The 72089-nt window shown below is 45.1% G+C and overlaps 1 long non-coding RNA gene across 1 annotated transcript; it reads right to left on the reverse strand.

Annotated features, from left to right (window-relative positions):
• Positions 1 to 14060: 14060 nt before the first annotated feature.
• Positions 14061 to 53164, reverse strand: LOC128322174 (uncharacterized). Its single transcript, XR_008305577.1, has 4 exons — positions 53068 to 53164; positions 51707 to 51788; positions 47774 to 47909; positions 14061 to 14360 (listed from the first exon to the last, which is right to left on the reverse strand). It is a non-coding gene; the product is annotated as an uncharacterized LOC128322174 (long non-coding RNA).
• Positions 53165 to 72089: the final 18925 nt, after the last annotated feature.

The raw sequence follows: 72089 nt of genomic DNA on the forward strand, positions 1-72089 counted from the left end.
AGGAGCAGCTATTGCCACCTGCTTGCTACTGGTTCTCAACCAGGTGAGTGAATAGAAGCCAGCAATGGTCAGAAGGAACAATAGCAGTAACTGGTGGCTGTGGTGATGAGGCCCCTTTTCTCAGAGGGCCACACCAAGAGAGAGGCCAGTGAACAGAACCCCCCCGAGAAATGTCCCATCTTATAGAAACTTAGTTAGCATCACTTGAAAATTCTCAGATGGAATTCCTTGGAAGGAAATCTTTGGAAGGAATCCTGAAACAGGGGTGCAGATCCTCCCTAAGCAATTGTGGAGGTGCCCCCTCATTTTACTGAACTCCCCCAACCAGATCTACCAGACCTAATATCAAGACTTGTATCAAGATGGACACTGACCACAATAAAGTGATTTGATCTGATCTGACCTAATAGCCCATATTCGGGGGCTGACCTAATAGCCCATAAAATCGGGGGCTGGAGGCCGTGATGGGTTGGATGTGGGCTAACAAACTGAAATTGAATCCAGATAAGATGGAGGTACTGTTGGTCAGTAGGAGAGCCAATCGGGATGAGGCGATTCTACCGGTTCTGAATGGGGTTGCACTCCCCTTGAAGGAGCAAGTACGCAGCTTGGGGGTACTACTGGACCCGGCTCTGCTTTTGGAAGCTCAGGTAGAAGCGGTAGCCAGGGGTGCCTTTGCATGGCTTCAGCTGGTGCGCTAGCTGCGTCCCTTTCTCAAGAAGGCAGATCTGGCCACGATTACCCACGCCTTAGTCATGTCGCGGCTGGATTACTGTAACGTGCTCTACGTGGGGCTGCCCTTGAAGAATATCCGGAAACTGCAGCTAGTGCAAAACGCAGCAGCGAGGGTGTTATCTGGAGCTGCCCGTTGGGAACATATCACCCCCATTTTGAAAGAGCTGCACTGGCTGCCGGTTTGTTTCCGGGTCCAATTCAAGGTGCTGGTTTTGACCTTTAAAGCCCTAAACGGTTTGGGCCCGGGGTATTTGAGGGACCACCTGCTCCCAAGGGTTGCTACCCGCTTGACGAGGACATCTGAGGGGGCCCTGCTCCGGGTGCCGACAATGAGGGAGGACCGGCTTTGGTGTACTCGGGACAGGGCCTTCTCTGTTGCTGCCCCTAGACTCTGGAATGCTCTCCCGGTGGCCATTCGTTCCTCGGACTCCATCACAGCTTTTAGAAAGCTTTTAAAGACTTGGCTTTTAACCCAGGCTTTTACATAATTTTACTGCGGCTTCTGTGTGTTTTTATCTGTTGTATTGTTTTTATGGCTGTTTTTATATGTTTTTAGCTTGATGTTTTTTATTGCTTTTTTATTGTATGTTTTAATTTTTGTAAACCGCCTTGGGGTTGTGTTTTTAACAAAAGGCGGTATAGAAATGTAAAATAAAAATAAATAAATAAATAAATAAATAAATAAATAAAATAAAAATACCCAATCCCCAAAACATGTTTTCCTCCCCACCAAATCTAAGTAAAGAGTTGCCCCTCAAGCTCCCCGAGTCTGCACCCCAGCCCTAAAATGCTTTGAATTCCACTTTTTTGAAAAGTTGATGATGCCAACTCTGAGAGTGTCTTGCCCATGCATCCCCCAACACCTGGTACTGGCACACCTGAACCAGGTCTGAGTTTGGTTCATTCCTGTGGGCCCAGAGGGCAGAGCTTTTCAAATGGAAGTTCTGACCTCTGGGGAAAGTGGGAATTCCCATCACATCGCTTTTAACAAGTTCAACACTGTGCAGAAAGTCTCCAAAACGCTGCTCTGCAGTAAAGTTTGTGAGTGAAAAAAATAAGCAGACATATTGCAGCATTTAATATATGCTCCCTTTCGTTCGACAAACCAGGTTTTTACCAAGGAAAACTTACTCAAAATAGGAGGGAAACCGGATGGCTCGAGACTGAAATGATTTCACGAGCATCTGAAGAGACTGTATTAATTGTAGCGTGTGGGATTCAATGTCTCGGCACCACTTCTGTCTTCTCTATGTGCTGTCTCAGCAACTAACACAGGCAGTGACAGTGACTCTGTTAAATGCTACCCTTTAGGCAGGCATCAAAGCAGAAACAAGTGCAGATGGTTCAGCGGTGAGATTTCAAAGAACAACTTACCTTGCTTTTAGCTGCACCAATGAAATACCATTTGCCTCTCTAGCTTTTTCTACCATCTGTAACATATCAAACATGGTCTCGCCAGCATATATTTGCATATTTACTAGACTTTGTTCCCAATAGGCTGAGGCCATAACGTTGTCCATGTTCTTAAGACACGAGTGCAGTCATCTTCACTATTTTTCTAGTGGGGGCCAGTTTGGAAAAACCCCTCCAGTGTGAGAGCCATTTCCCACTGTGCTGACCTCCACACAGTACTGCGCTTTTCTCAGTGCTGGGAGGGCCCTTTAGGAGATATGGAGCCTTTTCTTAGAAGCTCTATGGGGAAAGCACTAGGAAGGCTACACTTCCAGCACTCTGTGCATGCCTTCCAAGATGGTTCAGGGGCTCAGGAGGGCTTTGTTTCCCTTAAAGGAGCCCTCCCCCCAGCTATTCCTGTTGGTGCAGGATATAAATCCCAGAAATATATTAAAAATATGTTTGCCTTGCCTCTGAAGAAGAGCATATTGCTTGAAACGTGTCAGGCAAGATGGAATTATCCCAAAATAAACAATTCAGTTAGCACCTTGGAGATTTCTCACCACCACCACCACCACTTTTTTGGCAAGCACCCCTCCCCCAAAAAGTGGCTTGCCCCCACCCTGCCATTTCTGTTTCATAGATCTAAAGTGGGGCACAACTCACTCACCAAAAAATGCACTCCCCCCAACACCATTCCCCCTCGTTATTGCATTCTGTTATTGCAACCTGTTATTGTAGCACCTGAGATAAGCCACCAAATGCTATCTTGCCCCTTGCCCATAGTGGAGGACCACCCCCTTTCAAACCTGGCCTGTGCAGCCTTTCAACTTGGAGAGGGTTTAGGGAGGGAAGGAGGTTGTCAGCCATCTTCTCTTTTCTGCTTTATGCTTCTTGGAAGCTTTGCAAAGAAGCTTCTTGGGAGGTTTGCAAAGGACACAAGGAGACCCTTGCTGCATCAGGCCAAGATCTAATCTAGGCCAGCATGCTGTTTCCCACCACATGCCCCAGGGAAACTGACAACCAGAGGCGTATCTAGGAGCGCCCAGGGCAAGCACTGAAATTGCGCCCCCTGTGCACACATCTGACACCCATCTTTCAGATAACTTTACTATAATATCAGCTAAAAAATACAAGTCAAGCTCATTAATCTTTTAATACTGCAAAAACTATTTCGCAGTGGACGTAGCCAGACCAAAAAATGCTAGAAAACTACACATTTCAGTATGCTGGGGCTCATGAAATACCCAAATACTATGTGGAGGTGTACTTGGAAAACTAAACAGAAGTGCCTGTCTAATTCTCTACTATGCATTGTAGCATCACTATTAACTAAGTTTTAAAAATAAATGGAGAATTTGACTTTCCCCAGATACTCTGAAAATAATTAAAGGATATGCAGAGCAAATTTTGTCACTGCTTGGAATATATTCTAGTATTTCATAAAGACAGTTAAAATGAGAGAAAGAGAGCGAGAAACTCCCAGTGGGCCTTAATACTAAGGATTTCACACTGATTCAAAGACAAACTCACCATTAATAGCCATATTATTAAGACATCACATTTAACTCACTTATCACAAGTTGTTGTTGTTGTTGTTTCCCTTCTTTTTCTTGTATTTATGCTGGCCTTGGGCCGAAATAAACAAATACATACATACATACATACATACATACACACTTATCACAAGAAGCAAAGTAAGAACAAATGAATACAATCCTAGATCATAAGCTTCAGCTCAGTATTCACAGGCCCTGATTCTCTGTACCTAGTGCCAATCTGAATATGTGTACAGTGACTTATATTATATTAAATTTTAAAAATATTTTTAACCTGTAGCCCCTTTGGGTCACTTCCTGTAGGCCGTGGGGGGGTCTGCAAAGGTTACCCCTCCCTCCGCAGCCCTCTAGGGCCTCACAGGGACCATTTGAGCATGTGCAGTGGCCATTTTTTAAAATAATTGTTTTTTTAAAAAATGGCCACTGAAAACAAAATGGCCACCGCACATGCTCAAATGGCCTCTGCGAAGCCTGGCATGGCCTAGGACCTCACAGAGGCCATTTGAGCATGCACGGTGTCCATTTTGTTTTTGGTGGCCATTTTAAAAATATTTTTTAATTTTAAGAAATTGTGCCCCCCTTCAAGTGGCGCCCGGGGCACATACCCTGCCTGCCCTACCCTAGATATGCCCCTGCTGACAACTGGGAAACAAAGGCAAGCCCCCTCTCCTGCTGTTGCTCCCCTGCAACTGGCACTCAGAGGCATTCTGCCTCTAAACCTGGAGGTAATCTGTAGCCTTCAGCCACCCTTTCCAAATTTTGAGCTGAAAGAATTTTAGCAGGCAGCCACTGACAGAATTGGCCTCCATGAAATTGTCTAAGCCCCTTTTGAAGCCATCCTGGTGTAAGAGCAGCTGGTGGCCTTCACTACATTCCGTGGCAGAGAATTTCACAAAGTATGCAACTAAGAGTCTGAAAAGAGACACTCCTTGCAAAACTTGAAAAGGTCAGGTTGATTCTGAAGAACTGCTTTGATGAAAGCACGGGCCATCTTCCTGCCCTGCTGGCATCCCAATAATCTGCGGACTGAGGTGACGTCCCCACCTTGCCTCATGAAAGGGCTGCTTGGTGACCACATGTCTCTGCCCTTCAGATGCCATGAACATAGGAAGCTGCCATATACTGAGTCATACCACTGGTATATCTAGCTCAGTATTATCTTCACAGACTGGCAGCGGTTTCTCCAAGGTTGCAGGCAGGAATCTCTCTCAGCCCTATCTTGGAGATGCTGCCAGGGAAGGAACTTGGAACCTTCTGTTGTTCCCAGAGCAGCTCCATCCCCTGAGGGGAATATCTTATAGTGCTCACACATGTAGTCTCCCGTTCAAAATGCAAACCAGGTGGACCTTTCTTAGCAAAGGGGACAATTCATGCTTGCTACCAGGACTAACTCTTCTCCCTTAAAAACATAAGATAGGAACCTAGGAAGTTGCCTTATACCAAAAGTCTCCTTAGCTGCTTGCCCTTTTAACCAAGCTCTCTGTCTCTGGTCTTTTGGATTCTTGTCTGTCCACACTGGAACCTGACCCCCAGCCTGTTTGAACATGCTTTTTGGCTCCGACCCCACTGGGCACTGGCAAAGATAATTTGGTGCCAGGGGTAGAAAACCCAGATGATGCCCTCCATGGTGTTGTGTGTTTTTTTTTTAAAGCAACAAGTATTCACAATTTGCCACTCTCTAATGGTGCCCCAGAGTAGGCGAATGCACATCTGGTTTTTGTCAGCTGTTCCTGAGCCACATCATGCTCCACACATATACGTCTGTTTATATGCATGGCTCTCCGTGGCTGAATTGGTGTGAATGTGGTGGAGACAAGCACTTCTTTGCAAAGGACTGGATTGAAAGACGGGCTCCTGCTTCTCTACTTTTGCAGCTGAAAGAATTATAGCAAGCAGTCGATGTTCATAACTGCACTGTCAAAATTGCTACCATTTATCTCCTGCTTCAGATTGCAACAATAAGTCAATGCTTCCTTTTGAGCGATAGCTGAATTTTGCAACAAACATCAAGAAATAAATATTAGCTAGCTTGATATGCACAGCTCGCGTTATTTATTAGAAACCACATGCCATGCTAATACAGAGCATGAAGTCAAGGGAATCATGGGAGGAATGCATTACAGAATAGTCAACCTTGGTGTCATATTTTCTGTGGCACCTGGGCTTGGCAATCATCCTCCCAATAGATGTTCCATAATGCATGCCATAGATGGGAGAGGACAGATGAGTCTTCAGTTTTGCAATGAAAAGTAAGTTTGATAAAAATTTGCAGTATCTTGACCTTTTAGAAATGATTGAATTGCATTAAATCTGGTTGTGCGGATTTGCAACTCTAGCCCTGCTCAGATGTAGAAGCCACTGTAAGCATGTACAGTGAGCATAGTGTGCCAGAAGTCCCACAATCTGGTGTGTCTCCAACTCGTCAGTTTTCTTGCCACTGGCTCTCTTCATGCTTAGGGTGTTCATCAGAAGAGGCAAATGCCCTAAGTGTGGTTGCTGGTGTTTCCATGATCAACAAGCTCGGACACCCCAGCCTGCTGTTCATGAAAATGCCAGCAATCAAATTAGGGCATTCACATCTTCAGACAAATAGGAACATAGGAAGCTGCCTTCTATCGAGTCAGACCATTGGTCCATCTAGCTCAGTATTGGTCCATCTAGCTCAGTATCAGAATGGCAGAGGTTTTTCTAAGGTTGCAGGCAGGAGTCTCTCGACCCTATCTTGAAGATGCCAGGGAGGGAACCTGGAACCTTCTGCATGTAAGCATGCAGGTGAGCTTCCCAGAGTGGCCCCATCCCTTAAGGGGACTATCTTATAGGGCTTACATGTAGACTCCCATTCAAATGCAACCAGGATGGACCCTCCTTAGCAGAGGGGACAATTCATACAAGACCAGCTCCCCTCCCATGCCCTAAGCTTGAAGAGATCTGGTGGGTTCCAGAGACAGGTCGAGGGGTGGGATTGTACATTCTTACAGAGGACTTTTAAACAAACGTCTGAATAGAGGTGTCGAGTTCCATCATGGAAGCAAAATGTGGTCTGTTTTGCAGAGGGAGACCTACTATCCAACTCCAGCACAGTGTTTTTCCAGTGGCTGTTGCTGGGGTCTGCCTCATGTTTCTTTTTAGACTTTGAGCCCTTGTGGGACAGAGAACAATCTTATTTTTCTATATAAGCTGCTTCATGAACTTTTTTTTTGGCTGAAAAGCAGTATATAAATATTTGCAGTATTTGCAGTAATAGTATAAATGCAATTAATTAATCAAGTGTAAAATTAAACGTGTTAGACAAGCATTGTGAAGAACATTGCCAAAACAGCCCCTCTGAATTTCCCATTACAAAACCTGGGAATGAAAACTTAAACCTGGATGGATTAGGTAAAGACTGAGGAGGCAGACTATGTGTCACACTGCAGCTGCATGTAATTGCCCCTTTTCCCTTACACAGTGCCCTCAAGAGGGGGAAATTAGCATCAGAAGAGGTACAGGATGGAAGGGAATGCTTAATTCTTTCTCTGCTCGTCATTTCCCCCCTCTCTGAAACTCCATTCAGTTTTTATCGCTAAGAAGTTCCAGATCTGAATTTGCAAGGGGGTGGTTTGGATAATTCAGTCATCCAAAAACCTTGAGTTTAAGCCTAGAGTTCAGATGCTTTACATTTCCGCTTGTTTTCTAAAAAGCAGGGAAATGCCAAGTTAAAGTGCCCATCTTAACTTCCACGCCATATAAGCTGTAAAGACTTTGTGAAGTCTAGTATATTATGCTGGCTTTAGAAATGAGGCTCCATGCACCCACACTTTGCTTTGGTCTTCCAGCTGGACATTTGGCTAGGGAGGGATACACCCAGGCAGACATTCAACAGATGCAGCTTCCCCAATCACTTCCTAGAGTCACCCCTGATGAAACTCTGTCTGATGTAGCTCTACAAGGCAGAGTGCTTCCCCAAGTCTCTCCCAGCCCTACTGGGAGATGCCAGGGAGTGAACTTAGGACCTTCTGCATGCAAGCATGCAAATACTTTGCTACTGAGCTATGGCCCCATCCAGAGGTGCTCTTACCGCTGGACTTTGGGGCCGAAGTCCAGGGCCTCAACATCCTCTGAGTCCTCCCAAATCTTCTTTCATCTGTCCTGGGGAATGTGGTTTGTACCCTCAAGAGCCTACATGTTAAAAAATGATGCTTAACTTGCAGTGGGGGTGGGGGTGGTGAGGCCTCCAAAGGCCTTGAGGTCCAGGCTCCAAAATGACCTTAGTGCACCTCTGGCCCCATCCACTGAGGAGAATATCTTACAGAGTTCACATGTAGTCTCCTATCCAAATGCAAACCAAGGCAGACCTTGAAGATTTTCACACAGATCATGTGAAGAGCTTCGGTTGGGTCTGCAGGGAGAGCGGGTTTTCCCAACCCTCCCCGCAGACGATCTCTTACCAATTAGCAGCAGCTCTCTGGCAGCTCAACCAGCAGCTCTGGGGGTCAGGCAGAGGGAAGTGCTGCCACACGGCACCCCCCCCAGCCCCAATAATGCACTGTGCAGTGCATTATTGCCCCCCTCCCCCCGAGTGTGCTTGCTGCAGTTGTGGCAGGCACACAATCACTTAGCCTGGTTTTTGTTTGCGCCCGCTCCCAAAACCCGGGTTAAGCGGCGCACTACTTAAGGGGAGTCCCCACTGCTGGGAGCCATGCAGCCCCCGGAAGTTCTCACGAGCAGCGAAAATCAGGCTGGGCGTCCCTTCGCCACTCGTGAGAATAGCTTCCTTGTTTAGCAAAGGGGGAAATCCACGCTGGCTGCCGCAAGACCAGCTCTACCGACAAAGTCTCAGGAGAGAAACTTTGGCAGCTGCCTCCACTTGCCAAAATCTCAGTCCAGCTATTTCTGCTTCTTCACTCTATTTTCATCCTTTTCCTTCCTCATTCTCTTCAGCGGTCCTCCTCTCCTTAACTGCCATTCTCTACCATTCTTGTCTCCTTAGCAACCATTGCCAGGAGTGGCCGCCATTTACTTGACCCCTCCCCTTTTTCAGTGCCTCCATGAGTATCTGCCACACATGCATGGGATCATTTCTTACCTGATCCTCACCCCACCTACAGTTTCCAACAGTTACTATGTCCCAGCCTCAGACCATGAGGTTTCTATCACATCTTGCTAGCATGCTTCCTTAGAACACCTGGATTGCTGCTGTTGGAGAGAGATTACTGGACGAAGATGACTCTTTGGTCTGACCCAGGAAGGCCATTCTGCATACTCTCATATATTGCATCTTTGCCACATAACTGGTGTATCTACAGCTGCCTGACTCATGCATCTATGTCCTGATGAACCCCTGTGTGGGTTTGCCTTTTACAGTGAATAGACTTTGCGCTGCTTGAGATATAATAGCATCTGTGATCCTCCAAAGATCCCAAGATATTTAAGCTTTCCTGAAAGGCTTCATGACACACTGAAGTGTTATTTAGATTATTTTCCTCCATGTAACAACGTTTACCTCTGGCTTCTCAATCATGGGAAAGTTATTCTCAGTTTAATGTCAGTTTCTCTTTCCAGTTCAGTGAAAACACACTGACTGATTTACACAGTGACTTCCCTTGAAGAGCACATAAAATGACGTTTAGTGAAAGAGTACATTAAAGGTGGTGTGGGGGGGATCCTTTCAACAATACTTTCATGCTCTCCTTTTGGCTTCCTCTTTCAATCTGTGATTGACAGTTATCTGATTGGAGTTCAGTGGCTTAATATCAAAGTCAACAGCTCATATAATCAGAGGGAAATTAAACACCCTTAGCTTTTGGTAAACACTCTGGGAAATTATTGCTATATGTTAGAAGCTGATTATTATTCAGAAACAAAGCCTAAAATGTATTGCCTACACCTCCTTCAGATATGCTCTCCTGGGTATTCTTTTATGAGCCTTTTCTCAGAGTTGGACAAAACAATTTAAAAGTTAAAGAGAGCAGAGCTTACACAGCTAAAAGTATCAAGAGAATTTACATTATGATGGATTTTCCAGCACACCCACACAAATTAGCAAAGGGCTTTTCCAGGCACACAGAGAAGACTGCAAGACTGTCAGAGAAACAGTCGGAGGACCTCATTCTAGCAAGCACTCTCATTACAAAGGGATCACAATTTATTGGCATTCAAAGATGCTGCCTAGTGGTGTCACCTAGCAAAAACAAATATTGAGAGGAAACGGAAGAAGAAAAGTGCATTTTAGGGGGTGCGCTCTGTCCCACATGTTAGATTTCTGAAAGAAAAACAACGGTGCATCTATATATCTATTTAGTAATCCAAAAACCTTTGGTTTAAGATGAGAGTTAAGATGCTTTACATTTTCACTCATGCTCTAAAAAGAAAGGAATTTGCAAGTTAAGGGGCTCATCTTAACTTCCACACCATATAAACTGCCAAGACTTTGTACAGTTTGGTATATGATGATGGCTTTAGAAATGAGGATCCATGCACCCACACTTTTCCTTGATCAGAGATGCACCAGGCAGAAACACATCAGGAGCACCTGTCAAATGTCTGCCTGGAAGCATCCCTCCCCAGCCCAAGGTCCAACTGAAAGTCCAAGGCAAAGTGTGGTTGCATGGAACCTCATTTCTAAAGCCACCATCATATACCAGACTGTACAAAGTCTTTACAGCTTATGTGGCATGGAAGTTAAGATGGGCACCTTAACCTGACATTTCTGTTCTTTTTAGGGCACGAGAGAAAATGTAAAGCATCTTAACTCTTACAAGTCCATTCTTCACCCTGCCCCCACTGCCTCATATAGCTTGTAAGGACCCCTGTTACCTTGCCACCAGCGTGTGCTTTCTCATAAGCTTTCACTCTACCTTGAGTTAAGAACATACAAATAGCCCTGCTAGATCAGGCCCACGGCCTATCTAGTCCAGCATCCTGTTTCACACAGTGGCCCACCAGATGCCTCTGGGAAGCCGATAGGCAAGAGGCAAGGGCATGCCCTCTCTCTTGCTGTTGTTCCTCTGCAACTGGTATTCAGAGGCATTATGCCTCTGAGGCTAGAGGTGGCCTATAGCCTCCAGACTAGTAGCCATTGATAGCCTTGTCCTTCAGGAATTTGTCTAAGCCCCTTTTGAAGCCATACAGATTGGTGGATGTCACCACATCTTGTGACAGAGAATTCCATAAATTAACTATGCGCTGTCTGAAAAAGTACTTCTTTTCGTCGGTCCTAAATTTCCTGACTTGCAGTTTCATGGGATGACCTCTGGTTCTAGTGGTGTGAGAGAGGGAGAAAAATTTTTCTCTGTCCACTCTCTTTACTTCATGCATAATTTTATACACCTCTATCATGACTCCCAGTAGTCACCTCTTTTCCAAACTAAAGAGCCTCAGATGCTGTAGCCTTGCCTCATAAGTTCTACAGTATCCTTCTTAAAATACAGTCACCAGAATTGCATGCAGTACTCCAAATATGGCCGCAACACAGATTTGTATAAGGGTATAATAATATGAGTCAACACCGACTAGATGACACTCACTCAATCATAATATTAGCATTCTTATTTTCAGTCCCTAATGATCCCTAGCATGGAATTTGCTTGTTTTTTATAGCTGCTGTGCACTAAGTCGACATTTTTAGCAAGCTGTCTACCATGACAGCAAGTTCTCTCTCCTGGTCAGTCACCAACAGCTCAGATCCCATCAGTGTATATTTGAAGTTGGAATTTTTTGCCCCAATATACGTCACTTTATGATTGCTTACATTGAATGGCATTTGCCATTTTGTTGGCAACTCACCCAGTTTGGAGAGATCCTTTGGGAGCTCCTCGCAATCTCTTTTGGCTTTCACTACCCCAAACAGTTTGATGTCATCTGCAGATTTGGCCACCTCACTGCTTACCCCAACTTCTACATCATTTATGAACAAGCTAAAGAGCACTGGTCCAATTACAGATTCCTGGGGGACCCCACTTCTTATTTCCCTCCACTGTGGAAACTGTCCATTTATTTAACTGTCCCTCAGTTTCCTGTCCTTCAACCAGTTACTGATCCACACATGAACCTGTCCCCTTTTCCCATGACTGCTAAGTTTTCTCAAGAGCCTTTGATGAGGGACTTTGTCAAAAGCATTTTGGAAGTCCAAATATACTATGTCGACCAGGTCAATTGACTTACTTTCTAGTAATTTATTCCAAGCTTTCATACTTACCAGGGACAGAGGAACTTTGCTTCCCACCTTTGGTGGGGGTGAGAGAAAGGGGGCAGAGAGAGAAAACAAATACCCATGAAAGGAAAAGGGCGGTGGCGGGGGGGGGGGGGGGGATATGAATGTTTAACTATAAAAGTGCCAGAGTGCTCATAACGGTAAAGTATGTCATCAAGTTGATTTCAACTCCTGGCGCCCACAGAGCCCTGTGGTTTTCTTTGGTAGAATACAGGAGGGGTTTAATATTGCCTCCTCCCACACAGTATGAGATTATGCCTTTCAGCATCTTCATATATCGCTGCTGCCCGATATAGTACCAGCGTGAATTCATATAGACTCTCCTTAACAGACACCTGTGTTCAGAACCATGAAGTAACTCGCTAGAAATTGCCAGAACGTGCCCCTCCCAACTTTGGCTTCAGAATTCTTAGTGAGCAGACTCTTAGTAATGCTTTTAGCTAACTTTCTCTTAGTTATTTTTCCTGTTATTATGGGGTTTCAAACAACAATTACTCAAAAATAATTAAATTGGTGTTTTTCAAACCAGTACAACGCACCAGTCCTGTATGGACATGAATTGGGACGGGGGGATGCTAAAAAGACATTAACATTTTCAAAATATACATTATCTGTTGTGAAAAAATCTTACCCAAACTTTGAAACCTCTTTTTAGGAGTTAAAAATTTAAACTCCTGTATCTCAGTCATTTTGCAATGGATGTGCACCAACTTTGGAGGAGGGGTATATCTTTTCCCCTAGTTGATATGCATGATTTCAGAGGGATTGGATGGATACCTTTGACTTTATAAGAAATAGCATGTTCAGGGCTTATAATGGTGGAATGTTGAAAAGTCTTCTCATCTTAACTATACTGACACAACTGTGCCAGTATAATTTCTGAAAGAGCTGGAAATGTTGCTATCCTTATGAATAACTGGAGCAGGTGAGAGGGAGAAACCAGGAGATTCGGGGTTACCTCCAGATACACAAAAATCTGAAGAAAACCTCTAAGGGGTACCCCCCTCAGATTTTCCCATATAACTCAATGGAGTGGAATGTTCTCAGACTCAGAAGGCAGTTAACAAACAACCAGGTGGATGGAGCTGACAGGATTACAATCTTTTTTGCACTACAAGTGGTAGCACCTGAAAAAAATATATATCGGGGGCACACACATGGGTCAAAGTGCATTTTAAGGGGGTGGACTAAGTCCACATGTTCAACTGCTGAAAATGTGTATTCCACCTTAGTGCTCCCATCCTAAACATAAATGGGGAACAGCTCTGCTCTTTGTGTATTCTTATTGGAGGAGGAGAAGGAAGGAAGGAAGGTCCTGTTCACATACTCAGAGTGCTTTCCAAGTTACTGCAGGGATCCAGCAATGGGAAGGGGAAGCAAGGAATTGCTATCTGTGAGGGAGGTCCTTGCACTGCTCTGGTGCTGACTATTGTAACATAAAGGAACATTACAAGCTCTTCTTCTGAGACCCACCAGTATCAGGACCATCTATTGCTGGAGTGGGCAACCTTGGCTCTCCAGCTCTTGTCGATCTACCAGGTCATTCCAACAACCCACTCTCTTGGGTCTGGGGAGGGCTGGTGGGGATGCAGGCTCCTACCTGCCTCCCCACAAACAATCCGGCCACTCTCTGTCCCTTTGCCACATGCATGCCCACATAAGAAGTGCCCCGGTGAGTGGCAGAGCCGGGAGCCAGAGGAGGATGTCCTCCAGCATCTCATAATGCATCATGCCAGGAACATGGTGCACTGGAGATTTCCCCAAACAGCCACACAACCAGGGAGTGGGGCAGAAGGACAAATTTGTGCCCTTCCACCTCATTCTACCCCAGTAGTCCACACAACCAGCCCTACCCAGCCCTACACAAATAAATTGTGGCTGGGGATGATGGGAGTTGTAATCCAACAACAGCTGGAGAACTGAGGTTGCCTTATCCTGCATTATAGTGTGTGTGTGTGTGTGTGTGTGTGTGTGTGTGTGTGTGTGTGTGTGCCACACGCACACACATGTACACACACACACACACACACACACACAACATTTGGCCATGGTGGCTAGCCATTTAACTTTGGTCCAACAGAAATGTTGGGAAATTCATTCATTCATTCATTCGTTCATTCATTCATTCATTCACATTTCTAGCCCTCCTTATACCCGAAGATCTCAGAGTTGGTTACAATAAAAACAATATAAAACATAATTTTATGTAATTATGTCTTTGCTCGAAATATCTTTGCCCAAAATCCTGGAGAGCTGCTGCCAGCCAGGGTATACAATACTGAGTTAGAAAGATCAAGGTCTGACTCAGGATAAGGCAGCTTCCTAGGTACCTAGGTAAGTGAAGCATATTTCATTTGGATGGTTCTATCTGTAGTGTTGGCTTGATGCTCCTATATTATCTTGCATTTCTTCGTTGTGTCAATGCGGAGAGGGGGAGACACATCTCCTGCAGTTCTGGTTTGGTGCATCCCTACTTGCTTGATCTGTGAATATATTAAAAAGAGTAACTTTTTAAAAAGCCAACTAAAACTCTTCGGGTATGGCTCATACACGCTGCCATGAATTGTGCTCATGTGAAAGGGAGAAGTTGGTGGGTAATGCCTCATGAAGCCTGCTCATTTTGCTGAAACTGAATTCTCCCAATAAAGCAAGCTGCCGATCTTTGCAGTAGCTGCGGTAGGTCCCGCTCTATTTGTTATTTACTGGACCAAAGTAGATTTGATTATGGCCTCAGGCCTCCTGCTAATTAGTCCTAGGTATTGAAGCCCTCCGAGACACATCACTATTTCCATTTAATAATGTGGGATTAAAAATAATAATAAAATAAAAATCCTATCAATCTCCAGAGGAACTTTTGATTTATTCCTGAATATTTCATAGTTCAGGCTGGCAAAACAATGATCAATCTGAGCAGGGCAGGAACGGCTTGATCCAAGTCTGGATACAATTAATAATGCATTTTCTTTCTATGAATATAAAGCGTTTTGATTCTGTTCTTCCGTATGCCAGTATGAACACAGAAGAGTTATAATGAAGTCCTGGAGTCACGGGGCCAATTTGTGCATTCAGCAGAATGGAGTGGGGACACTTTTCCCGGACTGCAGCCACCTTCAAGCTTCAAATGCCTTTATTTATATTTATATTTATAGGGATGTATATCTACCTGCTTTCCAGATGTCTAAAGGTGACTCACAAATGTTTTGGGGGGAAGTGGGAGGGATGGCCCATTTAACATCTTATTAAATGTTTGAACATTGTTCCAGACAGGGGTGTAACTGTAATTGGGCAGTTGTGTACTATGAACAGCGTCACCCCGGACTTTCTGAGAAGAGGGGTCACTGTGCGCCCCCCACCTGTTGCCTCCCCCCTCTTGCTGCCATTCCTCAGCCTCCCCACATGGGACCGGGGTGGGGGAGTCATCTGCCTGCCCTTGTCAGTGATGGCAAAGCCAACAAGGGCTACTGATGCCACATACACCCCCAGAGTGTGACGCTGGGTGCTGACATCACTAGCTTTCATCAGCATTGCCAGTACCGAGGATGGACAGCTCCTTCAGCTCTGGGCCCATGCATGCCATACTTTAATGGTGCCAGGGAGGAGGGGAGGCAGGCAGGCGCTCGGGCATGTGGGTGGGTGGCCGGTTGGCTGGCAGTAGCAGCTGAAAAAGTGAGGCAGTCTCTGAGCACCCTCAAAAAATGGCATATGAACCACAAAAAAGGGGAGCGTTGTTTAGTTATGGAACACAGGCCCCTTCAGACAGGGGCGTAACTATAATAGGGCAAGGGGAGACAGTTTTTCTGGGGGCCCACTGCCTTGGGGGGGCTCCCAGAGGCAAGTCACATGACTGACTCCCCCAGCTGCGTACCCACCCGGGCTTCCTTCAGTTGTATTCATCCTCCGAAATTGATGTGAGTGTTAAGACCTGGAGCTACCAGAACAGCAGGTCTTTCTCTAGGACCATTAAATGACTTGCATCTTTCACAATTCACAAAACCTTTTAAAAAATACTTTAGGATGATGTTCTGTTGTGGCACATAGTGTGTGTGTGTGTATTTCTACTATGCTTTTTGTTACCACGATTCAGCCTCATTTAAGATTTCTGTACTTCATGAGCTGAATTTCCATGAGGGAGGGGCCCATTTTAAAATCTTGTCTCTGGGCCAACTCCAACTTTGCTACGCCCCTGCCTTCAGACCTTGCTACACTATTGGTTTCAGGGGGGAAAGCCCCTTCCCTGCACATAGAAAAATAGCATGTCAGGAAAGACATTTGGCTGAACTCTCAGCTACTTTTCTATATGTGGGTTTTAAAATAAATAAATGAATAAATGAATGAATGAATAAATAAATAAATGAGAGCATTTACACATGCACATCCTGGCCTCCATCCAGAAGTGGTACAGTTCAGGAAAGCCTATTTTTATTCATTAAGATCTAGATTCATAGCCTGGTTAGCTTCAACACAGGAGACTACTTAATAATTAACAACATTATTAAGAAAAAATAGTTATCCACACCATCAATGTATATGGAACTTTATTATTTGTTTGTTTGTTTGTTTGTTTGATTTATATACCGCCCTTCCGATATGGCTCAGGGCGGTCCACAACATAATAAAAACAATTAAAAACAAATTAACAATTAAAATCAAACTATTAAAACACAATAAAACCAATAAGACAGCTAAAAGCCCTGAAAATCAGGGCAACAATTTAAAACAATTACTCATTTAAAACTCTGGAAGGCCAGGCCAAATAAGTATCTTTTAAGGGCTCTCTTGAAGGACAGCAATGATCTCAGATTATGAATTTCTGCCGGGAGTGCATTCTATAGCCCAGGAGCAGCTACAGAGAAGGCCCGCCTCTGAGTCACCACCAGACGAACTGGTGGCAACTGGAGGCAGACCTCCTCAGATGACCTTAACGTGCGGTGGGGATCATGTAAAAGGGGATCATGTTATATGCTGCCCTTCCAAAAATGGCTTAGGGAGGTTCACATCAAAATAAAAACAATTAAAATAAATTGTCAATTAAAATAAAAACTAAATCAATTAAACAGCTAAAATCATTTAAAACCAATATTAAGAATTTAAAACCATAAATCTAATTAAAAGCCTGGGTGAACAAATGTGTCTTCAGTGCCTTTTTAGAAGTTGCCAGAGATGGGGAGGCTCTTATTTCAACAGGGAGTGCATTTCAAAGCACAGGGGCAGCAACCGAGAAGGCTCGTTCCCGAGTAGCCGCCAAACGAGTCGGCAGCAACCGCAGATGAACCTCCCCAGATGATCTTAACAGGCGGTGGGACACATGGTGAAGAAGCTGTTCTCTTAAATGCTTTACAGAGTTACAAAAGAAACAAGTCACTGCCCCAAGGTGCTTACAGTTCAATTTGGTTACATGTGCTTAGGTGTATTTTGATGCTGCAGAAAATTGGTAACTAATCATAGTGACATTGGTGGTGACCTGTGTTCAGAGGTTTTGGTGGGCTGGCACAACTTGCAGCCCCTCTGCTCACATGCTACTGCAGACCTCCGTGGCTTTGCTAATCACTGCAAGTCACCGTGGGCAGCAAAAGGCACCAAGCTGGCTGTGGCGCAATATAGTGATGTCACCGTCCAACACCCATTATCCCTGGGATAACAGGCACTGGGTGATGACATCATTATACCCCGCCACAGCCAGCAAACGGCAGCAAGTCAGTTGCAGTGACTGTGGTGGTTAGCAGGGCTGTTGAGGCCAGCAGCAAGGAGGAGGGAGGGGGGCAGGTGGGGGGGCAGGGCATGTGAGAGGGCAGGGGCACACATGATGGAGCAAGCAAATGGCAGGGTCTGCAGCAACTCCCCCTAGTGGCCCCCCTCCTCAGCAGCTCCCCCTGGTGTCCATGTTCTTAGCATGCAGCTGCTCCCTGGGAGATCAGCCCCTGAGTTTGCCACCTCCTGTTAAACTAGTAAAGGAGCTACCTGTTAAAGAAAGTATTCTGTCCTTACTAAAATTCACCAACATCAGTTCACAGGTATATTTCATCCAGGCCTGAGGTTTGCAAGTTTTATTAGTGTGCAGGCAGATCAGAAGGTGATCATGCAACCTATTTTCTGAATTAAGTTGAAGGCATGCTTACACCCGAAAAGGTCTACTTTTAGAAAGTATAAAGGTAAGAATAATCTACTCTCAAAGGAGCCCATCCTGTGTGATTCCCTGATTCCCTGATGTGGGTGAGCCTTCTCCCAGTCAGGCTCTCCAAAGGCAGGTCCTTCTGCTAGTCTCCATATCAGGAGTTATTGAATTATGCAGGGAAGCAACACAATTGCCTGCCCTCAGCGATAGCCGACTGGAGGGAGGCAGGCCTAGAGCAGTAATTATTGCAGAGATGCAACCTCAGAGGGCAGGAGAATCTGCTATACCTGTGCACTGGGTGTGGCTGAATGATCCAAATGCACAAGGTAAAGAAACGGCAAAATCACCTGACCCAAACAGAGGCTGATTATGTGGAGGCAAAAACTCTCTCAGCAACAACATAGAGCCTCATCTGAGTGCAAATAAATTGGCTACCCCTTCCCATAGCAAGTGTTTGAAGGATCCAATCTATTATATTAATTCTCCTGGGTGTGCCTTGGAATGTGCGTCCCAGCGCCCAGCTGATTGGCTGGGTGGCAGACAGGCCTGATTGGCTGAGGCGCACCCAGGAGGATTGGTTGCCATGGCAGCTGCAGGCCTGGCCGCAGAGGCCAGAGGCAGTGGCGGGCCCAGCCCAGCCGCAGAGGCAAGGCCTGGGGGGGGGGGGGGGAGGGAGGGCAGAAGTAGCGGTGGGGAGGAGAGGCGACGGGGCCTGGAAATGGAGACTGGGGCAGATGGTGGGGGGAAGAGGTAACCGCCAGCCCCAAAGAGCACACAGATGCTCTGTGTGGGGTCGGCTAGTCTAGTCATACATATTGCAGAGAAGCAGCAGATTTACCCACCACTCAGTGGAGGCTGATGTGAAGGAGGCCAGAACAGCAACTCATGCAGAGAGGCAACTTAGAGTTTCCTCTGAGAGCAGGCAATTCTGCCGTGCCTGTGCACTGGGCATGATTGAATGATCCAAGCACACAATGTACAGAAAGAGCATCTGAGCCCAGCAGAGGCTGATTAGGAGGTAAGGTTAAAACAAACAGAGGCTATTCACATGTGCGGAGGAGAATGTGCTAAGGGAGCCTAGCCTAGTTTCCCCCGCGTGTGTGAACCGCCGAGAGCCGTGTGACTCCCAACGGTTAGACTGCTTAATTACCTCTCCTTAAACGAGGTTAGTTTAGTTGACCATGAGTTGCCATGGCACAACTCCATGCTGCAGCAACCCGTGAGTAGACCCCCGAACGGGAGGCCACAGCAAGCCTCCCGGCCTTGGGGGTCTCTTCAGAATGCCCCACACACATGCGTGGGGCATTCCAGGACTTCCGGGCACTGGGTGGCCCCGATCCCCGCTTCCCATACCGGCTCCGTGACGGTGCTGGTAGTTGTGTGGGCAGCCGATCTGACCGCCAGGGCTAGCTTGAGGATCGTCTGCGGGAAGAGCGTGCTCTCCCTGCACAACCCTATTAGGGTCTACACACTGATTGTGTGTAGAGCCTCAGCGACTCATTCAGAGACACAGAAGTACAACAGAGGCATGACTACCAGCTCCTTCCACAGGTGAACATTTTGGTCTCACATGACCTTCTCAGTAAGCAATACTGTATATTTCTTACAGCACACGGAAATTACTGTCTGTCTTAAATGACTCTGGGCATCTATCTTTCCAGCAACGACACTGTGTAATGGAGGCTTTACATTTTATTAATATGTCATCAATCCTCTTGCCTAGAATTACTTTTCTTGTTGATGTGATCCCAGTTTAACTTTTTTTTTTTTTTAAAGAAAGGGGTAAAAAGAAAATTGAGACAGAATGATTTTACTTTTAAGGGTGATTTCCTCTCTATTTCTTATTGCTATCCTGTTAAAGGTCAACATTGATAACACATCCAAATCAGTTTGCAGTGTGTCTTCAGTTCTTAATATTGTCAGAAAGCAAGAGTGCTCTCCAGAGCTTTCCAGCCTGGGTGGGGCATACCCCTTCCCACCCCCAACCCTCCACCCCTGACTTTTTTCTTTCTTTCTTGTATAACAGTAAAACCAAGGAGACATAAATATATCTGACAAAGTCATCAGGGATTAGAAAACAGAATCTGCCAATAAATATGGTAATTAGGTAATTTGAGACTTAAACCACAGGGTTATTTGAAAATGCAATTTCAGGACTGAGGGGCCGGGACTGAAATTTCCACCATTAAGGAGAATTATGATAGAACTGAAACTTTTTAATGACATTTAAACATTTTTTTATTGGAAAGTTAATAACTTTCTGTCTGTGCTAGGGAAATATGCGGTGATGAAGTTCCACAGGAAAAAAGGCGTTTCAGTTCTGGGCGTTTGTGATGGTTTAATCAGCAGTTCAGAAGTCTTCCCCCAGTTTTCTCTTTGACATTGGGTAGAAAGCAGGGGTGGGGCTGTTGGTCAGTGGCAGAGCATCTGCTTTGTATACAGAAGGTCCCAGGTTCAATCCCTGGCAGGAGGCTGGGAAAACCTCCAGACTGGAACCCTGGAAAGTGGGTTGCAGTCAGAGTAGACCAAAGCTGCACTACTGCAGCCCTCCAGCTGCTGTTGGACTACAACTCCCACCACCCCCAGCTACAATGGTCAATAGTTAGGAATGATTAACACCTTTTTAACATCCACATGATACCACTGGGAGAGATAATCAGGAGATTTGGTACAGGGTGTTTGTTATCAATAAGCTGTTGACACCCAAATATATTTCTCCATATCAGCTTCATCAGGTAATGGCATAACATCCCTAAATGTCTGCCTGGAGGCAGTAATGAGCTGGATGAGGGATAAAAAAATAGAAGCTGAATCCAAATAAGGTGGAGGTACGGAATGTGGGAGCCACCTAATGCTCAGTGGGGAAATGCTTGACTAATAAGCAGAAGGTTGCTGGTTCAAATCCCTGCTGGTACTAGATCAGGCAGCAGCGATATAGGAAGATGCTGAAAGGCATCATCTCATACTGCACAGGAGGAGGCAATGGCAAACCTCTCCTGTATTCTACCAAAGAAAACCACAGGGCTCTGTGGGTGCCAGGAGTCAAAATTGACTTGATAGCACACTTTACTTACTGACTGTGAGGATCAGAACTTGGGGGATGGTTTAGATCTGCCTGTTCTGGATGGGGTTACACTCCCCCTGAAAGAACAAGTATGTAGCTTGGGAGTTCTCCTGGATCCAAAGTCTCTCTGGTCTCTCAGGCTGAGGCAACAGCCAGTGGTACTTTTTATCAGCTTTGCCTGATACATCACCTACACTCATTTCTGGAGGGAAATGACCTTAAAACAGTTGTACATATGCTGGTAACCTCCAGGCTGACCACTGTAATGCACTCTACATGGGGCTGCCTTTGTACATAGTCTGGAAACTACAGTTGGTACAGAATGTGGCAGCCAGTCTCTGGGATAACCCCAAAAGACCATATAACACCAGTCTTAAAAGAACTGCACATTCTTGACATTTGGTTACAGCTACCGCTGGCTCTGTTTGGTGGCTACTTGGGATCTTCTCTGTGGCTGCCCCGGGGCTCTGGAATGCATTCCTTGTTAAAATCAGAGTTTCTCCATCTCTGGCTGTTTTTAAAAGTCCCTCAAGACGCACCTGTTTTCCCTGGCTTTTAATTAATTTTAATTGGTTTTATATCATAATTGTGTTAATTGTTTTATCCTGTTTTTATATTTGTTGTATTTTAACTCATGTACACCGCCTAGGGATGCAGATGTCCGGCTGTATAGAAATATGATAAATACATAAACCAAAAAATTAATAAGTTGTAGTCCAACAACCACTGGAGGACCGCAGCTGGGCAGTCCTGCTGCAGTCAATACTGAGCTAGACAGGCGAAGGGTCTGACTCAGTAGGCTTAATCCCATGACCAATGGCAAGGTAGAAGGGGTGCCCAGTCTGGGTAGGATATCTGGGCATGCTCCCAGCTGTGTGCTTGCAAACATTAAGGTAAGAGAGAATGATTGTGTATGAGGCAGCAGCTGGGCAGGGTGACTTTTCATCCTACCTTTGTAAAAAAAAAAAACTGGGGACATAAACTGGGTAGGTCATTCTCCTACCTCCTACCTTAATGTTTGCAAGCACAGAACTGCCAATTGGGAGCACATCTAATTCTCTTAACCAGAGTATTGGCACTCCTCCTACCCTGCCAGTGGTTGTGTGAAAAAGTCTAGTATAAGGCAGCTTCCTATGTGCCTAAGACAGGCATCCCCAAACTGCGGCCCTCCAGATGTTGCTGAACTACAACTCCCAGCATCCCTAGACACAATTTTTTGTGGCTAGGTATGCTGGAAGTTGTAGTTCAGCAACATCTGGAGGGCCGCAGTTTGGGGATGCCTGGCCTAAGAGATGACCAAATCTCCATGCAGTAGTGGTAGGGGCCCAACTATGCTAAATGTGTAGTTTTGCTTTCATTAATAGTAACTATGGCTAAGGATGTGCGAATCGGCTTGCTCAAGATGCTGGTTTGACATTGAACTGATCCGGCTCGAAGTTGAGCCGAACCCCCTGGGCTGGATCGAGGCTGGTTTGGGGGTTCTACATTTTTTTTAAAAAACCCTTAACTTACCACCAGGTTCAGTGGCCTTGGTGTATGTGTGTGCTGCTGCGGCCATCGGGGGGGGGGATCTGGTGGTTTCTCCCCCCCCCAGCCTCCCCCAGGTTTTCTAAGCCCCATTTCGACACTTTCTGAGGTGGCGCTGGCCATTTTGTAGGTTGCTGCCATTTGTGGCCGCCAGCAGCACACCCTGAAGTCTCAGAGGCAGTAAATCTGCCATTGAGGGGGGCAGAAATGTCCCTGGCACACCCGAACTGGCTCACATTCAAGCCGATCCGGGCCCTCGTTTGGGGTGCCAAAACTGAATGTGCCCGGTTCAATTCAGACTCGAACTGAACTGGGAAATCCTGTTTTGTTCACATCACTAACTGGTGTGTGTGTGTGTGTGTGTGTGTGTGTGTGTGTGTGTGTGTGAGAGAGAGAGAGAGAGAGAGAGAGAGACAGACAGACAGACAGACAGACATTAGGATTGATACTGTAGCACAGGGTGGGGGAGAGTATAAACCTTTTGGCCTGATCCAGAACATCCTCCTCCTTGCCGCTGCTACACCCCAGGAGGGAAATTCCCATTGGTACCACAGGAGCTCTTTTCTTCCTGGTGCAGATAGTAGCCAAACAAAACCATGATGGAGCAAAACCATGGAATGATACCATGGTGGGGGCAAAGTGTTCCCTTCCATGGCACAGTCCCAATCTGGATCACACATACCCCACTTTATTAAAATTCTTCACTGCCAAGAATTCTTCATTCTCAATAAATCATGCAAATTATTTTATGTTTCGTAATGAATTCTACAGAATTTGCTATTTTGCACAACGTGTTTCCATTTTGCTAGTCACGGGGATAGAGCAAGAGCCCTTCAATCATATAAGCTGTCCTTCATGCTTGACTTCATTGGAAGGGATGAACATCCCTGGCTGTTCTCTTGCAACTCCTCACCCCAAACAGCATTTTCCATTCAACCAGTCTTGCAGTCAGAGGTGGGAAGCAAGTTACAGTCCAGTTAGATTTACTGGGAAAGAAGCGCCCCTACCCCACCCTACAGCCTGCTGCTCTAGGTGCTGCTGTTGAGGATAGAGAGAGGACATACACAACCAGAACAAGGGTGGGGTGGGGGGGGAAGGTGGGTGCTTTTTGTGAACTTTTCACCCTTTCAAAAAACCCAAACCAAACCCATAGACGTGGAGTCCTGTGTACAATTCTGGTCACCACATCTAAAAAAGGACATTGTTGAACCAGAAAAGGTGCAGAAGAGGGCAACCAAGATGAGCAGAGGCCTAGAGCACCTTTCTTATGAGGCAAGGCTACAACACCTGGGGCTTTTTAGTTTAGAAAAAAGACGACTGCGGGCAGACAAGATAGAGGTCTATAAAATCATGCATGGTGTGGAGAAAGTGGACAGAGAGAAATTCTTCTCCCTCTCTCATAACACTAAAACCAGGGGTCATCCCATGAAATTGATTGCTGGGAAATCTAGGACCAACAAATGGAAGTACTTTTTCACACAGCGCATAATCAACTTGTGGGATTCTCTGCCACAAGATGTGGTGACAGCCAACAACCTGGATGGTTTTAAGAAGGGTTTGGATAACTTCATGGAGGAGAGTTCTATCAACAGCTACTAGTCGGAGGGCTGTAGGCCACCTCCAGCCTCAAGGCAGGATGCCTCTGAGTGCCAGTTGCAGGGGAGTGATAGCAGGAGGGAGGGCATGCCCTCAGCTCCTGCCTGCAGGCTTCCAGCGGCATCTGAGTCAGTCCTCTGTGTGAAACAGGATGCTGAACTAGATGGGCCCTGGGCCTGATCCAGCAGGGCTGTTCTTATGTTCTTATGTGTGCACACACACCCTTTTATCTAATCTACCAACCAACCTACCTACCTATCATATCTATATACCACCTGATATCATATACTGCCTGATATCATAGCTATATACCACCAGCAGTATATACAATTTAAAACACGACAAATATAAAAACAAAGTAAAAACAAATAAAACAATTTCACATAATCAAAACAGTGTTTTAGCAGCGTCCCACTATAGGGACTGCAAGCAAGGGTGAAAGGGTTTGCAATGCAACTCTGCAAGGCTCATTCAGAATGAGAACAGAGTTTCTTGCTCTTGCTCTGGATTGGCTTTGGCCACATAGCATCAGCACATCACTGCTTGCTTAAAGTTTTAGCAAGGAACATTTAAAAAAACAACACAAAAACACACACACACACACAGAGTATGAAATAACCAATTAATTCAAAAATATAAGAAAACAGAGCACAATAAAACAACAACACACATAATTTATAAAGAAGGAAAACAATAACATTTCACTCCAGTGTTCATGGCTTATGACTAGGTGGTAAACAATAACAATCATGGAAGTTTTTATACAGAGATAAGTTGAAAGAGACAGAATCAGTCTAATTGCAAACATGATTATAAAACTGTCAGTAATTATAAATACAAAATAAATAAGTTTGGATGGCTTCACAATGCGTGAATTTGGCTTCTGTACATTAGTAACAAATTGTTTTGAGAGTTGGGGAGTTGTACTCCCCATTGAGAGTCAGCCCTAGATCAAATGGCACCCCAGGTGAGGATCTTCTTTGGCGCCCCCCCTCCATTTGTTCAACTTTTGACTACTTTATTTTTTATTGCATCTGTAGCTCCTTTCACAACACTGATGCATGATCTGCGTGTATGATTTATCTGTGTCATTTAAGCTGAAAAACATGCACACGTGGATCTGTAAATCTGGATTCATTTGTGCCATATAGAAGCAAATAATTAAAAAAAAGTTTCTTCTAACCTTATAGAAACTAGAAATTCTCAGCTCTGCCCAATCCTGGTACCTCAGATGATCATTTGGGTTGCTTCCCCTAAATCTGATTCTGCCCTCTTTGACCCTATAAACATGCATCCCTGGGAAAAATTTTTTGGGAGAAGCAGTTTACTACAGTACAGGGATATACATTACTACAGGAAGTATGTTTAGGATCCCATTCTGTATTTCAGTTCTAACCAAGAGAGCCAGGGCCTTTTTTAGGGAGAGGGGCAATTGCTCCTGCCCCCCCATAAAGGGCCCCCCATCCAAAGTAGGATTCAGTAATTGAAATGATCAGATTGATACTGATCATTCAAGGCAGTAAAAGTAATCAGTGAAAATATAACCCCAGGATCAAGAGCTATTTCAGTAATTGGGGCTTCCCCACTTCATTTATGGAGCCATTAGCTTCCATAGGCAATGGTGATCCTGTGGTTTGGCCTTCAAATTTAATCAACTTATGGTCCATTAAGTCGATGGAGCTATTCGGACAATCAGTGGAAAGCGGGCTAAGAGTGCTCAGCCTGCTCTCCACCCAACGTGAGACTCACCGGGCTCGCAGCGAAGCCTGGTTGAGTCAAAGCGGGTCACCTGCTTTTGTAGCCCTCCCCTAAGCCCGGGCTAGCGGAGCGAGTGCTCTGCTAACCCGGGCTTCCTGATCGTGAGTAGCCGCAGTGTGGCTCTGCGCCATGGCTACTCATGAGTAGACCCCCGGAGGGGAGGTGAAAAGCCACCTCCTGGCTCCGGGGGTCTCTCCAGTGCCCTGCGCACTCGTGCAGGGCATACTGGAGCTTCCGGGGGCCACACGGCCCCCAAACTCCCCAGCCCCCGCCAACTCTGTCACGGAGCTGGCAATCGTATGGGCAGCCGATCCGGCCGATCGTCTGCGGGGAAAGTGGGCTTAGCCCACTCTCCCGGCTGAGCTTCACAAACTGGGTCTCACTGATCTTGAGACCCGGCTCCTTGTCTTTTCCTAACTTGGTTGATAACAGTGCTTAGCAAGGTTGGCATGGGCCCTGGGATAAGAAGTGAAGATGGGCCCCTGACTCCTGGCCCCTTGGCCCCCCCACCCCCCATGTTTTTGCTGCAGAAGGACGCTAAGGACGTGATGAGAAAATATTATTGGCCAGAGCAATCCTATGCAAATATCACAGACTCTGCACAATTGCAGACACACACGCTTGTACATGTGCATTTCCTCAGCTTAAAAACTTGTCTTTTTATCATATAAACCCACTACAGTCACATCATACAACATTAACAATGTGTCTGCCTGTCTTCAATTTGCTCAATCTCCCTTTCCCTCTTTCTCACACACAAAACTCTCAAAGTTTTATACAGGAAACTGAATCCCAGATGTTTCGCTAGCATTTAGAGGTAAAATAATCATTTCTCTAAGGGATACTTTTAGGGGAAGGAAGCAGAGAAAATGAGTAATATGGTTTTACCCCTCAGCAACATTTCCCTTCATGCTAAGCTTGTCAGTCAGTCTGCCAGACTGAACTTGAGCCTTAGCCAGTTAGGAGGAAAAGGGATGCAGCTCAACACTCCTCCACCCTCCCCTGCTGGAGAAGACTTGACTCACTTGAAGCCAATATTTTTTATTTATTTATTTATTATTATTATTATTATTATTATTATTATTATTATTATTATCTTATTAAAACTTTTATACCGCCCTTCCAAAAGGCTCAGGGCGGTTTACATTAAAACACCATTAAAATCAGTTAATAATTAAAACAAAAATTATAAAGCATAAAACAATAATTAACAATTAAAAACATCATAAAACAACAATTAAATAATCAGAACAATTTTAAAACAAGTTTTAAAAAGCTGAGAAAGCCTGGTTGAAGAGATGTGTTGTCAGGTGTTTTCTGAAAATTGCCAGAGATGGGGAGGATCGTATCTCAGCAGGGAGCGCATTCCACAATCTCGGGGCAGCAGCCGAGAAGGCCCGTCTCTGTGTAGCCACCAAACGAGTTGGTGACAACTGGAGACGGACCTCCTCAAGTGACCTCAGCGGCTGGTGGGGCTCATAGCGAAGAAGACGCTCTCTTAAATACCCAGGGCCTAAGCCGTTTAGGGCTTTATAAGTTATAACTAGCACTTTGTATTTTGCCCGGAAACCTATTGGCAGCCAGTGTAACTCCATCAGTAAAGGAGTAATGTGGTCTCTCCGAGATGACCCAGAGACCAACCTGGCTGCCACATTCTGAACCAACTGAAGTTTCTGGACTACATACAAAGGCAGCCCCACATAGAGTGCATTACAGAACTCCAGTGTGGAGGTTACCAACAAATGTACCACTGTTTTGAGGTCATTGATCTCGAGAAACGGGTGCAGCTGGCGTATCAGCCGGAGCTGATAGAAGGCACCCCTGGCCACCGCCTCAACCTGAGAAACCAAGGAGAGACGTTGATCCAGAAGTACTCCCAGACTGCGAACCTGTTCCTTTTGGGGAAGTGTGACCCCCATCTAGAACAGGCAGATCAAAATCGTCTCTAGAGTTCCGACCCTGCACAATAAGTACCTCCGTCTTATCTGGCTTCAGCTTCAGTTTATTCTCCCTCGTCCAGCCCATTACTGCTTCCAGGCAGGCATTTAGGGAGGATATGCCAACTCCTGAAGAAGTTGACATGGAGAAGTTGATCTGGGTGTTATCAGCATACTGGTAACACCCAGCTCCAAATCCCCTGATGATCTCTCCCAGTGGCTTCATGTATACTGTATGTTAAAAAGCATTGGAGAGAGTATGGAGCCTTGAGGGACACCATACTTAAGCTCAGATTTTGAAGAGCAACAATCTCCAATCAACACCATCTGGAATCTGTCCAAGAGGTAGGAGCGGAACCACTGTAAAACAGTGCCTCCCACCCCCAACCCCCTCAGACGTTCCAGAAGGATACTATGGTCAATAGTATTGAAAGCCGCCGAGAGATCCAAGAGGACCAACAGAGTCACACTTCCTCTGTCTACTGCCAATTGGAGATCATCCATCAGGCCGACCAAGGCAGTCTCCACCCCATAGCCCACCCGAAAACCAGTTTGAAATGGGTCTAGATAATCAGTTTCCTCCAAGACTGCTTGGAGCTGAGAGGCCACCACCCTCTCAATTACCTTGCCCAGCCATGGGAGATTGGAAACTGGCCTATAATTGCTCAACTCTGAGGGATATAACGCAGGCTTCTTTAGAAGAGGTCTAATAATTGCCTGCTTAAGACAAGGAGGCATCCTGCCCTCCCTCAGAGAAGCATTTATGATTTCTACCAGGCCGCCTACAACAGCCTCTCTGCTAGATAGAACAAGCCATGCTGGACAAGGATCAAGAGGACAAGTGGTAGGCCTCACCGCTCCAAGCAGCTTGTCCACATCCTCAGGAGTCACAAACTGAAATTGATCCAGTCGAATTGTATAAGAGGAGCTGTCGGACACCTCCAGTTCAGACATCAAATTAATTGTGGAATCTCCATCTAGGTCAGCCCGAATCCAAGAGATTTTGTCTGCGAAAAATTCATTAAACACACCACAGCGGGTAACTGATGCCTCCAATATGAGTCTTCCAGTTGGGAGCCAACAGTATGCCAGTGAGCTGGGGAGATGAGAAAGGGAGAGCAAAGAGAGAACTGTCACCCAACCAGTTCACTGGCCAGTGGACCCCCTTTCCCTTAGGTGCCTTTGTCACACCAGGTTCAATTATAGATATACCACTGGCTTGCAGCCTGGCTAGAGGATATGGCAACTGAATCAACTTCCCATCCTCTACTAGCAAGCAATACTTACTGGCTCTGCTAATTTTCTTGATAGGCGATATTGCCATCCCCCACTTTCAAAATATCACAAACCTGATCTTCAAAAACTATTAAACTGTGGGGAAAATCACCCCCAAACCTCACCCCTTGCTATGAAGTAGTAAAGCCATTCATGGAGTAATAATGCCATTCACTATGTAGTAATGCCCCTCACTATGCAGTAGTAATGACAAAAAACCCTTCACTATGGAATAGTAATGCCATTATGTCAGGAGCAGTTGTCAGGCAGCTCCATTGTGCTCCATGCACACAATGAGGATGTGAAGTTGTTCCTTAAACAAGATCCAACAAGCTTTGGATGTTAGGCCAATGGCTCCTCTACAGTATCCAATGAGCAGATTTTGAGCAGTAGTTCTCAATAGGGACGTCGGATTCGATTTGGGTACAAATTGATTTGTACCCGAATCTAGTTTGATAAGGGTTATTTGGAGACAAAACAAATCACCTTGTGGTCCATTGGCTAGATTTGGGTACAAATCAAATCGTGCCTGATTCGATTCGAATCGATCGAGATTGGGATCTCTCCCATTAATCCTCCCAGTTTTCCAGCTTTCATTAAAAAAAAAAAATCTAAGCTCTAGCCCTTGTAGAAGTGGAGTTATGGAGCAAACTGTGTGGTCATTATTTTTCACGTGCTTGGATTCTTTGGTGTATAATAACTTTCCCTCAATGAATCGCTATGAGGATTCATTACACACCTTCATTTCTTCTATTCATTTTGACTGTCTTTTTGACAGTGCCAGCTGTCAGTTGCCATGTGCCAATTACACCCTACTCCCACCCGCAAGGCAGTGGGGTACTACTCAGTTTATGTTCTAAGTCCCACCCACCCCGCAAGTATTTAGGCTCTTTGGCGTATAATAACCTTTCCTCATAACGAATCCCTATGAGGATTCATTACACACCAAAGAGTTTAAACACCTCAAAAATTCCTAAAATATAAACTGAGTACCCAGTGGCTTGTGGGTTGGGGAGTAGTTGGAACATGGGATGCCACTAATTCCCCACCCTCGCCAGCAAAGCAGTAGGATTAACATGAACAGAAGAAATGAAGGTGTGTAATGAAGACACCAAAGAATCTAAACACTTTTAAAATTCATTAAAAATAAACTCTGTGTGTGTGTGTGTGTGTGTGTGTGTGTGTGTGGCAGGGGAGGGTGTAGCTGACTGTCCAAATGAACAGAAGAAATGAAGGCATATAATGAATCCTCATAGGGATTCATTATGAGGAAAGGTTATTAGACACCAAATAATCTAAACACTTCAATATTCCTAAAAAATAAAATGAGTAACCCACTGCTTTGTAGGTGGAGTGTGTGTGTAGTTGGTACGTGGCAGTTGACAGTTGGCACTGTCCAATGACAGTCCAAATGAACAGAATAAATGAAGGTGTGCAATGAATCCTCATAGGGATTCATTATGAGGAAAAGTTATTATACACCAAAGAATCCAAACACTTGAAAAATGACCGCACATTTTGCTCCATAACTCCACTTCTACAAGGGCTAGAGCTTAGCTTTTTTATTTAAATGAAAGCTGGGGGTTGATGTTAGGGTTAGGATAGGGCAACTTTGAATACCCATTATTTCCTATGGCAGAAATATACAAAATCAGTAAAATTATAAAATTTATAAAATTTATAATTTATAAAATTTATAAAATTATATACCAACCAAGTGCCCCACTGCCTTAAAATTTGGCTAGTAGGTGGCACCCATGGGGAAGTATCCTCCATCCAAATTTGGTGCCCCTAGGACCTTGTTAAGTGGTCCAAATCAATCAGAATCCAAATCAAATTGAATCAAATACAAATCAAATCTGGGAGTGATGGCGGGGGGTAGATGTGGCAAAACAAATCAGGGGTGATTTGTTTTGGGCACAAATCATATCAAAAAATCAATTTGTGCACATCCCTAGTTCCCAACACATCATATTCATTCAGCTTTGCTGAGGTTCCCAAATCCCAGCTTTCATCTGGGGGTGGGGAGCGGGGCTAGTTTCTGTTCTTCTGCTTTAAGAGATAAATTTGAAAATATAATGGGGGGTGGAAAGAAGTAAAAAGTAGGGATGTGCGGAATTGGTCCTATTCAAACCCAGTTCTATCTGAACCGAGCTGATTTGATCAGTTCAAACTGGAACCAGAATGGCACCCAAAAGAGGGGTGCCAGTCTGAGTTCAAACTGAACTGACCCCGATTCGAATGGAACTGGTTCAGAACTGGTTTGGCAGTTCGAGGGGTATGCTTGGAAAGGGAAATCCAGTGAGGATTCCCCTTTACAAGCAAAGGGGAGCCCTGCCTTTAAAATAATTCTAATGGTGGCTGGAGGGCAGCAAGAGGGCACTTTACTAATGGTGCCAGTGGCGGCAGCAGAGGCTCCTCTAAACTCTGGACTGAGTCTGGCACTCCCAGAAGAACAGAAGCCGGAACCAGGCTCTGCTACTGGGAGTGCCGGATCCAGTCTGGAGATTAGAGGGGCCACCGTTTCCACCAGTGCCAGTGGTAAGGTGCCCTCCTGCCACCACCACCATCATTATTAGAAGTATTTTAAAGGCAGGGTTCCCCTTTGCTTGTAGAGGGGAATCCTCGCCAGATTCCTGTTTACAAGCATACCCCTCGAAATGAATCTAACCGGTTCCAAACTAGTTCAACCTGGTTCAACCGTCCGACCGAACCAGAGGCCAGTTCAACTGAAACTGGCTTGTTTTCGCCATTGGCCGTAAATAAAGAATCTTTCTAACCAGCTCATGGACTGGTGGTCCAGTTCAAATTCAATTCAAATGTGAACTGAACCAGAATTGGTTCCATACACACCTCTAGTACAAAGAGTAGGGTGCCCATAATGCAACTGTGATTTGTTTGACCACGTTTCCTGGGGAGAGGTCTTGGCTCAGTGCTAGAGCACATGGTGTGGATGCAGAAGGTTCCAGGTTTGTGCTGGGAAAGGCCTGTGTCTAAGCTCTGACTCTGCTAGGAACATAGGAAGCTGCCATATACTGAATCAGACCATAGGTCCATCTAGTTCAGTATTGTCTACACAGACTGGCAGCGGCTTCTCCAAGGTTGCAGGCAGGAATCTCTCTCAGCCGTAACTCTCAGGTTTGAGCGATAGAACCTCCTTTTGAGGTCCCAGAAAGAAACCTTCAAGGAAACGGGACGGAACGGGTGCCCCCATACTTGGGAATTGGAACGTTCCCCTTCTCGTAATCAGGTTAGTAAACTTGTATGTCATTTATGCAATGCTCCTGCATAGGAATAGGGAGGGAAGACGCGACCAAGAGGTTCACGCAGATGAGACAGTAAATTTCTTCTGGAAAAGTTTGTATGGTTATGTGCAAAAAGACAAGAGTATCTCTTCTAAACAGCAATGGGACAAATTGTGGAAATGGACGTCGGACGTAACCCCCCCGATTACCTGATGTGCCTTGTAATCCCCTACCCCCGAGTTACAGTACTACCTGCATATACTTCATAACTTGTGTGTTTCCAAATCCTTGTGTGTAAATCTTTGTAGATATATCATGTACAAACAACCACTTTGTATATAATTGTGCTTTGGCAACATACTGTATGCTTTGGTAGTTTGTTGGTTCAATAAAAAAATCTTGTCCTAACTTGGAGATGCTGCCAGGGAGGGAACTTGGAACCTAGATGCTATTCCCAGAACAGCTCCATCCCCTAAGGGAAATATCTTACAGGGCTCACACATCAAGTCTCCCATTCATATGCAACCAGGGTTAGCTAAGGGGACAGACAAGTTGTGCTTGCTACCACAAGACCAGCTCTCCTCTCCAGTCCAACTCTCCTCTCCTAGTTTGTGATGGATACTGTATTGGAATAAAATCACCCAATTTTTTCCTTATTTAATTTGATTCAGCTAGATCTAGAGATGACAACCTATCTGTAACCTTTTTTAAAGAATCAACAACCTTTGCTCCTACAATTCTGTTGTTTCTCAGGATGTGTTTTTAGGAGCTGTTGAGTTTTGCACTTGCTTCTCAAACATAAGGATTAGTGAAGAAAGTTAAAGTTAAATTTGAATTAAAATCAGAGGTGCACCTAAGTAATTTTGGAGCCTGGACCTAAAGGCCTTTGGAGTGCCCCACCCCCACCCCTGCAAATTAAGCATCATCATGCTCTGCCAGGCGACCACAACACCTGGAAAAGTCTAAGAGGATTGGGGGGGCCCCAGGGGCTATGGAGGCCCTGGACTTCAGCCAGGTAAGAGCACCTCTGGTTACAGTAACAATAGATCAAAGAAAAAGCAGTAAACAAATGTGTACATGACAACTAGTTTCCTATTAAGAGAGGAAAGGAATGCCAACGCGTTTCTCTAAGTTATGGTTTTGTATAGTCATGAGAAACTTTAGGAGAAAAATGTTAGAAATCTGAATGGAAGTCAGGTCATCTTCAGACAGACACTTCACTTGGCTCTTTTCTTACATTACAGTTTGTAACTAAGTAGAACGTTTCTTGAACTATGCTCCTTGAAAGCACTTTTTATGAAACCCTGTGCTATCAATGCTGTGTTGAATATCTTAAGCTTTCTTTGTCCTATTGGCCTACACTAAAAGCGCTATAAGTAAACTAGTATATTTGTAGAGGTTTTTCTCCCAAGTATTTAAATATTGTCATTACAATACCGTCATGAGGAACATTAACCCATGTTCAGTCTAATTTTTGGATTGGAGTTTGGTCCTCAAATGTTTACAGCTGATCTAAATACAGGGGCATAAAGGGTTATCTACCAGATGCATGACAAGTTTATACTGAACTAGAAGGACCAATAGTATAAGACAGCTATATCTCTCCATATATCTTCTTCCTTTCAGGCTGGTTCAAGTTTTTTACATTTGAAGAGATGTTTCAGAATGTACAACATGTTCCCTAACTATATTTTGACAGCTGTCAGGCTCATGAAAATGATATCCAAATGGTATTAATTAGATGCAGCTTAAACATGCACATAAGCAGACATCTCCCTCTCCATCCTTTTCCGCACAATGCATGGTAAATTCATAGTGCAGCTTTCACTGCCAAATAAATTGCTCACCCTGGTTTAGGGACAATATTATTAGAACTGAAGATCCTTTCATGGGAGATAGGAATTAAATACAAATTTTTAAATTAGCATTTTAAATGACTTTCTTTTAAACAACATATGCAAAGCGTATCATTATATGATTAATTAAAGGAAGTGTGTGTAAATCCTTTGGGGGGGGCTCCAAAGAGTCAGCTTTTTTCAATAACAATAGGCCAGTCTCAAATATTTCATTCTTGGGCAATGTACCCAGGCACATGGCAGTGACTCAACTGTAGGAGTCTCTGGATGATATTGAGGTCTTTCACACAATCAAAAACTAACTGGGTTTGGAAGCTGTGCATGCTCCCAATTTTTAGTTGTGTGGAAGCAAGGTAGGAGGAAAACCTAGGAAGAAGTGATTGTGTGGAAGAAAGGTAAGAGGAAGACCTGGGTAGCTGACTTCAAAGGCACAATTAGATAATACCCTGAAAGGTAACACATCTGTTCAACATAAGAACGTAAGAATGTTAAGAACATATGAACATAAGAACAGCCCTGCTGTATCAGGCCCATGGCCCATCTAGTCCAGCATCTTGTTTCACACAGTGGCCCACCAGATGCTGCTGGAAGGCTACAGGCAGGAGCTGAGGGCATGCCCTCCCTCATGCTGTCACTCCCCTGCAACTGGTACTCAGAGGCATCCTGCCTTTGAGCCTGGAGGTGGCCTATAGCCCTCCAACTAGTAGCCATTGATAGACCTCTCCTCCATGAAGTTAGCCAAACCCCTCTTAAAGCCATCCAGGTTGTTGGCTGTCACAACATCTCAGGACAGAGAATTCCACAAGTTGATTATGTGTTGTGTGAAAAAGTAATTCCGTTTGTTTGTCCTAAATTTCCTGGCAATCACTTTCATGGGATGACCCCTGGTTCTAGTGTTATGGGAGAGGGAGAAGAATTTCTCTCTGTCCACTTTCTCCACACCATCCATGATTTTATAGACCTCTATCATGTCTCCCTGCAGTTGTCTTTTTTCTAAACTAAAAAGCCCCAGGTGTTGTAGCCTTGCCTCCTAAGAAAAGTGCTCTAGGCCCCTGATCATGTTGGTTGCCCTCTTCTGCACCTTTTCCGGTTCTACAATGTCCTTTTTTAGATGTGATGACCAGAATTGTACGCAGTACTCCAGATTTGGCTGCACCATCATTTTGTATAAGGGCATTATAATATTAGCAGTTTTATTTTCAATCCCCTTCCTAATGATCTCTAGCATGGAATTGGCCTTTTTCACAGCTGCCACACATTGAGTTGACACTTTCAACGAGCTGTCCGCCATAACCCCAAGATCCCTCTCCTGGTCAATTACCAACAGCTCAGATCCCATCAGCATATACAGAGCCAGTGTGGTGTAGTGGTTAGAGTGCTGGACTAGGACCGGGGAGACCTGAGTTCAAATCCCCATTCAGCCATGATACTTGCTGGGTGACTCTGGGCCAGTCACTTCTCTATCAGCCTAACCTACTTCACAGGGTTGTTATGAGGAGAAACTCAAGTATGTAGTACACTGCTCTGGGCTCCTTGGAGGAAGAGTGGGATATAAATGTAATAATAATAATAATAATAATAATATACTTGAAGTTGGTTTTTTTTGTCCCAATGTGCATCACTATACACTTGCCAACATTGAACAACATTCGCCATTTTGTCGCTCACTCACCTAGTTTGGAGCGATCCTTTTGGAGCTCCTCACAATCTATTTTGGATTTCACTACCTGAAGGAGTTAGGTGTCATCTGCAAATTTGGCCACCTCACAGAGTATCCCTACTTTTAGATCATTTATGAATAAATTAAAAAGCACCAGTCCCAGTAAAGATCCCTGGGGGATCCCACTTCTTAATTCCCTCCATTGAGAAAACTCTCCATTTATACCTACCCTTTGTTTCCTGTCTTTCAACCAGTTACCAATCCACACATGTACTTGTCCCCTTATCCCATGACTGCTAAGTTTCCTCAGGAGTCTTTGATGAGGAACTATGTCGAAAACTTTTTGCAAGTCCAGGTGCACTATGTCAACTGGATCACCTTGATCCACACACTTGTTGACACTCTCAAAGAACTCCAAAAGGTTGGTGAGGCAAGATTTATCTTTGCAGAAGCCATGCTGGTTCTCTCTCAGCAGGGCCTGTTCTTCTATGTGCTTTACAATTTTATCCTTGAGGATACTTTCCATCAATTTGCCTGGAATTGACATTAAGCGAACCAGCCTGTAATTTCCCGGATCACCCCGGATCCATTTTTGAAAATCAGTGTTACATTTGCTACTTTCCAGTCCTCTGGTACAGAGGCTGATTGCAGGGATAAGTTATATATTTTAGCGAGGAGGTCAGCAATTTCACATTTGAGTTCTTTGAGGAGTCTTGGATGGATGGCATCCGGCCCTGGCAATCTGCTAGTTTTCAGTTTTTCCAGACAGTTTAGAACATCATCTCTTGTCACTTCTATCTGACTTAGTTCTTTAGCCTCGATCTCTGAACAGCCTGGTTCAGGAACAGATATATGCTCAGTATCCTCTGCCGTGAAGACGGATGCAAAGAACACATTTAGCTTCTCTGCAACCTCCATATCCTCCTTAATAATCCCTTTCACTCCCTCATTATCTAACGGTCCAACCGCCTCCCTGGCAGGTTTCCTGCTTCTGATGTATTTAAAGAAGTTTTTTTTATTCCTCTTGATGCTTTTAGCTAAATGTTCCTCAAACTCTCATTTTGCCTCCTTTATTGTCACCTAGCATTTCTTTTGCCAGAGTATGTGTTCTTTTCTGTTCTCCTCATTTGGGCAGGCCTTCCAATTTCAGAAGGAATGGCTTCCTTGACAGTACCTGTTAGCCATGCTGACATCCTCCTGGACTTAGTGGTACTTTTCCTCCTTTTGGGTATACAATCTAACTGGGCTTCTAGTATTGTGGTTTTGAATAAACTCCATGCATTCTGGAGCGAAGTGAATCTCCTGATTTTCCCTTTCAGCTTTCTTTTCACCATACTCCTCATTTTGGAGAAGTTTCCTCTTCTGAAATTCAAAGTGTCTGTGTTAGGCTTCTTTGGTGATTCTCTCCCCACATGTACGCTGAATTTGATCGCACTATGGTCACTGTTCCCTAAAGGGCCAATTACACTGACATCACACACCAGGTGCTGGGTGCCACTCAGAATTAAGACCAAGGTTATCTTCTCTCTGGTTGATTCCAAGACCAACTGTTCTATGGCATAGTCATTCAGCGTATCTAGAAATCTGACCTCTTTGTCATTATCCGATTGTGAATTTACCCAATCTATGTGTGAGTAATTGAAGTCACCCATTATTACTGCCCTGCCTCTCCTTGAAGCCTCCCTGATTTCCTCCTGCAACTCCCAGTTACTGTCAGCATTTTGATCCAGAGGGCGATAGCACATCCCCAGTAGCACATTTCCTTTCAGGCCTTGTATTGTCACCTACAGGGTTTCTGCAGAGGACTGGTCCACCTAGGTTTTTTACTTTGTTAGATTCTATCCCTTCTTTAACATACAGTGCTACTCCACCTCCAAGGTGCCCTTACCTATCCTTTCTATAGAGTTTATATCCAGGGATAACAGTGTCCCACTGGTTCTCACTGTTCCACCATGTTTCTGTTATGTCCACTATATCTATTTCTGTGTTAGCATCCAAGCACTCCAGCTCACCCATCTTGTCTTGGAGGCTTCTGGCATTGGTATATAAGCACCTATATGCTGAATCTCTTCCCTGGTGTCTGCTATATTTCTTTTGACTCTTTGACCAGCTGGCACAGGCTACTGTCTGCTCTTTATGTGGCTCTGCTCTGTCCCCTTCTGTTTTATCTGAATCCTTTACACCCTCACACTTTAAAGAACGGCATTGGCAGAACTGGATACTGTCCAGCTCCTGTTGGCTATTCCTCAGGTGTCATTTTAAAAGCTGCTCTGCAACCTTTTTGATTTTAAGTGCCAGCAGTCTGGTTCCATCTTGGTTCAAGTGCAGCCCATCCCTTTTGTACAGGCCTTGCTTGCCCCAAAATGTATCCCAGTGCCTAACAAATCTAAACCCCTCCTCCTTGCACCAACGTCCCATCCACACATTGAAAACCCTCGTCTCATTGTACGTGTGCATGGAACAGGTAGCATTTCTGAGAATGCTACCTTGGGGGTCCTGGACCTCAATACGCTACCTATCAGTTTAAATTTGGCTTCCAGGACCTCCCAACTATATTTCCTCACATCGTTGGTGCTGACGTGCACCACAACATCTGGTGGGCCATTGTGCAAAACAGGATGCTGGACTAGATGGGCCTTGGGCCTGATCCAGCAGGGCTGTTCTTATGTACTAATGGACAGCTGTCTCCTCCCCAGCACTGCCTAACAGCCTAGCTAGATGCTGTATGATGTCTGCAACCTTCACACCAGGCAGGCAAGTCAACATGCAGGTCACAAACTCATCTCTCTATACCTCTAATGATCAAATCACACACTACAAGGAGGCCCCTAACCCCTGGAGGAGTATCCCCTGTGTGAGAGGATATGGGCTCATCATCCATGAAAGGGGTCCCTTCTAAAGGAGCATTTCCCTCTTCCTCAGACTGATGTCCTCCTTCCTTGGGACCGTCATTCTCCCGGAGACCAGCAGAGCTACCAGCCTTGGAGTGGGATGCCTCTACCATGTCCCTGGCGGTCTTGTCTGCATGCCTCTCTGTCTCTCTGCACTTCTCCAGATCTGCCACCTTGATCTCAAGGGAACAAACTTGCTCCCTGAGAGCCAGGAGCTCCTTACACCAAGCACACACCCATGACTTCTGCCCATGGAGCAAATAGTCATACATGTGTAATACATTAGGAAGTGCCCCCTCTCCTACTGGTTTTCTAGCTTCATACTGGTTTTGTTGGCTGTTTACAGTATTTAGAGATAGTATATTAGAAGGATAGGTCTCAGCTGTAATGGTCAGCCCTGGCAAATAACACACACAGAGACTGGGACTTATCCCTTAAAGAGAAACCAGCCCCTCAAAATCTCCCCTCCTCCTGTGAGTTAGTTTAAAGGGGGGAAGGCTAGATATTGTTGATTAGAAAAGCTTGCTCACCTCCTGAAGCTGCTCCTGCTCTTCCCAGAGTAGGCTTCAAACTGGGTATTATCTACATACTAAGTATTATCTAAGCATCTCAGTATTATCTACATAATACTGCTAGGGAAGGTCATCCAGAGAGTTGGAATACAGTGCCATCAGCATGCTGAGGACACCCAGGCCTATCCAGGGATATGGTGCAGGTTCTGAAATGGTGACTAGATTTGTTGATGGATGTGGGTGATCAAAATGAAGCTAACAAACTGAAGCCACAGAGTTCCATTCCATTAAAAAAAGAAGTGATTGGCCAGCAATCCTTATCTGCTCTCATTTTAATCTGAACCAGAAAAGAATTCAGGGACTTGTAAAGTTTGCCTCATCGTGGAAGGGAGTTTTAACGAGCCCCTGAATTTTATTTCTTATCTAGTTTTAATTGCTAGTTGCATTGATGCACAAAAAGGAAATTGGATTATTTGGGAATAAGTGATCTGTTGGAGGTGGAAAGGTTTTATAAACGAAACTACCACAAAGCAGAACCACAGAATATTGTATTCAGTACCTCAGTTACTCCTTGCTTCACATACATGCATACATACATACATGCATATATACATACATACTATATACCACTTTAATAGCTAATGGACATTGTGTATAAATTAGTGGTGGGCAAGCAGCTCCTTCTAGCCTTAGAACTGGTTGGATGTTATCCTGTTGTCCTCAAGACTGGGAGATAATTGTCCTATTTTGTGAGCAATTCTGAGGCTTAGGAAATTACACCCCTTCCACTGAAACCTCTTTCTCCCAAAGCCCCACACCTTTAAACAACTTCTTCTCCTTTATCTTTTACTTACTGCCCCTCACCCCCAGTGTGACCAGGAGTGGTAGGAGCATCTCTCTCTAAAATGTATAGCAAGGCAACAGGAGATTTTTTCCTAGACTTGGTTCAACCTCCTGCCAGCTGTAAATGGAAGGAGGAGCAGCTGAAGGAACTAGGAGTCTTTCCCTATACAGTGGCATAGGGAGGGCATAGGTAGCCTGTATGGGCAGCCCACCCTCCCCAACAGCAGCGGCACACTCCCCACCTCCTTCACTACTGGGGCCACATCACTAGCCCATTCTCCTCTGTGGCTCACTGCTGCCACTTGGACGCAGACTCCCCCCCTGCAGTTGTGGCAGCCCTGGCCCCCAGTGGACCCCACCCCCACAGCAGTGGCTGCAGCCCTCCTCCCTGATGCAGCAGCCAATGGGAAGGCTGTTCCGTCCCCAGCACTGAGCTGGCTGCCACACAGACACAGTGGCCATTTGAGTGGTCAGCACTGCAGCTGAGTGCTCTGCCGACCACTCAGCTGGCAGCCTGGGTCAGGGAGGTGGCCACCGCTTCTGCCACCACAGCCACGGGGGAGTGGCATCGGGTGTCTGCAGTAGCAGCCCCAGATTTGGAATGGAGGTGGCCCTGGAAGCAGCTTAGCGTAGGTTCTTTGAACCCATGTTCACTATTACAGTTCCACCCCTGAGTATGTATCCTGTGACTTCCCCCCTTCCCTGAGTCCTGCAACCTCATAGCACTGGTGGTAACAACTGCACCAAAAACAAGTCAGGGGGATTCATAGTGGTGACAATTATGGCCTCCAGGTAGAACCAGTAGTAGCAATGGAAAATGGCAATGCTGGGGTTAATTATGTTTAGATATGCATTTTGCAGTCTCCTCTATCGTACTCTGTACTAGCCATGATTTCCATTGGATCAAGGTGAGCTAAATCAATCCATGAATCAATTCACCAATAACCAATATTGTGGATCTGTTAAAAAGAGAAACCCCATTTCCATGTTTACTCTGCGCATCTCGGTTTGTTCTGTCTCCAAGAAGCCTGGGAATGGAAAAGTGGTGCATAATAAGAAATCTGCTCTGCTCAAGTCCAAAGGTGACCTCTAGGTATTAAGTGAACATACAAACATACCAAATTGGAGCAGACTGATCTTTCCTTTCAAAAAATAGTGGGTTTTATAAGGCATTTCAAACAAGACTGTATTGACGGTAAAACCTCTATGCGGCCAAGGTTTACCGAGCAAATCTAAGCCGAGATGACTTGAGGAATAAATCATGAGTTGCTGGCCTGAGTGGTTTATCTCTCTACTCCTGGTGAGCTGTTTTACTGTTAACTCTTTTGATTCATAAAGCTGACCTGCAGGTCCACCAAGAACTTTTCACACACACACAGTCCATCAAAACAAATGGGACTTGCACAAAAGCAGAGCTGGTTCTTGAAAGCTGTTTGGGACTTCTCCTGAGGGGTTGTCAGATCTTATAGTTGAACATAAGAGACCCTAGCTGGATCAAGCCCAAGGCTTATCTAGTCCAGCATCCTGTTTCACACAATGGCCCACCAGATGCTCGGTTTGTGGTTCCCCCTGTTCAACAGCTGTTCTGGTGTTGCCAAAGAGCATTGGATAGCTGACTTGATATACAGGTGAAACTCGGAAAATTAGAATATTGTGCAAAAGTCCATTAATTTCAGTAATGCAAATTAAAAGGTGAAACTGATATATGATACATACGCATTACATGCAAAGCGAGATAAGTCAAGCCTTAATTTGTTATAATTGTGATGATCATGGCGTACAGCTCATGAAAACCCCAAATCCACAATCCCAGAAAATTAGAATATTACATGGAACCAAGAAGACAAGGATTGTAGAATAGAACAATATCGGACCTCTGAAAAGTATAAGCATGCATATGTATTCAGTACTTGGTTTGGGCCCCTTTTGCAGCAATTACTGCCTTAATGCGGCGTGGCATGGATGCTATCAGCCTGTGGCACTGATAAGGTGTTATGGAAGACCAGGATGCTTCATTAGCGGCCTTCAGCTCTTCTGCATTGTTTGGTCTCATGTCTCTCATCCTTCTCTTGGCAATGCCCCATAGATTCTCTGTGGGGTCAGGTCAGGCGAGTTTGCTGGCCAATCAAGCACAGTACACTGTATACTTTTCAGAGGTCCGATATTGTTCTATTCTACAATCCTTGTCTTCTTGGTTCCATGTAATATTCTAATTTTCTGGGATTGTGGATTTGGGGTTTTCATGAGCTGTACGCCATGATCATCACAATTGTAACAAATTAAGGCTTGACTTATCTCGCTTGCATGTACTGTGTCTGTCTCATATATCAGTTTCACCTTTTAATTTGCATTACTGAAATTAATGGACTTTTGCACGATATTCTAATTTTCTGAGTTTCACCTGTAAAATAGAGTGACACAACTCCTAAGCAGCTGGCATCTTGCTTCCACAGCTTCAGGTTCAAGACCCACTTTACATTACAGAAGTGTCTATGGGGTTCCATCTTGCCCTCCCTCCAGTTCCGTGTGCACATGAAGGTTCTTGGTGAGATCTTGCAGTGTCACAAGCCTTTCTGAGACATTGAAGTCATGCACACGGCCTCACCCTGCCACTCACAGAGGTCTGTGGGGAAGGAAGGAGAGCTGGTCTTGTGGTAGCAAGCATGCCTTGTCCCCTTAGCTAAGCAGGGTCCACCCTGGTTGCATTTGAAAGGGAGACTTGATGTGTGAGCCCTGTAAGATATTCCCCTCAGGGGATGGAGCCACTCTGAGAAGAGCAGAAGGTTCCAAGTTCCCTCCCTGGCTTCTCCAGGCTAGGGCTGAGAGAGACTCCTGCCTGCAACCTTGGAGAAGCCAGTCTGTGAAGACAATACTGAACTAGATGGACCAATGGTCTGACTCAGTATATGGCAGCTTCCTATGTTCCTATGTTCCCTGGCAGATGAGCATCATCATCTTTGCCTTCACTGCTCCATGCACCCACATGAGCAGTGGCACAAAGAAGGCAAAAGCTGGGAGCATGAGGACCCCCCACACACACATCCCAGAGTGCCCCACACCATGAGCGCAGCAGCTGCTCTCATTAGAGCAGCCACAGTGCTCAGCGTGGTAGCTCCTTCCCCCCAGTTTGCTGCCAGAGATAAATGCTGGTTAGGGCAAGTCTTTTAACCTGGTGGCGATCGTGCTCACGATCACCTGCCAAGGTTAAATGGATTTAACTTCAGCTAAATGCTGGGTTTAAAAGTCAGGCTCCCAGGGGTGGAAGAGCTGGGATTGGAGAGATTCCTGGGCTGCCCAAGCCCAGGTTGGGCTGCTCATGTGAATAGCCTCATGGGGTTGCATGTGCATACAGATGTCTGTGCACGTGTGCATAATGTGCAAATGACTATGCCTATGTCCATCTTAAAACTGAACCTGGGTACAGATTCCCTTAAATGCAGGTACAGACAGGAAGTGTACTCTTGTATGTGCATTGAACGTAATGTCCGAATAACCCTACATGTGTATGGATAGGTACTTGCATACACCAGGTGTATTACTAGGGAAGAGCGGGCTCATGTTCACCCCAATCCACAATGGCTCCTTGCATGCATTAGCCGCCACCCCATGTGCGACTTGGGGACATGCAAGGAACTTGGCCAGCATTCGGAAGAGCCTGTACAGCCCTCTGGTGCTCATTTCCCAGCAGCCTTTGTTGTCAGTGGAGTGTTTTCTTCCTTCTCTCCCTCATCCGGGGAGATAATGAGGAAAACACCCAGCCAACAACAAATCCAGTTGGGAATGAGACCAGCCAGAGCTCTGCGGGAGGAAGAATCAGGTGGCTCCCAGGAGCTGAGTGGCTCATGTTCTTTGAACCCATCCGCCCAATTATAGCTCCGCCCCAGCGTACAATGTACACAGATTGTCATGTGCTGAACATAGCATGTGGATAGGGTTATGGACTGAGACATTTTGCTCCATAGCTTCTTTGCAGGACCATAATTGGATGGCAAGTTGTAACAGCTATCAGGTTCCAACATATCTTACGAACCATCTCTTCCCACACAATCCTGCCTGCCGCTTACCATTGGTGATGGGGGGGGGCTGTATTGTGTGCTGCTGCTTACTGATGTTTGGTTGTCAAGAGTGTTGCACCCTGCCTCCAAACTCCTTCCCTGGGAGATCTGTTCTGCCTTACACTTCCTGGCATTTAGATGTCTCCTGGAGATGTACCTTTGGGGTCAACTTGGAGGAGACTCTTAGCATGTAGTTCTCATTGTACATGGGGGTGGGTGGCTTATGTTTATGTGACATTTTATTGTTTTAGTCTTTTAAAAACTGGTTGATATATGAAATGATTTAGTTAACTGCTTTGGGGCATTGGTGTGAAAATAGGCATACATACACACATCTTGTAAGGCAATAAATAACCGCAAACACTGGATTGTCAATGCAGGCCTTATCCCAAGGCTGTATAAACCTAATGATTCTGCATGAATGCAGAATGTATTATTTGCTGCAGAATTCAACTGTATTTGGATCTCGGCTTCCTTTCTCTTTTTTAAAACAAAAAGTGAGGCGGGTCTTTGTGATCGTGAGGGCTTGTGGAGAGAGCGGGCTAAGCCCACTCTCCCCGCAGATGAGCAGGGTGGCAGCCCTAGGTGGCCGGATTGGCCCCCCACATGACTGCTGGCTATGTGATGGAGCCGGCGGGGGCTGGGAGGATTAGGGCCACGTGGCCCCCAGAAGCTCCAGTATGTCCTTTGTGAATGCGCAGGGCATACTGGAGAGACCCCCAAGCCGGGAGGCTGCTTTTAAGCCTCCCGGTCAGGGGTCTCCTTGTGAGTAGCTGTGGCGCGGAGCCACGCTGTGGCTACTCACGATCCAAAAAACTGGCTTTGCAGAGCGCTCGCTCCACAAACCCAGCTTAAGGGGCGGGTTACGTGAGCGGCTTACCCGCTCTGGAACCACCGGGCTTGCAGCCGAGCCCGGTGGTCACACGGACTGCAAAAATTGGGCTAGGCTCCCTTAGCCCGATTTTTGCAGTCCGTGTGAATAGCCTCAGTATGTTTTTGGCTCTTATTGGGGTGAACATGTGCTTCACAGTGTGTGAGCACTGTTTGCAGAAATCTCAGATGCCTGAGAGACAGCTGAATATAAGATTTTTAGTGGTCAGCGATGGAATTTCAGGGCTCCACTTGCCTTTCCTATGCCTAGCAAAACTAGAATGCATTATGCAAAACAAAATAAATTGTGCCCATTTGATCAGCTGGCATAATCTATCTAGCTTTCAGAATTCAGCTGGCCCAATGCAAAAAGTGGAGCTGTCCTCCCTACACCCCTCTTCAGTTCTAGTAAAGCTTTTTAAAAAATTCATTAGCCTCACTCCATGTGATGATTGCTGGTTCAAACAACACCAGCACTTATCACATGGAGAGAATGCTGAGTGCACACCTCTTCTTCACACCCAGCATGTCATTCTGCCCCACATAGTTGTGTGGTAAGGCGTAATATCCAAACGGCATCTAAACACACAATGTAAATGCGACCACAATAGTAAATAGTATTCAGATTGGGCATTTATGGGACAGTTAGGTGTTCTGCCCCACCTCCCCCCCTTGACTATGTGAGCACGCTGGGGGCAAGGAAGACATGTGCGCACACAATCCTCCTCACATGATGGGTGCTTCTGAGATTGCTGAAATTGGCCATATGGCAAGTGAGGTGGAGTATTAAAGCTCCACACCAGGCAGCTCCTTTAGCCACTAATGAGATGAGCTGCAAGATTATTTATGAAAGCAGATGCAGAGAAGGGTTAAAACCAAACCAAGTGTGGTTTTATAGTAAAACAATTCTAGGAGAAACAGAAGGGTAGGGAAGCGCTTATTGGGCGTGACTTCAGTCACATCAAGGGCCCTAGGGCAGGGCTGTCCTTACAGCATGGCAATAACAATGTAAGCAATATGTATATTCAAAAATAGTGAAAGGAATTGCCATTTCCATCTGGATTTTGAACTTGTTATGTGACTTTGCCCACTCCACCTTGCAGTCCATTTTGCCTACCGCAGCCACCTCCTTCCTTAATGCATATGCTTCTGTCTATATATTTTACATTGTGAGAAGGCTTTTTGTACACTGTTCATCATGTTCATGTCATGGATTATTAATTATTGATTGTATACCCTTTCACTATTTTTGAATATACATATTGCTTACATTGTTATTGTTTGACAACCTATATTCATATCCTGTAGTCACAGTGGGAATCTCCTTCCCCTTCTCCACTGGTTTTTTCATTCTGTGACCTCCCCTTTCTCCTTGCTTACAGCATGGCAAGCAGGGTGACCGCCCCAGGCCCCGCTCTTTTAACCCCTATTAGAATTACCTCGAAGGGGGCTCCGCACTGGCTGATTTGCCCCCGGCCCTGCACCCCACCAGGGCTCTCTAAGGACAGCTCTACCCTAGGGCACTCACTTTCCCCCTGCAAAACGGTGGTTGGAATGAGAATAGGAGAGACTAGGGGAGCTGGTCTTGTGGTAGCAAACATGGATTGTCCCCTTTGCTAAGCAGGGTCTGCCCTGGCTTGCATTTGAATGAATGGTCGACTACATGCGTGAGCACTGTAAGATATTCCCCTTAGGAGACGGGGTCACTCTGGGAACTTGCAAGCAAAAGTTTCCAGGTCCCCCTCCTGGCAGCATCTCCAAGACTGGGCTGAGAGAGACTCCTGCCTGCAATCTTAGAGAAGCTGTTGCCAGTCTGTATAGACAATAGTGTGCTAGGCGGACCAAGGGTCTGACTCGGTATAAGGCAGCTTCCTATGCTCCTATGACATCCCACGCAGCGCTGCGCCAGTCAAAGAGGGATGCATATGTGTGTCTTATGAGCCAGCGAAGAGCCCATCCTTGCTGGCAATGGAGGTGGGCGAGGCTCCATGCACACTCAACTGTTTTTATTCACTGCTCCACCAAGACTGCCATTGTTCCCAATAATAAAGATTCTGTTGGATACGATATAATATTGTATTGTGTCATATCAAACCATATTGGTGGAGAGCTTACCTGAATCCAAGAAGTGGGCCCCCTGTAACTACAAGGAATGGCCATTCTTTCCCCCCCAGAAATGCACCATGGAAAGGCCACAGTGGTATGACATTGCCTCCTTCCCAGGGTGTTGTGGGGTGAGTCTACAGAAAAAAGTGGAGTTTTAAAGCATTCAGCTGTGGCTGTCTGGAAGGCAGTTTCTTTCTTTCTTTCTTTCTTTCTTTCTTTCTTTCTTTCTTTCAAGCCTCCCTAATGATGCATCAATCTGATCCAAAATATCAGCTCAATTTGATACATCCCTCCATAAATGCATTTTCAACACAATGCAATAATTACCAGTATTGGATTGGAACCAGTGCTAATATTTTTCTTGGTACGCAGCCGTACTATACTGGCCAGTGGTTTGACTCAGTATAAGGCAGATTTTTATAGCAATATATCTGCTGCCAAACTGTTTGCGTAGTTCTCCTCTAGCCACCCTTGCAGAAACAGCAGTACTGTTAGATCTTCCAGAAGTGATTTATCACTGGCCAGATATGAACCCTACAGAAGCAGAAGCATATACAACAAATCAGCAGTAAATAGCCAATGCAAATACCTTCTGATCCTAAGTCTCTTGAAATGCTTCTTCTGTAGCTCATAAATTAAAGGGATGGTGTTTCTGGCTTGGAGAACAGTGGAATTCAACAGTCACTTGTAGATGTTAATCCTCATAATCGTGTGTTTATCTGGACCTTGAAAAGAACGGATCAGGATGAGGTGCATCCTTAAAAGCTGTCTGGCAAGAAACACTGAACAATCTGCACTCGGGAGCAGGTATCTGTGTTCTTTGTGTTTTCATATCATAGCTGAAACATTCAGACCACCCTTCTTCCTTGGTGCTCTGCTGTATGTCACATCCTAGACTTGGACATTTTCTCTCTCTCTGGTTTCTTAACAAGTCCTGCCTCTTTTGCTAACCAATATAAAATTTTCAGTTTAATAGAATTATTTTTTGGCAATCTAAAAGCCTCCAGGAAAGCTCTTCACCCCATGAAAGAGTGTGTACTCTTGCTAGTAGGAGTATTCCAACTTCAAGTATACATTGATGGGATCTGAGCTGTTGGCGACTAACCAGGAGAGCGATCTTGGGGTCATGGTGGACAGCTTGTTGAAAGTGTTGACTCAATGTGTGGCAGCTGTGAAAAAGGTCAATTCCATGCTAGAGATCATTAGGGAGGGGATTGAAAAATAAAACTGCTAATATTATAATGCCCTATTACAAAATGATGGTGCGGCCACACCTGGAGTACTGTGTACAGTTCTGGTCACCACAACTAAAAAAGGACATTGTAGAACTGGAAAAGGTGCAGAAGAGGGCAACCAAGATGATCAGGGGCCTGAAGCACCTTCCTTATGAAGCAAGGCTACAACACCTGGGGCTACTTAGTTTAGAAAAAAAGGTGACTGCGGGGAGACATGATAGAGGTCTATAAAATCATGCATGGTGTGGAGAAAGTGGATAGAGAGAAATTCTTCTCCCTCTCACATAACACTAGAACTAGGGCTCATCCCATGAAATTGATTGCCAGGAAATTTAGGACCAATAAATGCAAGTACTTTTTCACACAACGCATAATCCACTTGTGGAATTCTCTGCCACAAGATGTGGTGACAGCCAACAACCTGGATGGCTTTAAGAGGGGTTTGGCTAACTTCATGGAGGATAGGTCTATCAATGGCTACTAATCCGAGGGCTATAGGCCACCTCCAGCCTCAAAGGCAGGATGCCTCTGAGTACCAGTTGCAGGGCAGTAACAGCAGGAAAGGGGGCATGCCCTAATCTCCTGCCTGTAAGCTCCTAGTGGCATCTGGTGGGCCACTGTGTGAAACAGGATGCTGAACTAGATGGGCCTTGGGCCTCTAATCCAGCAGGGCTGTTCCTATGTTCTTATCATTGGTCAGCTTTAAATGGTCCTCGGCAGCCTTGGTACATCTCGTGAGATCCTGGGTCCAAGCAAAGTCTCGCCTTGAGATCTTGCGAGAATGATATGAGCTCCCGCAGGACTGTACTGTGATCACGTGAGATGTGCCTGGAGTTGCACATGCAACACTCTGCAGTTGCATGTACTCAAAGATCTTCCTTGTTCTGGTTTTATTTTTGGACTTTTTTTTTAAACTGAGGGACAACCCAGAGAGAAAGAAGGATATTCTCTTGTGTAAATCTATGGTTAAATCCTGAGCAGACTTGGTTCTAGAGAAATAAAGGTTGGGACATAAAAAGGGAAATACAATTTTCTTTCCTCTTGGCACAAACGAATTGTTATTTGTTGTGGGGTTCTTCCTTGGACTTCCTTGTTGTGGGGTTTTTCCAATATCCTGAGTGATATTTGTGGATTGTACTTTTTTAAACTGGAGCTTTGAAGCAGATTGCCAGAACCTGATGGCCTCTATCATCTGAACTGATACCAACAGATAGGGGTGTGCATGAAATTGATGTTGCATTTTGTTTCAAACTTGAAGTGGAATTTTTCAAGTTTGTTTCATTTGTTTTGAGTGTTTCAGCCATAGGGAACAATGGGGAAACATGAAACACCCTATTGTTCTCCATGGGTAGCTCCTAGGAAAACCAAAGTGGATTAGATGGTAGGGCATGATGGGTAATACCTACCACCCAACCCCCCCAAACCAATCGGCAAGCAGGTGATTTTTTAAAAAACTTTCCCCCCAAACCCCATAGGATCCTATGTGGAAAGGTTAAAAATTGTTTAAAATTGCCTGCTTGCCCATTTCTTTTGTGGGTTGGGTGGTAGGTAGCAATCGTCATGCCCTACCATGATACCGTGAACATCCCTAACCCTCAGCCAAGTTTCGGCTACCCGGACAGCTATCCCTCCACCTGGCAATCCATGGCCACCAAGTGCTGATCTGCCATGTGGTTGTTATCCAGCACCTGCACATGGAGTGCAGCCTACCTGTGCTTAGCTGCATGGGAGGGGCTGGCTAAGCCACCAGCAGCAGATGTCTCCTCATTCTCCTGTCTCCACTAGTGCATCGCGGGGGACAGGAACGCAGTATGCCTCCAACTGCAGCTGGTCCACAGATTTGCTGTGAAGTGCACCCTGGTGTCAGGTGCTGCTGCATGCAGAAGACCCAACATGACCTCCCTGAATGACTGGTACAGGGAAGGTACCACCCGCCTGCTTAAGGTGGTGTGTAAGGAGATGTTGCAGTAGGAGCAGCTGGTGTAAGCCAGCATTCTCCACCACCTGGAATGGCTGGTCGTCCAAAGCCATCATCTCAGCAATGGCTTGGGTGATGAGATGAGTTTCTGGGCAACTGGACCACTTCCCTACCAACTGCATCCACCACACAGGCAACATCCCCTACTTGGGAGCAGGAACAAGTGCCTTGCTGCCACTAGTCGAGGGCACACAAGGCCAATTGTTGCCAGAAGGAACAGGGGACACCAAGTGATGCCACTGCAGGTACAGCAGCATCCCCAACATCATAAAACACTTGGGGTCCTTCCCCCTGTGGTCCCACACCATGCTGCCATTGGATCAGGACTATTTCAGTGGTAGTGGTACTGGGTCTGCTGGTTCATTCTGGGGGTCACCACCACCTCCCGCAGTCCAGGGCTGAGAAGTTCCAGGAATCAAAAGTACTTCCTCCTGCTGCTCTCTAGTCTCAGATGGGGTGGGAGGGGTACACTTCCAATGAGGATTGGGAAGGATGGAGAATGTGATATGGCTGGGCAAGCAGCTGACACTTCCTCCTTCACTGCCACAGAAAGAGCTTCTTCCTTGAGAGGGGAGGACCTCCACCCTAATTCCACCTCAGCTGTCATAGGCGGCTTCTCTGCAGGACCAGGCACCCCCAGAAAGGTGAGCCTGTGCAGCGCCACAGCAGTGGGGATGACTTGGGAAGTAGGCCCCTCTTGCTGTCACCCACAATGACAGAAGCAACACCCATCCACCTGCTAATCTTGTCCTGGCTCTGCCTTGCAGCCTCCCATACATTTTGGGGAGGTTTATATTGAGGTCCTAACTATGATGACTGCAGGAGGAAGCACCTTTAAGGTGGGTATTTAAAAAAAGGACGGTGGGGTCAGGGTGGTCTATTTAGAATGTGTGTACCACACACAGTGTTATCTATAGCACTGTAATGTACACACAGAAGCTAGAAAAATTAACCCCCCCCCAATTAAGAAGCAGGCTGGGGGGGGCTTTTTTGGAGGGGAGCAAGCAACAGTGGGTTAAGGCAAAGGGTAGGGAAGGGAAAAGGGGTTACTGTGGCCTCTCCTAAGTAAACCCACCCCTCCTGTCCTACAGTCCTAGTGTCTACCTTCTTGCTTTTAATTTATTTTTTAATTAAAGTTTTACTTTTAATCTTGTTGTAAACCGCCCAGACGTAAGTTTTGGGCGGTGTAAAAACATGATAGATAGATAGATAGATAGATAATAAAACCCCTTCCCCAAACTAGGCCCTATTTAAAGATTAAGAACTCTAAATGTTCTGATAACTTGACCAATGACCGAGCGGGGTTTACCTTCCAGTGTCTTCCCTCAGTCTCTTCTGCTGGAGTCTGGCCAGGTGCTGCTCCCTGAGGCACTTGGGCTGAGACTCAGCAGCTAGGGGGTAAGGCAGGTGGACACCAGTCAGGCACACATCCACACACCCAATCAATCAATCAATCAATCAAAAAGCAGAAGGGAAAGGAACACCATGGAAACAGAGGGATCCTGGGCAGGCTGGGCACCAGACAGAAGTCACAGCACACCAGCCTACAAACAAACAAACAAACAAACCAGTCCAATCAAGCACACAACAGCAGCAGCAGCAAAGAGGTGCAGCTTGCAGCTGCAAAAGGAAGCAGGGGGTGGAGACAGTCAGCACAGCAGCACCCAGTTATTAAAGCCACTGAGGGCTGGCTGGCTACAAGCAAGAAGGGGGGAAATCCACAGAAGAAGAAAAAAATCAAAGCAGCACCCAGTTAAAGCCACTGGGGCTGCTGGTACAATTAAAAGCAATTAGAAAAGTAAAACAGTAGTTGGTGCTGCAAATGAAAAGGAGAACAAGTTGTTCTCGTAAGAACTAATCAGGGGCGTAGCAAGGTTGGAGTGGGCCCAGAGACAAGATTTTAAAATGCCCCCCCCCCCAAAGTCCAGGGCCTCCGCACACCCCAGGCCCCCAAGGATTTAAGTCTGATATTCCAAAATAAGTATGCTGCCTGCAAATACATTTCACTGAATACACGCACACACATCACAATATATACATTTGTATTACTTTTAATGCCTAGAACACACTAGAAAGATGAATTATTAAAATGGGCCCCTCGCTGCAGATTAGCAAAGGAGACTTTCAACCATGCAGGGTGAGCCTATGTTTGTTTTCCCAGAATTCTGAACAAATTCAGTCAAGTTTGATTGCAGGAGGTTTTTCACAGGAGGCTTTTAAAGCCCTTTAAGACACATCTCCTCTGGAATGGAGGTGCTGCATTCACATGTTGGCCAGATTTACCCTGAAGTCCCTGCAAGTTATTGGGGAGCAGTTCACACAAGAAAAATAAAATAAAAGCACCACACATGCTTCACAGTTCTCACTCAGACCTTCTGGGCTGCAAAACAACTTGAACATAAGTGCATTTATAAATGAATGAATGAATAAATAAAATTAATAAAATACTGTTCCAGAAGTTTTTGCAATTTTCTGCCATGAAACAAGCCACTTATAGGACTTTTTAGATAGTTTTTTTTTAGTCAGCAAATTTTCCAAGCTGTTTCAAAATAAATATTCAGAGACTTCTCGGTCCCTCCCCCCCCCACATCCAAGCCCTATGGCAAGCAGATCCCTATATATGGGGCGGGGGGCGGGAAAGGTAACCACAAAAAGGAGTTCACACTCTACCTGGCAAATGCTGGTCTGGGTTGAGCAGGGCAGCAAGGGGTCTTCTGCTGCAGAGAACACTCAGGCTGCCTCCTCCTTCCTGGCTGGCTTGGGCCCTACTCGAGTTCAGGCTTCACTGCAGCCTACATGGAGGCCTCCATGGAAGCCCCGCCTACCCACCGATCAGCTGAGAGGCGGGAGAAAAGGAGCTCTCTGCAGCTTGCCTGCTGCTTCGATTGTCGGCCAGCAGAACAAGCAGGAGACACGGCGAAGAGGGCAAGTGGCTGAGAGGCTATGGGGCTGGGCAGGGGGCAATGGGGAGTCACATGAGGTGCCTCTGGGGTGCCCCTCCAGGCAGTGGGGCCCCCAGACAACTGTCTCCCCTTGCCCTATCATTGTTACGTGCCTGGAACTAATGTGCCTCCTTTCCTTTCACTACCCCTACAACTGGACTAAATTTGGTTCAGATCAGTTAGGCAGTCTACAAGTTAGACCTCTTGTGTCTCAAACATTCACCATCTTGGAACTGGGTGGATGACATAATTACAAACTACATCACTGAGGTGTCCCTATGTGACACTCACTACAACTGTACCAAATTTGGTTCAAATTGGTTAGACGGTCCACAAGTTAGCCCACTTGTGCCACAAACATTTATGTATCGACTATCTTGAATTGGGGTGGATTACATCATCACAGACTACGCCATTGAGGTGTCGCTATGTGTCCTTACAGCTGCAGCAAATCTGTTAGACAGTCCACAAGTTAGCCCACTTAAACTCAAATGTTCATGTTTCTGCCATCTTGGATTTGTGTGGATGACATCATCACAAACTATGCTATTGGGGCATCCTTATGTGTCCCTACAGTTTTAGCACATTTGGTTAGGCAGTTCACAAATTAGCCCACGTGCCTCAAAAGTCTATGCATCCACCATCTTGAACTGGGGTGGATGCCACCATGACAGAGGAGGAGCCCAGAATGGGACTAAGACCACCCAAACTCGATGATTTGGGGCTGTAATGGAGGCCAGCGAGGGAGAGGGAGAGCCTCCGGAGACCCCCCCTCTGTGGCTACAACACCACCACCACCCCGAGGCGGTAAGTTAATTAATTAATTTGGTTTAATTTTTTTTTTGCACACCCCCTGAACCAAACCAGGGGGGAATTCTAGGGGGTGCAAAATGGACTGCTCCAGTCCGGTTTGGGTCTCATTTGGACTCAATCCGAACCGAGCCAATCAGTTTTGTGCACACCCCTAACAGACACACATGGAATGTCGGGTGATCACACAAGTCTACTGGAAAGTAGGCTAAAAAAGAGACAGATATGCCACAGGCTCTCTTTCTCTCCTTCTCTCTCTACTGAGCCAGGAAGGACCACACACCACCACTCTGCTCTCCTCTGCTGCTGCAGTCTCTGTTCTCCTGACGTCCTTCCTCTTCAAGAAGCACTGGCACACTGCAAAGGCTCCCTTCCTCCCAGACCCTTAAATACATTTGGAACTCCCTCCTTTTGTGCTCCCCCCCTCCCAGCAGCCAATTGGGCACAGTTCCCCATGACAACACTTGATTTGGATCCAACTGAGAAGCAAGGAGATTGCAAGCCAGTCAGAAGCCAGTGCCAGAAAACCAATCAGAAAGGGAAAAACAGCCCTCCAAAATGGCGCTTGAAACACTCAAAATGATTCAAGCTTGAAACAGGGGCATTTTGATTCGAGCTCAAAAGAGGCCCTTTATTTTAAGGGCATTTCATTTTGAGCTTAAAACACTCAAAATGGCCATTTCGAGCTCAAATAGTTTCCAGCTCAAATTGTTTTGCACATCCCTACCAAGAGCAGAAGACTGGTTCAAGGTTTGCAATTTTAGCATTATACATATAGCTGTTTCCTGTATTCTTGCTTATATATCTTTGAAGGAGACTGTGCAAGCCCAGGTGTGTCTCTAATTATTACTTATATACATCTAAACATGGGTCATTTATTTAAAAAAACCAAAACTGGCCTCTGAGTCTAATTGGCCATTCGCTCTTAACTTTATGCAGGCAGTATTGGAAATATATATATGAAGAGGGTTATGTACATATCACCTAGCACAATCAACTGGGAATAGCAAGCACATTCAAATGCTTGGGTTTCCCCATAACAAATGCTGAATGGACGATCAAGAAAGGATAGGTGCCTTGTGTCTGTATTTATTGCGGAGAATAAAGTCATTACAGTTGTGTGTGTGTGTGTGCCTTGTTGTTGCCAGCTACATGTTTGCTAAGCCTCCTGGAAGACTGTGTTAATGCTGTACTTTCAGAAGTGTCTAGAAATTTAATTATAACTGCCAGAGGGGTTAGAGCATCAAAAAAGAGGTGAAAAGGGGTTGTATTTCTACAACTGAGGACTGGGTAAGTCAATCAGCGGGATGGATGGATGGATGGACAGATGGACACACACACGCCCCCCAATGGTACCGAAATGAACTCAAGAAATAGGGCCTAAATGCAGTAGATTTTAAATTCACATGGCAACAATTGATTAGGCTTGAGAATTTGAAGGGCCTGGAACATCAAATTATAATAATTATTAAATGACAAAATTTTTGTCAACAGGACTTTGAGCTAACAAATGGCTGGAAGGAAAAGGGTAAAACAGCCACCCAGCCTCCCTCCCTCCCTCCTTCTGAGGCCACCTACAGCTGCTTTACCTGGTAAAAGAAATATCTCAGGAAGAAGAATATCTGAATGACATTAGGAATAAGCAGATACCCTCAGTTCCAGTCCATTATTATCCCAGCATTCCTATATATGTTAGGTTCCGCTCTAGTTGATCTTTGGCTGGAGTTGTGGATTTCAGAATATCAGTCGTGGTTTATGGACATGCACCCTCACCCTGTAATAATAGCAATAAATCCCCCAAATCATTATCAGTTGTGTTCAGGAAGGAAGAACACACACACACACACACACACACACACACACACACACACACACACACACATTTTTATACCACCAGATAGATAGATAGATAGATAGATAGATAGATAGATAGATAGGCAGCATACTGTACAAATTTTAATATTAAAAATCACAGATTAAAATACATAAAACACAACATAAATAATATAAAACACATTATTAAAATTATTAAAATTAATTCTAATAAAAGCTTGCGAGAACAGGAGAGTCTTGAGGGTCTTCCTGAAAACAAACAGAGAAGGAGATGCTCTAATTTTAGCAGGGAGCATATTCCAAAGCCCTGGGGTAGCCACAGAGAAAGCCCAGTCCTGAGTCACCACCAGATGAGCTGGTGGCAACCATTACCAGACCTCTCCAGAAGATCGGAAAAGGTGGCAGGGTTCATGACAAAGGAGGAGCTCTCTTAAATAGCCTGGACGCAAGCCGTTAAGGGCTTTATAGGTAATAACCAGCATTTTATACTTCACCCAGAAACATAGGAACATAGGAAGCTGCCATATACTGAGTCAGACCATAGATCCATCTAGCTCAGTATTGTCTTCACAGACTGTCAGCAGCTCCTCCAAGGTTGCAGGCAGGAATCTCTCTCAGCCATATCTTGGAGATGCCAGAAAAGGAACTTGGAACCTAGTTGCTCATCCCAGTGCAGCTCCATCCCCTAAGGGTAATATCTTACAGAGCTTGCACATCACATCTCCCATTCATATGCAACCAGGGCAGACCCTGCTCAGCTAAGGGGACAAGTCATGCTTGCTACCACAAGACCAGCTCTCCTCTCATAGACCAGTTCTCCTCTCATATCGGGAGCCAGTGCAGTTCTTTCAAAACCGGTGTTAAATGGTCCCTTCATGTTGTCCCAGAGACCAATCTGGCTGCTGCATTCTGTACCAATTGTAGTTTCCAGACTATGTACAAAGGCAGCCCCATGTAGAGCGCATTACAGTAGTCAAGTCTGGAGGTTACCAGCATATGTACCACTGTTTTAAGGTCATTCACCTCTAGAAATATAAACTCCCAGTTCAAAAATAAAAATCCGGGGGGGGGGGGGGAAGAAACCAACCATTTCCAAATATTTTGAGTTCTGCTCCAATAAATAAAGCAGAACCATAACATGTTGGGAAAATCGAATAGAGAGGCAAATTCTATAAGCATCCTAAAACAACATGTAACACGTAGTTCTGTAATGCCAAAAAGTGCATTTAATACCCGCAGTGCTGAGCTGACGTACAATTAAAAATGGCTACCTTGCTTTCATCAATTAATTTGATGGGGTTACACTTCCCCAAAAGGAACAGGTTCGCAGTCTGGGAGTACTTCTGCATCCACACCTCTCCCTGGTATATCAGGTTGAGGCGGTGGCCAGGGGTGCTTTCTATCAGTTTTGGCTGATATGCCAGCTGCGTCCATTTCTTGAGATGAACGACCTCAAAACAGTGGTACATACGTAGGTAACCTCCAGACTTGACTTCTGCAATGCGTTCTATGTGGGACTGCTTTTGTACGTAGTCCGGAAGCTTCAGTTGGTACAGAACGCGGCAGCCAGGTTGGTCTCTGGGTCATCTCAGAGGGACCACCACATCACTCCTTTGTTGATAGAGTTACACTGGCTGCCAATAGGTTTGCGGGCAAAATACAAAGTGCTAGTCATAACTTATAAAGCCCTAAACGGCGTAGGCCCTGGGTATCTAAAAGAACATCTTATTTATTATGAGACCCACTGCCCATTGAGGTTGTCCGGAGAGATCCGTCTCCAGTTGCCGCCAGCTCGGCTGGTGGCCACACGGGGACAGGCTTTCTCGTTGCTGCCCTGAGACTGTGGTAGGCGCTCCCTATTGAGATACGATCCTCCCCATCTTTGACAATTTCTAGAAAGCATTTGAAAACCCACCTCTTCACCCAAGCTTTTTCTGTTCTTTAAAATTTTAAGGTTTTAATTTGTGGCGATTTTTAAATTGTTAAATTGTTTTAAGTTTTTGTATATATTTTAACTTGTTTTATACTATTGTTAACCGCCCAGAGATGAAAGTTTGGGGCGGTGTACAAATGTAATAAATACATACATAAAATAAAATAAAATAAAATAAAATAAAATAAAAATTGACTAAATAAAACCCTTTCAAGATAGATAAATCACAGCTCTTACATTCCATGTCATTAAAGGTCCTATGCAACTCAAAGATTTGTTTGCTATTTTATCAAGAAAAGATGGTTCAGTCAAAGTGGTGGCATCCATTTTCTAATTTGTGTTCTCTATAGCAAATGCAGGAAAAGCCGCCCATACCAAGCTGCAAGTGAATGGCAACTTTGTTTCATAAATCAAGAGAGGATGTACATAGTAATAAATATTCATTTCAATAATGGGCAGTCAGATATTTTCCATCTCGTCAAACACATTCTCATAGTGCTTGGAGATACCAGCACCCCTTAGCGGCACTAGTAATGTTATATGACTAGTAATATAGTAATGGGTGACAATACAAGGACTGAAAGGAAATGTGTTATAAGGGACATGCTAGTGCCCTCCAGATCAAAACACTGAGAGTGATTTGGAGTTCGAGAAGCAAATAAGAGATGTGTCAAAGAGAGACAGAGCAGTAATAATGGGTGACTTCAATTACTGAGTAAACTCACATTCAGGTAGTGAAAGAGAGGCCAAATTTCTAGACATGCTAAATGACTGTACCTTAGAACAGTTGTGGAGCCAACCAGAGAGATGGAGACCTTGGACTTAATCCTGAGCGGTGCCCAGGATCTGGTGTGAGATGTCAGAGTAGCAGAACTATTAGGGAACAGTGACCAGTGTGATCCAGTTCAGCTTATATGTGAGTGGAGCATTGCCAAGGAAGTCCAGAACTGATGCACTGGACTTCAGAAGAGGAAACTTCTCAAAAATGAGGGGACTGGTGAAAAAGGAAGCTGGAAGGGAAAGTCAGGAAGGTCAAATCACTCCAGAAAGCATGGGACTTATTTAAAACCACAGTTGTAGAAGCTCAGTTGGAATGTATTCCATGAAGGATATTATAGAACTAGAAACACTCTATACCACCTTGGGATTGTTTTAATGAAAGGTGGTATATAAATTTAACAATAAATAAAATAAAATAAAATAAAATAATAAAAGGTAAAGAAGAGGGCAACCAAGATGGTCAGGGACCTGAAGCACCTTCCTTATGAGGCAAGGCTACAGCATATTCTGAGGCTCTAGTTTGGAAAAGAGGTGACTACGAGGAGACATGATAGAGTTGTATAAAATAATACGTGCAGTAGAGAAAGTGGTCAGAGAGAAATTTTTCTCCCTCTCTCACAACACTAGAACCAGGGGTCATCCCATGAAACTGACAGCCAGGAAATCTGGGACCAACAAAAGGAAGTATTTTTTCACAAAGCACATAATTAATCTATGGAATTATCTGCCATGAGATGTGGTGATGGCCACTAGCTTGGATGGCTTTAAAAGGGGCTTAGACAAATTCATGGAGGACGGTTCTATCAATGGCTACTAGTCTGGTGGCTATAGGCCACCTCCAGCCTCAGGGGCAAGATGCCGCTAAATACTAGTTGCAGGGGAGCAATAGCAGGTGAGAAGGCATGCCCTCGCCTATTGCCTGTGGGCTTCTCAGAGGCATCAGGTGGGCCATTGTGTGAAACAGGATGCTAGACCAGATAGGCCTTGGACCTGATTCAACAGGTCTGTTCTTATATTATGTAATGTTCTGATGCTCTGCATAATTTTTCTCATGCATTCTCCCTTAATACTGGACCAGCACATACACACTACAGCCCAATTATGAAGTTACCTTCCAAGTGCAGCAATAGGCATGAGTGTGCAGAGTTGGAGGGATGTACACGATCCCAAGACTTACACCCATGGCTACAGTAGGTGAAGCGAAGTTACATGAGAGAACTATACATTATGGGAAACACAGAGCTGCTTCAAATATGGCATCCCAATGTTGAGTTCTTCCCTATCCCTCCATAATGTGCAATATCACTTACTGTTGGCCAGTTTGCCACAACACATGGAACCTACTTGCAATCTCAGTTACCTAGTTGTACATTGTTGTGTGAACTCTTTCTGAGGCAGGAACCTGAGATTCAATAGGTTCTTGAAACCAAGGAGGTCATTCACACAATCAAAAACTGTGTTCTATCCTGGTTTGAGAGCTGTGTGTGTTCCCAGTTTCCAGATGTGTGGAAGCAACATAAGAGGAAAATCTGGTAGAAATGATTGTGTGGAAGCAAGGTAGGAGGAAAAGATACCCAGTTGCTTCCACACAACTGAAAACTGGGAGAACACACAGCTCCCAGACCTGGGTAGAACACAGTTTTTGATTGTGTGAATGACCTCAAGATATGTAGCCAAGATTTGAAGTTGGCTTGCCAAACCAAGCACTACCACGACTAAGGCACATTATATCTGAATCCACGCTCTTTATGAATCCCTGGTTCATTCCAGGTGAGCTTGCCTCCTTTGACATCAGGACCAATGGCTGCAAAGAGGGTCAAGGGAGGCTGGGATAGCACCCAGGGCCTCACTGGGAGGCACAAACAGAGGGCATATCTTGGCTCAACTCAGCTACTTCCAACAAATCATGTGATCTGCAGTGCCAGCCTCATGGATATCTGTATCTTGCATATTCAGCCTGAGATATGGATCTCAGTAATGCCTCAGTAATCTCCCTATCTCAGGTTGGGGGGACCTAAGTTTCCATATTGTGTGTGAACCCGGCCTTCATGTCGCGATGTCATTATGGCTGCATTCAGACAAACCTCCAACTAGGTTCTGAAGAGTCATGAATGGGTGCGGTGTTCACACTCTCTCTCCTTCCCTGTCTCCTATCTTTTTCTTGTGCAACAGATTTAATCTCAACACTTTCTGTTCTAAATCAACCACAGTTTGCTCCTGCTGCTGCACCAACCAAGTGTGGTTTGAGTGATTTCTCCAAACCAAGATCAAATTGTGATTTGGAGGGATTCTGATTGGGAGCGATAGCTCAAACTATTCTTTGCTGATTTCAGATGCAAAAGCAAACTGTGCTTTGATTGAAAGGAAGTCATGAATTAAGCCCTGCATGTGAGAGAAGTGGGGAGATCACATCTGAGCACAGATCCTCTGAATATGATCACTGTTGTGCAATCTCCCCTGACACATCATTGGCTGTCACTGCTGGAGCAATGAAAAACATCATGCTATCATACCACAGTGTAAATTATGCTAAATGTAACAAAGTTGGGGAAATAGTGACACAGGGGTGCCATTTTCAGCAGCAGCTCTGTGCAATTCAGCAGTAGCCCTGTGCAATTCCCTATGCATAGTTCCACCCTGACCTGGTCCAAACAGTTTAAAACAAAACAAACAGCAACAACAAATAATAATAATAATAGCAGTGTACTTATCTAGGGTCATTCACCAGTGATTGCACCATGTCTTTAAATAGTGCTAAGGTGATGGGGGCATCTTTTTATTGTTAGGTAGATGCAGTGGAATTTTTATTGTGGCAGTCAAATCTGCATATATTTGCATTTCAGAAAAGCCCAATTCTTCCAAAGGAAAAGGCATGCTTTGTTTTTAGATGAGAAGAGGTGCTCTCTTTCACTTGAAATAGAAGAGGGAAGGGCTCTTTTAAGATGGCATTCATCCACAATTTGTATGGGCTGACATAGTGGGCAATGCTCTGTATAACCTTTCATGAAATTTTATGCAAGTTGCGAAAACTGATCTTATGCAACTGCATAAAATTGTGCAAGGGCATTTGCACAATGGATGACTGTTGGAAATGCCAGTTTGTTGCGCATCTACATGTGTGCAATTTTTGCATTTGCTCAAGAATGCTTTTACACAGCTGCACACATTTTGTTAAAAGACACACAGAACATTGTACAATATGTCAGCCAGAGTACTTAAAATAATTACAAAGGCCTACATGACAAGGAAAATTATGCAAAGCAATCCCATTGAAATTAAAATAAATTCAACTGGTCTACTTTGTGTATTGTTGCTTAACTGGCCCATTTAATTTTGATGGGACTACTTTGAGTAATTTTCCTCATATCAGCCAAATTCTCAAAAAATTGCTGGCTGTTTAATTATGGGCTCTTTTTTAAGCTGATCAAAAATTGTTAAATACATTCATCTAAACAATTAATTGATTCTTCAACTATTTCTAAAGTTTGGTTGCTCAAATATCTCCAAAGAAGCAGGAAGGACTATGTTGCTGATTACAGCAGTATCCCTAAAACTTTAAGGACTTCTTTAGTATTCTCTGTATAGCTATCCAGAAGGTCAGAGAGTGCTTTAGAAAGGTCATTCTGCAAATATGTCTGCATATTCTCTCAGTCCCTACTTGGGTGTTCAATAATGCAACAGGTTTAAGATAATGATACCGTTTTATGGCTTCTCTAATCCCACTGGAATCCAAATAGGTTTTTACAAACTGTCATTCTCTATAAAAAAGAAGCCTGGGATACGGAGTGCCAAAGTACTCATATGAATACCACGGATATCTGGCCAGGAATATCACAGTGGAGCAGCAGAACTAAAGAGGAATCAAACTTCCTGTAATAATGTTCCACATGCCTACAGATTTGGGTGTCTGTCTGTCTCCTCCTCTTCCTGAAATACTTGGCCAGCACAGGTAAGAAAGAGACCATTGGAAAGCTGAGAGGAAGTGGGAGGTTATAGATTATGGACCAGACTAGAAGAGATGATGGAGATCTGCAATTAGATCTCACACCTTTGATCTATTTCTGAAAGCAAAGGAAATGTTATGATCCTTATAACCGGAGCACCTGCAGGTGAGAGGGAGGTACCAGCAGACTCAAGGTAACCTGTATATATGTTGGTTTCACAAAAATCTGAAAGAAAAAAACCCTAAGGGGGCAAAAACCACATCCCTGACTGCCCCAATGTAACTCAACAGAGTTACGTTCATGGACTCAGAGGGTAGTTAATAGACATCCAGGTGGGTGGAACTAATGGAACTGAACGGCAAGGGTTGGGGCTTGAACAAGAAGAGAGGGAAATTTCTCAGCTTGAAGAATATTCTCTCAAGACAGTCACAGTCTTCTCCTTCAGCTGGGGGAAAGTGCCTAAAACGTTTACCATGCACAGGCAACACATGCACACTACAGGTATGCTTGAAACATTTTGTTATGGGTCCATTCTTACTGTTATATATTTTTGCAAAAACCAGTATGCATTTCAGACCACCATTTTGTCTAGGGTGGACCTACATTTCCAAGAACCTGGAACCATTCTCCTGGAAGATAGCCCCCAAATTCCCTTTATGTCAGATTGGAAGTTCTGACATTGTTTGTCAGAACTTGGACAGAATTCCACCAGCCTCATTCAGACGGTATAAAATCACCTTGCTGTAGCAGTGTACAGTAGGGTGAAGGGAGAGGAAGTCCCACCCCCATAATGTCAATCAGCAGCACGCCCACTGCTCACACTTACAGTAGGGTTCATCTGAAGAGGGAAAAGCTCAAAGCGTGTTGGCAGGCACTTCCGTGATTGTGAGACTGGATCGAGCCAGTCTCGCAATCACGGAAGCACTCGCCATCATACTTATGGTTCTTCCCTCATCAGGCAAGCCCCGATGTAAGTGTAAATGGCTACAGCAGGGCCATTTGAATGAGGCTCAGGACAGGAGGGATTTTAGTCAGCGTTCCAACTCTCAGGAATCTCTCCGGTCAAGGTAGAACTCCTTTCAATAATGCTTGACAGAAGGCATATTGGGTCTAACATACCTGCCAGGGCCGGACTGGGGGCACTCAGAGAGCGGTGGAATGTATGTGGGGAGGGTGCCGGGTTTTGAGCAGAATGGGTAATTAAGGGTGGGAGACGGGGTGCAGAGGCGCCCTGTGGGTGGGGTGCACCAGGAATATGCTCTGTTGCCCTGTGGGCCGTCCAAGCCTGACACCTGCCAGACTGACATGACTGTATGGAACGGGTTTTCCCAGTTTGTCTCGAATCTGGACCAGATCCGAGCTGCCCCGGGTCTCTTGGACTTGGTGCCTTATCGAGCCAGGCCGATTTCAGTCCAGCCCATAAGCTGGTGGGGAATCAAGTTAGAATTCCCCTTTATAAGTACAGCAGATTCCCTGTCCTAAGCAAGGGGGGAGGGTGAAAGGCTTTTGAAAAACTCCAAATGAAGCCCTGGGGGCAGCAGAGGTGGCTGCTACTGCAGCCGCAGAAACATCTGAGGTGGCAGCAGGGGCTCCTCCAACCACCCCGCCGGCCTCCCAAATGACAGTCTGGGTCAGCGGCGGGGTTGCATTTGAAGGTTTTTTTAAAAATAATAATAATTTTGCCCTCCCCTCCCCTCCCCGCTTCTTAGGATAGGAAAACCCTTGTACTTGTAAAGGGAATCCTAGCCAGATTCTCCTTTAGCAATAGCAATAGCAATAGCACTTACATTTATATACCGCTTTATAGCCGGAGCTCTCTAAGCGGTTTACAATGATTTAGCATATTGCCCCCAACATTCTGGGTACTCATTTTACCGACCTCGGAAGGATGGAAGGCTGAGTCAAACTTGAGCCCCTGGTCAGGATCGAACTTGCAACCTTCTGGTTACAGGGCGGCAGTTTTTTACCACTGCGACACCAGGGGCTCTTTACACGTATATCCCCTGAGCTGGCCCATAAGCTGGTTCTTTGAACAGGGGAGCAGTTCAGTTCAAACTCAGACCATCCGAACTGGGCCAGCTAGATGTCGAGCCTGCTCGCACATCTCTAGTACACAGCCCTACCGTTTATAGCATTTGACTTCAGCTATGGAGACCTGCGTTTGAATTCCTGCTCAGCCACAAACAATGCTTACAGGGTGACCTTAGGCTTACACTGAGAAATGGTGAATGGCCCAGCAACTAAACCGACCCTACGACGCTGTTCTGAAGATAAGATGAGGGGAATCATGTGCAGTACACTTTCTGGAGGTATTTGGAGGAAGGGTAAAAATCTGATGCAAGTGATTTTATATATATGACTCACATACAAGAAGGCTCTAGATATTAAACAAGCATTTGTCCATTTTATCCCATTAAGTTAAAAGGAGACTCGACTATAGAAGATGAACCTTGTCATAGCGGAAAAAGTAATACTTACCCAGATTTTGATTCTCTCAAGATCTCACTGGGATGAAGGTCTCAAACATTAAGTATTTTTTTCTGGGAATGTTGGGGGTTAGAAGAAAAGAAATGTACATCTGATTTACCAAAAAACAAAAACAAAAAAACTTTCACAGCAGGAGTTTCCAACCTATGGTCCTCCAGGTGTTGCTGAACTACAACTGCCATCATCCCCAGCTATACTTTATTGTGGCTGGGGATGATGGGAGTTGTAGTTCAGCAACATCTGGAGGACCACAGCTTGGGACCCTCTGTTCTAGAGCTCGGGGCACAAAACAATATATGGTCATCAGATTTCAGGCACTTCACTAACCACTAAAATCCATCCCCCAAACAAAAAATGTATCAGGATTATTATTATCATTAATATTAATAATAATTCAATTTCCATACTGCCCTTCCAAAAATGGCTCAGAGCGGTTTACACAGAGAAATAATGAATAAATAAGATGGAACCCTGTCCCCAAAGGGCTCACAATCTAAAAAGAAATGTAAGATAGATATCAGCAATAGTCACTGAAGGTACTGTGCTGGGGGTGGATAGGACCAGTTACTCTCCGCCTGCTAAATAAAGAGAATCACCACTTTTAAAAGGTGCCTCTTTGCCAAGTTAGCAGGGGTTAGTATAAGTGATGGAAAAGAATATGACAATGTTCAGTGTGCATGTGCTTGTTACACCAGTGTGAAGAAGATTTAGGAGAATCCTCCAACATTTGGAATTTGCAAAAGCTACTCAAGCTGAGAAAGGAATGACAGTTTCAATGATAAACCATTGCCTTTCTCTAGAGCAGAGAAAAAGACAAAAAGTAACAAGTAAAGCAAGAATTGAAGGGCCTCTGGAGCCCTGCTGTGCTGGTTGGATTATTCCGATCAAGAGGTGAATATGGAAATCAGATTTTAGCATGGTGGGGAGGGGGATGAGTGCAATTTATTCAAAATAAGTGTATTTGCGTATATGGGATAGATTTGCATGGATTATTTCTAGTACAGAACATCAGCTTCCTTGACAAAGAACTTCCTTTGCTTCAGTACAAAAAATTATACATATTTAAGTGCATTGTTACCATGGCTTCTGTTGTAAAATCTATGTTGTATGAAATCTTCAGTTAGTTTAACAGGTATTGTAGAAGCGCAGTGGGTTTTTTTTGGAACATGTTACCACTCTTTTGTTGAAAGAGTGACCATTTTCTCATCCACTCTGAGTAGCCATTTAACAGACCTCCTGCTTTTCCAATGGATTACAGCTCACATGATAGCATCCTCTGCTTTATCATTGGCTGCCGCTCCTCAGTTGTGTCCAGTAAAGAGGTACCAGTCATTTGGAACAGGCGAACAGCACAGTACAACTGTGACAGTGTCCCACTAAGGATGCCAGCACAGATGTTTGGACATTGGTAACCATATCACCAATGCAAGGGAACAAATGCTCTTGAATTTTTTTTAAAAAATTGCCTGGCTTTTGCACATTAATGGTGCAGCAGGAAATGACTCAACTAGCAAGCCAGAGGTTGCCAGTTCAAATCCCCACTGGTATGTTTCCCAGACTATGGGAAACACCTATATCGGGCAGCAGTAATATAGGAAGATGCTGAAAGGCATCATCTCATACTGCACAGGAGGCGGCAATGGTAAACCCCTCCTGTATTCTACCAAAAACAACCATAGGACTCTGTGGTTACTATGTGTTACCCCAAGCCATTCAGAATAATAATGAAGAACAATTTACATGTTTGGCAAAAGGATCAGAAAATGGAAAGCCTAGAGGGACCTAGAGGGACCTGGCAGATGGCTGCAGCTAGTATTGGTCTCCTACCAGCGACATTGTTCATGCTCGCCACTGCCTGCTCTGGGAAACATCACAGCTCTTCCAGTTGCTCCAGCACTCTCTGCAGGGGAGCCAAACCGGAGAGAAAATGACATTACCTGATGGTCAAGTATTTGAAAGGCATTAAAGTCTCACCCAACGGCCCCATGTAGTTAGCAAATACAGATGGACCAAGTCTCCTCCTGGGGTTCAGCATCTGTTTTACCATTACTTCTTTCTCTAGACTGAGCGGTGGTTCTCATCATCTCAGTCACATCATCTCAGGCCACAGTGGCCTTTCACAAAATCTAGGGAATCAATGCTAAGAACCCATACTAGAGTGTGTCTCGATGTGTTGTTCTCCAAGGAGAATGCTGTCTTCTTCTCTAGATACTACATTGCAAGGTAGGGATTTGACAGTGGTGTCTGAAGCGGCATCTCCTCTGCCTGTACCTGTGCACAAATGGGAAGGGGATAATTATATGGAACTTATGGTCAAGACTCTTTAGCACTATTTGAACATTACTGTTTCTACCTGAATCCAAGACTAGGTTTTTTCCAAGTTATCTGATGTTCGAACGTGTGTGTGTGTGTGTTGGAGGGCCTTAAATTCAGGCTCCTCTTCCTTTTAGGTAAATAGTATAATCTATATTTAACCCATATTTTTAAGGAGGTCATCTTAAATTCATGGTCATTTTCTATTCAGGTAAATATTGTATGTTGTACATGCATTCAGCACCTCCTCCATGGTGAATTCTGAGGCCTGACTCACACATTATGTGAACGTGGACAGTAAAAAAAATTCATTGTTTCTCTGTTCCCATGTTGCTTCGTGTGTGTGTGTGTGTGTGTGTGTGTGTGTGTGTGTGTGTGTGTTTTACGTTTGACTGCAGAGATGCATGAGTTGAACTTTTCCTCAGTCATTATCATTGATCCTGTAATCCAGCATGTCCCCTGTGGCACAAATCATACTCTGCAATTACAGTCTTGTCCCTCCCACAGCCAGTCATGGGTGTCTTCCCTTTTGCTTTCCTCTGTGCGGACTGCAGGGGGTGCTGTCACTTCTTTCAAGCATGGTGCCTTCAAAGCATATGCGGCTTTTTAGCTGTCTTCAATATGTCATAACGAAAATACTCATCTTAATCAGGGCTGGCCTCAAAATGAGGCAAACTGAGGCGGTCATCTTAGATGAAGGATGATCAGGAGGTCCCTACCCTCTGTCACCACCTGTCCATGAAGAGAGTTGCTCTTTCTTACTTATTCATTCAATTTATATACCGCCTTTCCTAAAGTCGCTCAGGGCGGTTTATATTAAAATAAAAAACACATAAAATAACTTTTTTAAAAAAACAGATTAAAATTAAAACTAAAGGTAAAGTGTGCCGATGAGTTGATTTTTACTTCTGGCACCCACAGAGCTCTGTGATTTTCTTTGGTAGAATACAGGAGGGGTTTACCATTGCCTCCTCCCACACAGTATGAGATGATGCCTTTCAGCTTCTTCCTATATCGCTGCTGCCCGATATAGTACCAGCAGGGATTCAAACTGGCAACCTTCTGCTTGTTAGTCAAGCATTTCCCCACTGCACCACTTAAGGTGAGCCCAAAATTAAAACTAGATATCATCTAAAACCAGGCTAAAGATATTTAAGCCTCTCCTGAAAGCCTCCAAGGAAGATAATTATCTTATATCCACAGGGAACATGTTCAACAACCCTGGGGCAACAACTGTGAAGACCCGATCTCAGGTTGACAGCAGATGAACCAGTAGTACATGAAGACAGATTCCTCCTGATGATCTTAATGAGCAGTGGGAATCTTATAGAGAAAGGTGCTCTCAGATAACCTGGACCTAAGCCATTCAGAGAGTTGAAAGGTAATAGCCAGCACTTCAGTGCTAGTGGTGGTAGGCCACATTGCTCCAAGCAGCTTGTCCACATCCTCAGGAGTCTAAAACTGAAACTGATCCAACCTAATGGTTGCATTCGCATGTAACATGAAACCGCAGTGAAACGAGGCAGAGGTTGTAACTCTGTGATGTCCAAATGCATGCAACTGTGGTTTCATGGCAAAAGCAACCTGAGGTTTGCCTCACCAAACTCTAATTTGAACCTTCGCTTTGTAGTGAGTTTCGCCATTGTAACCTGAGGTTTTTTGGTGGCAGCATTAACATCTGAACACGGACCATGCCATAAGCACAGTTTCATTCACTTTTTGGAACCATAATAATAGAGACAGTGGTGCAGACCCACCCAGGATTTTGCACACCCCATACTTGTGGCCCTTCTCCCTGGTCACCTCTCCGAGCACTTGCCTGTTTGTGATCCAAGAAAGCAGTTGAGCAGCAACAGGGACGCCATCATGTCCCATCCAAAGCTTGTCAGCCTGACAAACAGAAAAGTCATACAGGACACACCCTCTCCCCAGACTGTCCCTTGCTCTCTGCTCCTGGCAATCAGGAGAGAAAGGAGACAGGCACTACATGCTTTGCTCTCCAAAAATTAAGCAACAAAGATGTATGTTTACAAGCACGTGCACTCAAGGTGGCAAAATAAGCAGGGCAACCACATTAGAGCCCTGGAACGGCAACAAATGGCAGGGTGGAGATACCTGGGAGCAGGTTTATAAGGCAGCCCCAACTCCCAACCATGAATTCTTGAATGGCTAAGGTCTATTTGGGGGGAAATGATGTTGGGGAAGGGGGGCCCAGCTGTCGCCCTGGAGACGTGCTGACATAGCAACGCAAGCATATGGAGCTCGCTGGGGTGCAGCCTCAGCAGACCAGAAAGAGGGAAGGTCTCCTCTGCTCTAAAAACAGAGGTTGTCGGACCACGGTTGGATGAATGTCTGCTATGCAATTCACAGTTTGAAAAATTAACTGCGGGTTTGGCAACCTTTGCTTTAGCATTACATGTGAATGCGGCCACTGTTGCAACAGGGATTGCTGGACAACTCCCTAACTGGCACTGCAAAAATATTGGAGTCCAGATCAGCCTTAATGTAAGAGATTTTATCTGCAAAGAGCTCCTTGAACATGTCACAGTGAGACATGGTTTCCGGAAACATATCTGAAACATAAACCCCTAACACTCTGGAAAAGCTCTGCTGGACGAGAACATGCAGGCGCAACATGCACAGAATAAAATCCTTCCTTTCTGCATGTATTGCCACAGCAGAGGCTTTCAAGTGGGCTCTTTGCTATGTCGTATCAAATTCATGATGAGTCCCTCTCCATTTGTGCTCCAGTCGTCTACCTTGCCACGTCAGCTCCCATAGCTCTTCTGTATACCATGGAACCATGGTATACTTATTGCCATCTTGCTGAATTGTATTTGGTGGGGGAGGGGGAGAGGAGCAGAAAATGAAGCATGGAGGAGAGGAAAGTGGTAGGCAAGTGCATCTCCCCACATTCTAGCCCCTGATTCTCCTCTTTCCTCTTCCTCTCTGCCCCCTCGTTTTCACATACAGCACGCCGAGGAGAACAGAGCAGTTCTTTGCTGGCTGCTGTTGATCCAGGTGGTGGCGGGCAGGTGAGGCTGAGGTGCTGAGCATTTGGTGCCAGGAAAAGAAAGAGGGGGAGAAAAATGACACAGCACCAAAAAGCCAAGATAAAAAGAGGGTGTGTGTGTGTGTGTGTGTGACCCAAAGATGCTGAATAAATATTAACCAGTTCTCTATTCTGTCATTGCCATGTATTTCAAGCTAAAAAATGCTCTTCCTCAGAGGCAGTTGTATGTTGTAATATCTTTCTCTGGAGACTGCACCCCACATCAGCAGGAATATCGGTGGTCTTTCCCCTAAAGACAACTTCCTAAAATAAAAGCTCTCCTTAAAAACAGAAAAACTCTTCCTCTGTGGGAGTGCACTTTTAAGCTCTAAACACATCAGCCAATGACTGAAAAATGAACTGATTAATCTTTATTCAGCTTCTTTGGGAATTCTGCCCCTCTATGCTTTTTCTCTTGGCATTCAGCCACCCAAACGTCTTGGGTCTCCCCTGATCTTGATAAGGGGCAGCCAATCTTAATAAGCAAGTTTGTAGGTTTCAACATGACCTGATTTGTTTTTCAATTCCCTCAAAATTCCACAGGAGACCTAACAGGGATGAGTGGATTTCTCCTATTCCAATTCCAGGATTGTGCTCTGTGCTGTGTTCTTCTTCCCCTTAATTCTGGTCTTAAACTTGGAGAATTCCTAAAATGAATGCCAGAATGGGAGCACGCAGTTTGGCACAGCTTTTATTTCTTTTGCCTATTTCTGCGTCTACATCCCACTCACATCGATAAAACAAACTGCGGAACCATCTTGCCAGGACACATCAGTAATGCAGAAGTGGTGGTGGTGGGAAGTGTGCAAATTAATTGAAGGTGGCTGTGAATTATTGCACTCACACAGCACTCCATGCAAAATGTGAAAATAAAGGACAGGAGGATTTCTCTTTTATTGGTTCTGCTTTGGAAAACGGTAGGGCTGTGCATCAGACGCTCCAGTGATGATGAATCTGCAGCCCCACCTCCCCCCTTGCTGATAAATGCAAATGGCCGTTCTCTGTGTGTGGCCATCTCCATACAGTTCATCACATTTCTGGCTCAAGGGGGGCTGGTGCCCTATGGGAACTGGAGGCCATGGGGATGTCAGAAAGGTGTACAGGGACATCTGGGAAATGTAGTCCCACCCAGTGCTTTTCCTCATAGGAGAAGCACCGGCAGGAACTACATTTTCTAATGGCCTCATGTGCCTTCCCACTGAGAGACAGTGTGATGTAATGGTTAGAGTGTTGGACTAGGACTCAAGATCCCAGTTCAGCCATGAAAATTACTCACTGGGTGACTTTGGGCCAGCCTCTTCTCTCTCAGCCTAACATACCTCAAGGGTTGCTGTGAAATTGAACACATTTTTTTTAAAAAATAATAATAACCCTGTGTACCTTCCCAATGTCTCTGGAGACTCCAGTTAACAGTCATCTCTGCATGATGTGTTGAGGTGGGCCATGCTGCAGAGTCATTAGCAATGGAGTGTCTGATACACAGCACTAGGGGAAAAACCCAGGGGATTCCGAACACCCAAAGCTAGGGAGAGGTTTGGCTGAGCATAATTACCTAGAACACCACAGCTGAGCAGGAACTGTGGGGTACCCCTCAAGGT

Source organism: Hemicordylus capensis, chromosome 4 (genome assembly GCF_027244095.1).
Source record: "Hemicordylus capensis ecotype Gifberg chromosome 4, rHemCap1.1.pri, whole genome shotgun sequence".
NCBI classification, from domain to species: Eukaryota; Metazoa; Chordata; class Lepidosauria; order Squamata; family Cordylidae; genus Hemicordylus; species Hemicordylus capensis.